Consider the following 69293-nt stretch of genomic DNA (forward strand, 5'->3'; position numbering starts at 1 on the left):
TGTGCTTGTAATGGCTGCTCAGTGAAACGACCTGTCCTGACTTGTCATAGACGCTTGCTAAAAAAATTGAATGAGCGAGCATTCCTTCATGACCTGGCCTCTTTAAATTAGTATAAAATCATCTTGATCCCCTCTTTAGAAGATGCTTGGACCTTCTTTTTGATTTTTTCAGTGGTATCATTAACAAACACGTGCCCATAAAGAAAATTCTAATTAAAAACAGGTTCAGTCCCTGGTTCAACCGTGATCTGGCAGAGTAACTCCACCTCAAGAATTCAATTTTGCAAATCGCTCGGCACACGCAGACTGACTGGCTCTCGTTCAGGCAAATTAGAAATAAGTGCACTCAGGCTGGAAGGCCAAAGTTAGTTACTTTAAAACTTCTTAGGGCTAAGCGTCCCGCTAGTGGGTCAACTTCCGGTGAAACTGGAGGGTGAGCAATTCAAATAAATAATCATAAAAATTATGGATATTAAACATTTAGGTACATACAAGTGTCTTATATCGGTTGAAAGCCTCAATTCTTGTTAATCTAACTGCACTGTCCATTTTACAGTAGCTATTACAGAAAAAACATGCCATGCAATTTTTTAAGTACGGCGCCCCACATCAAAATATTTTTACACCGGCACAGGATTCATAAATTCACAAATAGCGATTAAATATTCACTTACTTTTTGAAAATCTTCCTCTGATTTGTCATCCAAACGGTCCCAGCTATAACATATAGTGTCGTTTTGTTAGATAAAATCCTTCTTTATATCCCAAAAAGTGTTTAGTTTGCGCCATCGATTTGAGTAATCCACTCATTCAACATGCAAAGAAAGGAATCTGAAAATCTACCCCTGAACTTTGTTTCAACAAGTCAAAATACATTTCTAATTACTCCTCAGATACCATAAAATGTAATCAGACTATAATATTTATTACGGAAAGAAGTATGTTCAATAGGAAACCAATTTTAGCAGGTGCGTCTTGTCATCATATGTCACGACTCCTACCGAAGGTGACTCCCCTTCCTGTTCGGGCGGCGCTCGGTGGTCGTCGTCACCGGCCTACTAGCTGCCACTGATCCCTTTTCCCCTTTCTGTTTATTGGTTTCACCTGTTTGTGTGTAGGCTGATTAGTCGGGCTATGTTAGCCAGTAGGCCCGCCTGTTCTTTGTGTGGGATTGTTTTGTGTTGCTACTGTGCACGTTTGATGTTGACGTGTTTTCGTTCGTGGGCTTTTCTCCGGAGTGTTTGAGTCCCCGTGTTTGGGGAATTTGTGTGCGCCCTGTGTTTTTTGTGTGCGCCCTGTGGGGTGGCTTATGTTTGCCGTGTGTGCAATTAAAAGCCCTACCCTGTACTCTCTGCTTCCTGTGCCTGACTTCGCACCCATTACGCCCAGAGCGATACAGAATCCCGCACCTTACCAATGGAGTCAGCAGCATCATACCACCGTCCTCGATCGGATAGGATCGGCTATGGATCAGATGATGGAGAGAATGGACCGATGGGAGAGGAGTGGTCTCCTCTCTTCACCTCCAGTTCCTCCGACGAGTCCACCTCCTCCTTCCCCCGCGTCCTGCTCCAGCGCACTTCGTCTTGCTCTCCCGAGGGAGTACGATGGAGAGGCGGCTGGGTGCCAGTGGTTTTTGTTCCAACTGGAGCTGTACCTTGTTACTGTGAGACCGACTCCCTCGGGGGAGGAGAGTGCCTGATCGGTCTTGCTCTGGAATGGCCCAGACTCGGCGAAGGAGCACTATCCAGAGTTCAGCGACTATTCCATATTGGGCAGGAGACGAGGAGAGCGCATTACTTCGTGTTGGAGTTCCGGACCTTGGCCATTGGGGCTGGGTGGAACGACAGGGCCCTGATAGACCACTACCGGTGTAGCGTGTCGGGACGCTGCTCTCCCTCAACGAACTGATAGACTTGTCAATCCGGCTGGACAACCTGCAGGCTGCCCGCGGGTGTTTGTTCCACCTCCTAGCACTCCCGCTCCCATTCCTATGGAGTTAGGGAGGGCCGTGCCGAGGGGTACTGGAGGAGGAGGCTCCTCCTGCACCAGCTGTGGTCGGAGAGGACACACGGCCGACCGGTGCTGGAGGAGCCTGTCTGGGAGTCGAGAGGGCAGGCAGAACACTTCTCGGTCACCTCAGGTGAGTCAGCACCAAACTCACCCAGAACCCCATGTTTATTTATTTATTTCCTTGACTTTTCTCCCTCTTCCCAGCATAAGGCTCTAGTCGATTCAGGCGCAGCTGGGAACTTTATGGATTGCGGACTCGCCATCAAGCTGGGAATTCCACTAGTGCCGATAGATCCCCCCCTTCCCCGTGCACTCCTTAGATAGCCGGCCATTAGGGTCAGGGTTCGTCAGGGAGGCCACGGTTCTACTGGACATGGTAACGCAGGGGAATCAGAAGGAGCGGATTAGTCTCTTCCTTATTGATTCACCTGCATTTCCAGTGGTGTTGGGGGTTCCCTGGCTGGCTAGTCACAATCCCAGGATTTTGTGGAGACAGGGGGGTTCTCCAGGGGTGGTTAGAGGAGTGTTCAGGGAGGTGTATGGGAGTTTCCATCGGTGCCACGTCGGTGGAGAGTCCAGACCAGGTTTCCACTGTGCGCATTCCCCCTGAATATGCCGATTTGGCTATCGCTTTCTGTAAGAAGAGGGCGACTAAATTACCACCTCATCGACATGGGGATTGTGTGATAAATCTCCAGGTAAACGCTGCGCTTCCCAAGAGTCACTTGTACCCATTGTCGCAGGAGGAGACGTTGGCTATGGAGACATACGTCATGGAATCTCTGGGACAGGGGTACATTTGGCATTCCAGTTCACCCGTCTCCTCGAGTTTCTTTTTTGTGAAAAAAAGGAGGGAGGTCTGCGTCCGTGCATTAACCTGTTGATGCTCTGGGGGCGCTATTTCATTTTTGGATGAAAAACGTTCCCGTTTTAAACAAGATATTTTGTCACAAAAAGATGCTCGACTATGCATATAATTGATAGCTTTCGAAAGAAAACACTGACGTGTCCAGAACTACCAAGATATTTCCTGTGCGTGCCCTAGAACGTGAGCTTCAGGCAAAACCAAGATGAGACTGCATCCAGGAAATGAGCAGGATTTTTGAGGCTCTGTTTTCCATTGTCTCCTTATATGGCTGTGAATGCGAGAGGAATGAGCCTGCCCTTTCTGTCGTTTCCCCAAGGTGTCTGCAGCATTGTGACGTATTTGTAGGCAGATCATTGGAAGATTGACCATAAGAGACCACATTTACCAGGTGTCCGCCCGGTGTCCTGCGCCGAAATTGGTGCGCAAAAGGCAGCTGCCAGTATTTTTCCATGGGATACAGAGAGGAAAGCAAGCTTCCACGAACTGCATATCAATGAAGAGATATGTGAAAAAACACCTTGAGGATTGATTCCAAACAACGTTTGCCATGTTCAGTCGATATTATGTAGTTAATTCGGAAAAGGTTTTACGTTGTAGGTGACTGAATTTTCGGTTCGTTTCGGTAGCCAGACGCAATGTAGAAAACGGAACGATTTCTCCTACACACAGACGCTTTCAGGAAAAACTGCGCATTTGGTATGTAACTGAGAGTCTCCTCATTGAAAACATCAGAAGCTCTTCAAAGGTAAATGATTTTATTTATTTGTGAAAATGTTGCGTGCTAAATGCTACTCAAAATGCTATGCTAGCTTTGCATACTCTTACACAAATTAGTCAATTTCTATGGTTCAAAACCATATTTTGAAAATCTGAGATGACAGTGTTGTTAAGAAAAGGCTAAGCTTGAGAGCAAACGCATTATTTTAATTTTATTTGCGATTTTCAGAAATCGTTAACGTTGCGTTATGCTAATGAGCCTGAGGCTTAGTCACAATCCCGGATCCGGGATGGGGAGTTTCAAGAGGTTTTAATAAAATTAAAATAATGCGTTTGCTCTCAAGCTTAGCCTTTTCTTAACAACACTGTCATCTCAGATTTTCAAAATATGCTTTTGAACCATAGAAATTGACTAATTTGTGTAAGAGTATGCAAAGCTAGCATAGCATTTTGTGTAGCATGTAGCACGCAACATTTTCACAAAAGCCAGATAACCAAATAAATAAAATCATTTACCTTTGAAGAGCTTCTGATGTTTTCAATGAGACTCCCAGCCACATACCAAATGCGCAGTGTTTCCTGAAAGCGTCTGTGTGTAGGAGAAATCGTTCCGTTTTCTACATTGCGCCTGGCTACCAAACGAACCGAAAATGCAGTCACCTACAATGTGAAACTTTTTCCGGATTAACTACATAATATCGACGAAACATGGCAAACGTTGTTTGGAATCAATCCTCAAGTTGTTTTTTCACATATCTCTTCATTGACATGCAGTTCATGGAAGCTTGCTTCTCTCTCTGTGCCCCATGGAAAAATACTGGCAGGTGACTTTGCGCACCAATTTCGGCGCAGGACACCGGGCGGACACGTGGTAAATGTGGTCTCTTATGGTCAATCTTCCAACGATCTGCCTACAAATACGTCACAATGCTGCAGACACCTTGGGGAAACGACAGAAAGGGCAGACTCATTCCTCTTGCGTTCACAGCCATATAAGGAGATCATGAAAGACAGAGCCTCAAAATCCTTGTCATTTCCTGGATGCCAAGTCATCTTGGTTTTGCCTGAAGCTCACGTTAAAGGGCACGCACAGAGAAGATATTTGTATTTCTGGACACGTCAGAGTGTTTTCTTTCGAACAGTAGCAATTATATGCATAGTCGAGCATCTTTTTGTGACAAAACATCTTGTTTAAAACGGGAACGTTTTTCTTCCAAAAATGAAATAGCGCCACCATAAGTGTAAGAGGTTAAGAAAAGGCTAAGCTTGAGAGCAGACGCATTATTTTCATTTTATTTGCGATTTTCAGAAATCGTTAACGTTGCGTTATGCTAATGAGCCTGAGGCTTTAGTCACGATCCCGGATCCGGGATGGGGAGTTCCAAGAGGTTAATTATAGAGGTCTAAATGTCATCACGGTGGGGTTTAGTTACCAGCTGCCTCTCATCGCTACGGCGGTGGAATCATTTCACGGAGCACGTTTTTTCACAAAACTGGACCGCAGGAGCGCGTATAATCTGGTGTGTATTCGGGATGGAGAGGAGTGGAAAACCGTGTTTAGTACCACATCAGGTCATTATGAGTACCTCGTCATGCCGTATGGGTTAAAGAATGCTCCAGCTGTCTTTCAATCCTTTGTAGCCGAGATTCTCAGAGACCTGCACGGGCAGGGAGTGGTTGTCTGTATCGATGATATTCTGATCTATTCCGCCACCCGCGCCGCGCATGTGTCTCTGGTGCGCAGGGTGCTTGGTAGACTGCTGGAGCATAACCTATACGTCAAGGCTGAGAACGAGCCATCTCCTTCCTGGGTTATCGCATTTCCACCTCGGGGGTGGTGATTGAGTGTGACCGCGTTAAGGCCGTGCGTAATTGCCGACTCCAACCACGGTGAAGGAAGTGCAGCGGTTCTTAGGGTTTGCCAATTACTACCAAAGGTTTATCCAGGGTTGGCCAGGTAGAGGCTCCCATTACCTCACTGCTGAAGCGGGGACCGGTGCATTTGCGGTGATCGGCAGAGGCTGACAGAGCCTTCAATAGGTTGAAGGCGCTGTTCACCGATGCACCCGTGTTGGCGCACCCGGACTCCTCTTTATCATTCATAGTGGAGGTGGACACGTCCGAGGCTGGGGTGGGTGCCGTGCTATCACAGCGCTCGGGAGTTGTTAGCAGTGGTAAAGGCCCTGAAGGTGTGGAGACATTGGCTTGAGGGGGCTAGGCACCCTTTTCTCATCTGGACCGACCACCAGAGTCTGGAATATATCTGGGCAGCTAGGAGACTGAATCCGTGTCAGGCACGGTATGCCATGTTCTTCACCCGATTCAGGTTCACCATTTCTTATAAACCAGGCTCCCTGAACACGAAGGCCGACACGCTGTCCCATCTCTATGACACGGAGGATCGGCCCATCGATCCTACTCCCATCCTTCCAGCTTCAAGGCTGGTGACACAGGTTGTATGGGAGGTAGACTCGGACATCGAGCGGGCGTTACGGGTGGAACCTGCACCTCCTCAGTGTCCGACAGGTCGCAAGTACATGCCGCTTAGTGTTCGTGATCAATTGATTCAGTGGGCTCACACACTACCCTCTTCGGGTCATCCTGGTGTGGCGAGGACAGTGTGGGGGCCCACCTTGGCTAGGGACATTAGGTTCTATGTCTCTTCCTAGGCACCTTCCTAGAGGGAAGTTACAGCCCCTCCCCGTTCCACAACGGCCATGGTCTCACCTGTCGGTGGATTTCCTGACCGATCTCCCCCTGTCTCAGGGGAACAGTACGGTCCTGGTTGTTGTGAATCGGTTTTCTAAGTCCTGCCATCTCCTCCCGTTGCCCGTTCTCCCTACATACAGCCCTACAGACTGCTAAGGTGCTATTTACCCCCGTCTTCCGGCACTACGGGGTGCCGGAGGACATTGTCTCTGATCGAGGTTTCCAGTTCACGTCCCGGGTATGCAGGGTAATTATGGAGCGTTTGGGGGTCTCAGTCAGCTTGACCTCCGGGTTATCACCCCGAGAGTAATGGGCAGGTGGAGAGAGTGAACCAGGAGGTGGGTAGGTTTCTGTGGTCTAATTGCCAGGACCTGCCAGGGGAGTGGTCAAGGTACGCCCCATGGGCGGAGTTGCCCCAGAACTCACTCCGTCACTCCTCTAAAAACCTATCACCATTACAGTGTGTGTTGGGCTACCAGCCGGTCCTGGCACCATGGCATCAGAGTCAGACCGAGGCTCCTGCGGTGGAGGAGTGGGTGCAGCGCTCCAAGGAGACCTGGAGAGCCATCCAGGAGTCCCTCAAGCAAGCCAGTGAAGGGCAGAAGAGGAGTGCTGACCGCCACCGCAGTGAGGCCCCTGTGTTCGTACCGGGGACAGGGTCTGGCTCTCGACCCAAAACCTACCCCTCCGCTTGCCCTGTCGGAAGCTGGGGCCACAGGGTGTGGGGCCCTTCAAAGTCCTGGGGAGGATAAACGAGGTGTGTTATAGATTACAGCTCCCTTCCTATTATCATATTAACCCCTCGTTTCATGTGTCTCTCCTCAGGCCGGTGGTAGCTGGTCCACTGCAAGAAGGTGAGGTGCCGGTGGTCCCTCCGCCCCCTCTGGAAATCGAGGGGTCCCCGGCGTACACTATATGTGCCATTCTGGACTCGAGAAGCTGGGTGAGGGGCCTGCAGTACTTCCTGGACTGGGTTAAACAAATCTAAATCTATTTTATATTTAAGTTTATTCAAATAGCCACCCTTTCCCGGCCCAGCCCCAAACAGCCACCCTTGTCCTGGCCCCATCTTATCATGGAGCATCGGAGGTTCCTTCGGTATCAGCCAATATTGTGATGGCATCACCAGGGACTATTGTGGGCTCTGCTATTTCTATCATTTGTGTGGAGCGAGTTAGAGGAGCCCCTAGTGGGGTAAGGTTGGGCTGAGGGGTCCGGTTCAAAATGGACAGCAGCCATCAACCATTATTATGGGAAGCTCCATGGTTAGATCGGTGGAAGTCCATTGGATGTGTATTGGATGTATTAGAAGTCATGCCCATCATCAAGAAACAGATTCCTGCTCTGAAAACAGTTGTGTTGAATATTAGGTCTAATGATATTATGCATGTGAAATCTGTAAAGCTAAGAGACAATTTCTTACAACTCTTGGAGAATGCTCAGAAATTAGCAGGACACATAATTGTCTCGAGTGTTTTAGCCGTATTTGGTCTCTTCACCAGTGGTTAATGCGTCTGACCAAGGACTTTGGCATGTCCTTTGTCAACAGTTTTGACTCCTTCTGGAATATACCTGGTTACTTTGTGGAAGACGGATTTCACCTGGGTGAAAATGGCTCCCGGCTGTTGTCATCAAACATAGGAAATGTTGTTGGTCAACTTGATATGAGGACAATATTAGCATTGCATTTAAGTCTGTTTTTACCATCTCCTCTTTGGTCACTGTGAGAGTTCCACATGTTGTATCTGAAAGTGGTGGCATACCTAATGGTGCTAAATGGAGAAATGTCATTGCTATTCCTACTTTGATTTATTTTCATAATATGTATAATCCAATCGTTGAGTATCCAGTTGTTCTGAAATCTCAAAGTATGGAAACTGTATGATTTTAAACGCAGAATGGTTTGAAATGTTTACATCTTATTACCTGTCATGATCTGGGCCTCTCAGGCAGACCCTGATATTTGTATTGTATTTGATTAACTGATAAAACCCTGGACTCTGATGTTGCTATGGATGGTTCCAATGTGTTTAGGGCTGATAGGAAAGGAAAAAGGTGGTGTTGCTATTTACACAAAGAATCGTCTTCTTTCTGTGTCTCTGATAAAGGCTAAACTATTTGAATTGTTGGCTTTAAGTCTTCAGTTGTGTTCAAACTCAAGGATATATAGGAATAGGAATCTATCGTCCACCTTCCGCCAGGCAGTGTGTCCTAAACAAACTCACTGATTTAATTGGCATTTTTATTACCCCAGAGGTGTTGATTGCTGGAGATTTTAATCTTGCATAGGGAACGCAGGATGCTGATTGTCTAAATGATTTTTGTACTAATTTGACCACTGTCCCATTGCATGTGTCAAGGATATGTGGATGCCTCGATCCAAACCTCGTATTATCACCAAGAGAAATTTTAAACATTTCAATGAACAAGCCTTTTTTGTGACCTTTTATTTTGGTGACTTTGATTATATTGCATTTACACCTGAACCATCTCTCAAATGTTTTCAATTGTATTGTAGATAAACATGCTCCCTTTAAAAAATTGAGAATTAAAACTCGGTCTTGCCCTTGGTTCATTCCAGAGCTATCTGAAGTCATACACAACAGAGATGCTCCCTGGGCCAAAGCTAGATTCACAGACTCGGGCCCAGACTGGCAGGCCTTTAGGCCGTTGAGAAATCTGTGTGTAAAACTAGTTAAAAAAGCAAAATCAGATTATTATGTTAATACAGTCTCTAAATGTACAGGGAACCCAGCTACATTTTGGAAAGCTGTTAAACCTTTTGCGACTAGCAATCACGGATGGTTGAAGTTGGTGGTTGAAGATATCCCTCTAGTGGTGTGGGGGCTGTGCTTTGGCAAAGTGGGTGGGGTTATATCCTTCCTGTTTGGCCCTGTCTGGGGGTGTCCTCGGGTGGGGCCACAGTGTCTCCTGACCCCTCCTGTCTCAGCCTCCAGTATTTATACTGCAGTAGTTTATGTGTCGGGGGGCTGGGGTCAGTTTGTTATATCTGGAGTACTTCTCCTGTCCAATTCGGTGTCCTGTGTGAATCTAAGTGTGCGTTAATTCTCTCTCTTCTCTCTCCTCTAATTCTCTCCTTCTCTCTCTCGGAGGACCTGAGCCCTAGGACCATGCCCCAGGACTACCTGACATGATGAATCCTTGCTGTCCCCAGTCCACCTGGCCGTGCTGCTGCTCCAGTTTCAACTGTTCTACCTTATTATTATTCGACCATGCTGGTCATTTATGAACATTTGAACATCTTGGCCTTGTTCTGTTATAATCTCCACCCGGCACAGCCAGAAGAGGACTGGCCACCCCACATATGCTCTCTCTAATTCTCTTTCTTTCTCTCTCTCGGAGGACCTGAGCCCTAGGACCATGCCCCAGGACTACCTGACATGATGACTCCTTGCTGTCCCCAGTCCACCTGGCCGTGCTGCTGCTCCAGTTTCAACTGTTCTGCCTTATTATTATTGGACCATGCTGGTCATTTATGAACATTTGAACATCTTGGCCATGTTCTGTTATAATCTCTACCCGGCACAGCCAGAAGAGGACTGGCCACCCCACATAGCCTGGTTCCTCTCTAGGTTTCTTCCTAGGTTTTGGCCTTTCTAGGGAGTTTTTGCTAACCACCGTGCTTCTTCACCTGCATCGCTTGCTGTTTGGGGTTTTAGGCTGGGTTTCTGTACAGCACTTTGAGATATCAGCTGATGTACGAAGGGCTATTTAAATAAATTTGATTTGATCCGGGAGCGTAATCATAGCCTCAAACGAATTAGCATAACGCAGAGGACATAAATACCCCTAGAAACTTTTCCTATTCATGAAAATCGCAAATGAAATATATTGAAACACAAGCTTAGCCTTTTGTTAATCACACTGTCATCTCAGATTTTCAAAATATGCATTACAGCCAACGCTAGACAAGCATTTGTGTAAGTTTATCATGGCATAATGCTATGCTAGGCTCTGCTGGCAGCAGGCAACATTTTCACGAAAATAAGAAAAGCAATCAAATTAAATGATTTACCTTTGAAGAACTTCGGATGTTTTCACTTAGGAGACTCCCAGTTAGATAGCAAATGTTCCTTATTTCCAAAAATATTATTTTTGTAGGCGAAATAGCTCCCGTTTGTTTATCATGCTTGGCTGAGAAATCGACCGGAAAATGCTACCACTACAACGGCAAACTTTTTCCAAATTAGCTCCATAATATCGACAGAAACACGGCTAATGGCTTAGGATCATTCCTCAACGTGTTTTTAACATATATATATTCGATAATATATCCGTCGAGGCAGTTGGTTTCTCATAAGAAGCGAAGTGGGTTTCAATGTTCTATGTTTTTAATTTGATTTCAATTTTTTATTTTTATATCAATTTCTAAAAATGAAACAGACAAGCAAAAACAAAGCAAAAAAACACCCCTGAATATTCTTTGCACTTTTTTCCCACTAACTTCAATCTATTTTTCTTATGATTGGAAAAATGGCTAACTCAGTATTTTACGCAAGATTTTCTGCGGGAGACACCATGTGACCACTTGCTAAATATGGTCCCTTACGGCTATTCTTCAATGAAAATGCGTAAAAAGACATCACAATGCTGTAGACACCTTGGGGAATACGTAGAAAACGTAAGCTCATTCGTAGCTCATTCACAGCCATATAAGGAGTCATTGGCATGAGGCGGTTTTAAAAAATGCGGCACTTCCTGATTGGATTTTTATCTGGGTTTCGCCCGTAACATCAGTTCTGTTGCACTCACATACAATATCTTTGCAGTTTTGGAAACGTCAGAGTATTTTCTATCCAAAGCTGTCAATTATATGCATAGTCAAGCCTCTTTTCGTGACAAAATATCTTGTTAAAAACGGGAATGTTTTTCATCCAAAAATGTAAATATCGCCCCCTTGTCGCAAGAAGTTAAATCACTGATTTACCATCAACGCAGAGATAATCCTGCCTTACAATGGATGTGCCCACCCTGCCACCATTGGAAACCTGCACACCAATGCTACTATTGCGTTGATACTGTGTTGAATCTATATAATGTCCAGAGGTGCAAACTAATTACAACTAGATGGTATGTTGGCCCTGTCCGGGGAGATCAGCGGACGGGGCCACAGTGTCTCCATACCCCTCGTATCTCAGCCTCTAGTATTTATGCTGCAATAGTTTGTATCAGAGGGCTAGGGTTAATCTGTTATATCTGGAGTATTTCTCCTGTCTCATGCATCCTCTAATTTTCTCTTTCTCCCCTCCAAGAGGACCTAAGCCATGCCTCAGGACTTCCTGGCGTGATGACAACAACCTCTCCCTGAATGTGAGCAAGACAAAGGGGCTGATCATGGACTATAAGAAAAGGAGGGCTGAACAGGCCCCCATTGACAGGGCTGACGTGGAGCAAGTCGAGAGATCCTTGGTGTCCACATTACCAACGAACTATCATGGTCGAAACACACCAACACAATTGTGAAGAGGGCACGACAAAACCTTTCCCCCTCAGGAAACTGACAATATTTAGCATAGGTCCCCAGATCCTCAAAAACATCTACAGCTGCACCATTGAGAGCATCCTGAGGTTGTATAACCGCCTGGTATGGCAACTGCTGGGCATCTGATCATAAGGCGCTACAGAGGGTAGTGCGTACGGCCTAGTACATTACTGGGGCAAAGCTTCCTGACATCAAAGACCTATATACTAAGCGGTGTCACAGGAAGGGCCAAAAAATTGTCAAAGACCCTATCCAGCAGTATTTTTACACTGCTGCTACTCACTGTTTATTATAAATGCAAAGTCACTTTACAAATTACCTCAATTAACCTGTAACCCCGCACATTGACTCGGTACCAGTACCCCATGTATATAGCCTCGTTATTATGTAATTGTCTTGTGTTACTTATGGATTTTATTGATTTTTTTTACTCTATTTCTTGACCTGCATTAAGGGCTTGTAAGTAAGAACTCCACGGTAAGGTCCACATCTGTTGTATTCGGCGCATATGACAAATAAAATGTTATTTATTTGGCTTGGTTTTTGCTCTTGCATATACTGTCAACTGTGAGTGCCTTTCCATGTCAAATCAATTGAATTTACCATAGGTTTACTCCAATCAAATTGTAGAAACAGCTCTAGCATGATCAATGGAAACAGGATGCACCTGAGCTCAATTTGAGTCTCATAGCAAAGGGGTGAATCATTATGTAAATATGGTGTTTTTGTTTTTTATTTGTAATGAATTTGCTAAAATGTATAAACCCGATTTTCACATTGTCATTATAGGGTATTGGGTATAGATTGAGGGAAAATGTAAATGTAGTCGATTTTAGAATAAGGTTGTAAGGTAATAGCATGTGAAAAAGGAGAAGGAGTCTCAATACACCCAAATGCTCAGTGTTAACTCTGTCTGACAGCTAGAGTAGTGGTTATGATGGTTGATCTCCAAAGGAGGGTTTGATAGTTCAACTCCCAGAGGAACATTCCAATATTTTTCTCGTTGACTTTGTGGGCCTTCAACAAGCAAACTTGAGGTGTGTAAGGGGACAGGGGCTAGTTCCCATCAAATAGCACGAATGAAGTGACACCTTGTATTGAATGTCCTTATAATAGAGTTGTGATAACATATAATGTTGTGGAGTAACAGTACAACCCTTCTCTGCAAATGCCTAATTTTACCTGGGGGCATGCTTTGTAGACCATTCAAAGGCGTTCCTAATCTTGGTCCCCCTGAAGAAGCCAACATGTTAAGATAGTTTAGAAATAGTTATTGTAGTAATGGTTATGGTGGTGAATTCCCAAAGGAGAGGTTGTGAGTTAAAATTCTTGCAAGAGCATGCCAATTTGCTTTTGTTGCTTTGACAGAACAATGTTGAGGTGGGGTTCCAGAAGGACATTCGACAGCAAGTGAAATTGGATTATAAAATGTTAGGTTACAGCAACTGGTGTTGAGAAGGAGTGCTGATCTACGATCAAACCCACCCCTGTCCATATAATCTTATTCCAGAGACAACTGATTCAGTATGATCTAGGCAAAGCTGATCCTAGAACATTACTCCTCTGTACGCATTTATGAAATGTCTCAGGCTAAGAATGCTGAAATGGAATCAGTTCCCCCTCACCCCCCGTCAAAGTAATGTTATTCATTCTACTCAGAAATGCTAACCAGATCCTAGCTCAGCACTCCTACTTCAAGCCAACAAGTGAATGTTGGGTCTTGGGTGCTAAATGTATTGAACAGTGGTTGAAAAAGTAACCAATTGTCATACTTGAGTAAAAGTAAAGATATGTTTAATAGAAAATGACTAAAGAAAGTGAAAGTCACCCTGTAAAATACTAAGTAAACGTCATTGCTAAATTATACTTAAGTATCAGTGCTAAAAGTATGAATTATTTGACCTTCCTTATATTAAGCACACCAGACAGAACAATTCTCTTGTTTTTTATTTTTAGAAATAGCCATGGGAACACTCAGACATAATTTACAAACGAAGCATGATCAGAGACAGTAGGGATGACCAGGGATGTTCTCTTGATAAGTATGTGAATTGGACCATTTTCCTGTCCGGCTTAGCATTCCAAATGCAAGTACTTTTGGGTGCCAGGAAACTTTATGGAGTAAAAATACATTTTTTTCTTTCGAATTGTAGTGAAGTAAAATGAAAAGTTGTAAAGAAAGAGTAAAAGTACAGGTACAAAAAAAGACATAAACGGAATGTAGTGGAGTACTTTAAAAAACCTTTTGTTAAGTAATTTACACCACTGAACTTGAAAGGAACACCTCAGTTACCTCGACTAATCGGTGCCCCCGCACATTGACTCTGTACCGGTACCACATCTATATTGCCTCGCTATTATTTTACTGCTGCTCTTTAATTATTTGTTGCTTTTATTTATTTTTTACGTAACACATATTTTTCTTAGAACTACATTGTTGGTTAAGGGCTTGTAAATCGGCATTTCACTGTAAGGTCTACACATGTAGTATTCGGCGCATGTGACAAATACAATTGGATTTGTTACACATGAAAACATGTTGTGAAATAAAGGTGAAATAAATAAAAATTTAACCTGGTATGACATTATTGAACCTGTGCTGATGCCTAGTGGACATCAAGAGGAACTGCAATACACACACAAACAGACTGGGAATCTTCTGTTTGTTTTTCTAACAAAATGTCTTCAAAGTTTAATGAGGCTGAACATCATTATACTAAGGCCATTTATACAAACAATGCTTTCTACAAAACATGAAAATAATCAAACCAAACATAACTGGTCGGGTATAATTTGTGGAACGTTCCAACAGGAATCTGTTCCAAAAACTTTGTAAATATCAAGGTTGCCAACAAACAACGCATACAGAGTTGTATTGCGGTAGAATGAGATACCGGGTAGGTAGTGAGCTATGTAATTACGTTTTTCACTCAGCACGTAAATTTGGAAAAATGTGTCTTCATTCTGGTAGCATCCATCAATTCTCATTGTTGGTTAAGTTATTATTTCCGGTGTTCCGGCATTCACCGTTGAACTCTGTTGCGCCTCAATTAGGGAGTCGCTATGGTTGAAATGTAACTAATGACCCCTAGCCCCAGTATTTTATTAGCTAGGTGGCTTGTACACAATTGTTACCGAGGATACTGTATATACCAGCCTACTCGTACTACAGAAACATACATTGTATTTTGCCAAGTTCTCACTGTGTTAATCCTGTTTTCCAAATATAGCAGGTAACTTGTGTCTGTGTTGATGTTGTTGAGTTCAACTTGCCTAGGTAAATAAAGATTAAATCAATTAGGACATTTAAAATATATGCTTTGACCTATTTCAGGTAACCTCAAGATCCTTGATTCACTACAGCTGCTTTTGAAGAACTTTCCAGTTGTTTGTGCTTTACATTCTGACTTTTGAACATCTGTTTATTGGACATATATTAGTGTCTAATAAGAAAGAGCAACGTATGTAAAACATCCCATCTGTGTTAAGCTTAAGAGAGGGAGTGGTCTATGGTGTTAGTTGCAATTAAGATCAGCTGGGCAAGGGAATCTAGCTCATATATTTAATTCATTTTTACCAAGTGATCAGATGACGATAATACTAGTTTCCGTCACAATATTTTCAGTATTCTGATGTGGCCCTGTTTATAGGGCTTGAGGTAATTTGCAAGTCATGTTTCTATTTTGTGTTTACAATGCTAATTTGGGCAACAGTCATTTGAGATGTGAGCTTGTTTTAATTCTCAGCGCAAGCCATCCCGCCAGCGGGAAACCTGTCAAAAACTTCCGGTGAAATTGGAGAGCGCACAATTCAAATAAATAATTATAAACATTATGGATATTAATCATCTAGGTACATACAAGTGTCTTATATTGGTTAAAATCTTAAATTCTTGTTAATCTAACTGTATTGTCCAATTTACAGTAGGCTTTACAGCGAAAGCATGCCATGCGATTGTTTGAGGACGGCGCCCCACATAAAAATATTTTTCCACCAACACAGGCCTCATAAAATCACAAATAGCGATTAAATACTCACTGACTTTTTGAAAATCTTCCTCTGATTTGCAATCCAACGAGTCCCAGCTACAAAATGCACGGTCGTTTTGTTGGATAAAATCCTTCTTTATATCCCAAATAGTCTGTTTAGTTGGCGCCATCGATTTGAGTAATCCACTGTTTCAACATGCAGAGAAAGGAATCCAAAAAGCTACAGCTAAATTTTGTTAAAACAAGTCAACACACATCTGTTTCATCCTCAGTTACCCTAAAATGTAATTAAACTATAATATTTCATACCGAAAGAAGTATGTTCAATAAGAAAGTAAAATTAGCAGGTGCGTGTCCTCTTCGTTGCGCGCACAGACTGATTTCCAACTCTGACTCCCAGTACTAAAACTCAAATTTCTTCCTCGTTTGGTAAGAAACAGGCCTGAAACCTTGAACAAAGACTGTTGACATCTAGTGGAAGCCATAGGAATTGCAAACTGGGAGCTGGAATTACATATGCCCATAGATACCCATTGTAAGAAAAAAAAACTTTTCCGGTTGGTTTTTCTTTGGATTTTCTCCTACCATATCAATTGTGTTATAGTCTCATACATTATTTTACTAATCCTACAAGCTTCAGGGTATGTTCTATCCAATGGTACTAATTATATGCATATCCTGGCTTCTGGGCTTGAGTAACAGGCAGTTTATTTTGGGCACGTCTGTCAGACAAGAAGTGTAAAAACATAGACCCTAGACTGAAGAAGTTTGAAAACAATATATGTAATAGTGTTAGCTGTGTTGGCACAGCAGAACTTTAATGTTACGTATCAATGCACTTGTATGTATTGGTGTATGATTGAGTAGAATGCACAAAATAGACTTAGGTACACTACAGTAGAGCACAGTAGAATTCAGTAAACATTACTGTATTCTAATTTAATGTGCTTTATTGTGCTAACTGTACTGTACAATGCAAATTAAAAGACAATTTCAGTATTTTTAGAATGCATTGTAGAATAATAATGAAGACATTAAAACTATGAAATAACCCATATGAAATCATGTAGTAACCAAAAAAGTGCTAAATCACAATATATTTTATATTTGAGATTCTTCAAAGTAGCTACCATTTGCCTTGATGACAGCTTTGCACACTCTTGGCATTCTCTCAACCCACTTCACCTGGAATATATTGAAGGAGTTCCCACATATGCTGAGCACTTTTTGGCTGTATTTCCTTCACTCTGTGGTCCAACTCATCTCAAACTATCCCAATTGGGTTGAGGTCGGGTGGTTGTGGATGCCAGGTCATCTGATGCAGCACTCCATTACTCCAATTCTTGGTCAAATAGCCCTTTCACAGCCTGGAGGTGTGTTGGGTCATTGTCTTGTTTAAAAATAAATGATAGTCCCACTAAGCACAAACCAGATGGGATGGCGTATCACTGCAGAATGCTGTGGTAGCCATGCTGGTTAAGCGTGCCTTGAATTCTAAATAAATCAAAGAAAGTGTCACCAGCAAAGCACCCCCACACGATCACACCTCCTCCTCCATGCTTCACGGTGGGAACCACACATGCGGAGATCAACCATTCACCTACTCAGCATCTCACGAAGACACGGTGGTTGGAACCAAAAATCTAAAATTTGGACTCATCAGACCAAAGGACAGATTTGCTGCAATTTCTGAGGCTGGTAACTCTAATGAACTTATCCTCTGCAGCAAATGTAACTCTGGGTATTCCTTTCCTGTGGCGGTCCTCATAAGAGTCAGTTTGATGGTTTTGTGACTGCACTTGAAGAAACTTTCAAAGTTATTTTCTGGATTGACTGACCTTCATGTCTGAAAGTAATGATGGACTGTTGTTTCTCTTTGCTTATTTGAGCTGTTCTTGCCATAATATGGACATATAGGGCTATCTTCTGTATATCACCCCTAACCTTGTCACAACACAACTGATTGGCTCAAACACATTAAGAATGAAATAAATTCCACAAATTAACTTTTAACAAGGCACAACTGTTAATTGAAATGCATTCCAGGTGACTACCTCATGAAGCTGGTTGAGAGAATACAGAGAGTGTGCAAAGTTGTCATCAAGGCAAAGGGTGGCTACTTTGAAGAATGTCAAATATAAAATATATTTTTTGGTTGCAACATGATTCCATATGTGTTATTTCAGAGTTTTGACATCTTCACCATTATTCTGCAATGTCGAAAATAGTACAAATAAATAAAAAACCCTGAATGGGTAGGTGTGTCCACACTTTTGACTGGTAATGTGTATATATTATTATTTGTTTTATACCTACAAATAGCTAAATGATACTTGGTATGACCATCTTAAAATAATTCCATATGTTAGCTTAGTAAAAACCCAGCCCTGGACCATTAGACACTATTAACACAGAAAAACCTCAGCAGACATGTTTTGTGTGAACACAGCAAAGAAAAAACAGTAGATGAGCTAATGTGTACTCTCTCTCTCTGTGTGTGTGTGTGTGTGTGTGTGTGTGTGTGTGTGTGTGTGTGTGTGTGTGTGTGTGTGTGTGTGTGTGTGTGTGTGTGTGTGTGTGTGTGTGTGTGTGTGTGTGTGTGTGTGTGCGTGTGTGTGTGTGTGTGTGTGCGTGGTCCACATTTCTGTTGAAATGGGGACTATAAAGGATCTGTTTTATTTCTATGCACTATGTATACTGTACATGCATTTAATCATGACTTCTTTGTTTACATTGTGTGACTTCTCCTGCACAGCAATGCATGGTGTCCAACTTGTCAAAAACAGTTCACACAAACCCACAGTGAAAGCCAGACAGAAGATAGGGACATAGACAGTCGGTGGAGTCGCTAGCACCCACAGGCGCATGTCTGAGTGCTGGAAGGCACTGTAGCTGCGCCATCTCTACATGGGGTTCATTCATCAGTTGAACATGCATCCAATCAATTCGGCTGAGTGGTATATTTCATTGTCTGACAATGTAATGGGCTGGTAGCCAAACAATGGCTGTCGTTTGATGTAGATAATATAACCTTGTGCTACATACATCAAGATTAAATTATGGTACAACCACTGCACCTTTTACGCTTGGTTTTGACCACATGAGTACCAAAAGTAGAGGTCCCCACCAGGGTTGTGCTCAATTCAGAATTTTGGATTGACCGCCATTCAACTCATGAGTTGAAATTTGAATTGAATTGGCCACAACCTACATGATGTAGAATTTGAGTTTGAGTGAAAGGAAGTAGAATTTTATTCAGTGCAATTCAAATAAATTCCACTTTCATTGAATCAGATACCAAAGAATATATGTTTTTTCCTCTAGAAACAACCTTCATATGCTCTTTGATCTTAGTTGTCACGCCCTGACCTAAGTTATCTTTGTTTTCTTTATTATTTTGGTTAGGTCAGGGTGTGACGAGGGTGGTTTGTTTAGTTTTTATATTGTCTAGGGGTTTTTGTATGTCTAGGGTTTTTGTAAGTCTAGGTGTTTATATGTCTATGGTGGCCTAGATTGGTTCTCAGAGGCAGCTGTTTATCATTGTCTCTGATTGGGGACCATATTTAGGTAGCCATATTCCTTGGGTAGTTTGTGGGTTCTTATTCGATGTTAAGTTGCCTGTCTGCACTAGCCATATTAGTGTCATGGATTGTGTAGTTTCTTCAGTATTCATTCTTTCATTAACTTCTTGCGTCGAGCAATCCCGGATCCGGGATCCTATTTATAGCCTCAAGCTCATTAGCATAACGCAACGTTAACTATTCATGAAAATCGCAAATGAAATGAAATAAATATATTTGCTCTCAAGCTTAGACTTTTGTTAACAACACTGTCATCTCAGATTTTCAAAATATGCTTTTCAACCATAGCTAAACAAGCATTTGTGTAAGAGTATTGACAGCTAGCATAGCTATAAGCCTAGAATTCAGCCAGCAACATTTTCACAAAAACAAGAAAACCATTCAAATAAAATAATTTACCTTTGAAGAACTTCAGATGTTTTCAATGAGGAGACTCTCAGTTAGATAGCAAATGTTCAGTTTTTCAAAAAATATTATTTGTGTAGGACAAATCGCTCCGTTTTGTTCACGTTTGGCTATGAAAAAAACCTGTATCCAGTTATAGCCTCAAGCTCATTAGCATAACGTAACGTTAACTATTTATGAAAATCTCAAATTAAATTAAATGAATGTGCTAGCTCTCAAGCTTAGCCTTTTCTTAACAACACTGTCATCTCAGATTTTCAAAATATGCTTTTGAACCATAGCAAAACAAGCATTTGTGTAAGAGTATTGATAGCTAGCGTAGCATTTTGCGTAGCATTTAGCGGGCAACATTTGCACAAAAAACAGAAAAGGATTCAAATAAAATCATTTACCTTTGAAGAACTTCAGATGTTTTCAATGAGGAGACTCTCAGTTACATAGCAAATGTTCAGTTTTTCCTGAAAGATTCTTTGTGTAGGAGAAATCGCTCCATTTTGTACATCACGTTTGGGTACCAAAAAAACGCGAAAATTCAGTCATCAAAACGGCGAACTGTTTTCCAAATTAACTCCATAATATCGACTGAAACACGGCAAACGCTGTTTAGAATCAATCCTGAAGGTGTTTTTCACATATCTCTTCATTGATATATCGTTCGTGGATGTCTACTTTCTCCTCTGAATCGATTGGAAAAAGACGTGCAGCCGAAGATGACGCACCAATTTCGACGGAGGACACCGGGCAGACACCTGGCAAATGTAGTCTCTTATGGTCAATCTTCCAATGATATGCCTACAAATACGTCACAATGCTGCAGACACCTTGGGGAAACGATAGATCGGGCAGGCTCATTCCTTGCGCATTCACAGCCATATAAGGAGACAATGAAAAACAGAGCCTCAAAAATCCTGCTCATTTCCTGTTTGAAGTTTCATCTTGGTTTCGCCTGTAGCATCAGTTCTGGGGCACTCACAGACAATTTCTTTGCAGTTTTGGAAACGTCAGAGTGTTTTCTTTCCAAAGCTGTCAATTATATGCATAGTCGAGCATCTTTTTGTGACAAAATATTGCGCTTAAAACGGGCACGTTTTTTTATCCAATAATGAAATAGCGCCCCCATAGATGTAAGAGGTTAAAAGAAGTATGTACAGTGCCTTGCGAAAGTATTCGGCCCCCTTGAACTTTGCGACCTTTTGCCACATTTCAGGCTTCAAACATAAAGATATAAAACTGTATTTTTTTGTGAAGAATCAACAACAAGTGGGACACAATCATGAAGTGGAACGACATTTATTGGATATTTCAAACTTTTTTAACAAATCAAAAACTGAAAAATTGGGCGTGCAAATTGATTCAGCCCCTTTACTTTCAGTGCAGCAAACTCTCTCCAGAAGTTCAGTGAGGATCTCTGAATGATCCAATGTTGACCTAAATGACTAATGATGATAAATACAATCCACCTGTGTGTAATCAAGTCTCCGTATAAATGCACCTGCACTGTGATAGTCTCAGAGGTCCGTTAAAAGCGCAGAGAGCATCATGAAGAACAAGGAACACACCAGGCAGGTCCGAGATACTGTTGTGAAGAAGTTTAAAGCCGGATTTGGATACAAAAAGATTTCCCAAGCTTTAAACATCCCAAGGAGCACTGTGCAAGCGATAATATTGAAATGGAAGGAGTATCAGACTACTGCAAATCTACCAAGACCCGGCCGTCCCTCTAAACTTTCAGCTCATACAAGGTGAAGACTGATCAGAGATGCAGCCAAGAGGCCCATGATCACTCTGGATGAACTGCAGAGATCTACAGCTGAGGTGGGAGACTCTGTCCATAGGACAACAATCAGTCGTATATTGCACAAATCTGGCCTTTATGGAAGAGTGGCAAGAAGAAAGCCATTTCTTAAAGATATCCATAAAAAGTGTTGTTTAAAGTTTGCCACAAGCCACCTGGGAGACACACCAAACATGTGGAAGAAGGTGCTCTGGTCAGATGAAACCAAAATTGAACTTTTTGGCAACAATGCAAAACGTTATGTTTGGCGTAAAAGCAACACAGCTCATCAACCTGAACACACCATACCCACTGTCAAACATGGTGGTGGCAGCATCATGGTTTGGGCCTGCTTTTCTTCAGCAGGGACTAATATATCTTGATTAGATTACATGTTAGAATAACCTTTGGCAGTGATTACAGCTGTGAGTCTTTCTGGGTAAGTCTTTACGAGCTTTCCACATCTGGATTGTGCAACATTTGCCCATTATTATTTTCAAAATTCTTCAAGCTCTGTCAAATTGGTTGTTGATTATTGCTAGACAACCATTTTCAGGTCATGCCATAGATTTTCAAGCATGACCTGAACTCGGCCACTCAGCCACTCAGGAACATTCACTGTCTTCTTGGTAAGCAACTCCAGTGTAGATTTGGCCTTGTGTTTCAGGTTATTATCCTGCTGAACAGTGAAATGATCTTTCAGTGTCTTGTGGAAAGCAAACTTAACCAGGTTTTCCTCTGATTTTGCCTATGCTGAGCTTCATTCTGTATCTTTTATATCCTGAAAACCTCCCCAGTCCTTAACGATTACAAGCATACCCATAAAATGATGCAGCCAGCGCTATGGTTGAAAATATGGAGGATTTGTAACGGTTCTCGTCTGGTGAAGGAGAAGCGGACCAAAATGCAGCGTGGTATTTTTGATACATGTTTAATGACGACGAAAAAACACGAACAATACAAAACCAACAAACAGAATGTGAAAACCTATACAGCCTATCTGGTGACAACAAACACAGAGACAGGAACAATCACCCACAAAATACTCAAAGAATATGGCTGCCTAAATATGGTTCCCAATCAGAGAAAACGATAAACACCTGCCTCTGATTGAGAACCACTCCAGACAGCCATAGACTTTGCTAGATAACCCCACTAAGCCACACACCCAACACCCAACACCCCACAAAACCTCAAGACAAAACACACCACAATAAACTCATGTCACACCCTGGCCTGACCAAATAAATGAAGACAAACACAATATAATACGACCAGGGCGTGACAGGATTGTACTTAGTTATGTATTGGATTTGCCCCAAACGTAACACGTAGTAAGGAAAAAATGTGAATTGCTTTGCCATATTTTTTTGTAGTTATTGCCTTGTTGCAAACAGGATGCAAGTTTTGAAATATTTTTTATTATGTACAGGCTTCCTTCTTTTCACTCTGTCAAAGAGGTTAATATTGGGGAGTAACTACAATGTTGTTGATCCATCGTCAGTTTTCTGCTATCACAGCCATTAAACTCTGTGACTGTTTTAGTCACCATAACTTCACCATATTCAAAGAGATATTCAATGTCTGCTTTTTCATTTTAAACCATCTACAAATAGGTGCCTTTCTCGAGGCATTGGAATACCGCCCTAGTCTTTGTGTCTGAAATTCACTGCTCGACTGAGGGACCTTGTATGTGTGGTGTGTAAACATCATGTTAAACACTATTACAGCACAGTGTTTTTTCATTTCACTGAATAACACAAAAAATGTTCTGGGCTAAGTGTAAGAAATAACACACAAAAAATAAAATACTGCAATGTTGCTTAGGAGCTAGAAGCAGAGCTGCTATGCATGTCGGCACCATCTTACTACCATCAGGAAAGTGAGTCCCGCAACTTATGTGACTAGTTAAGCAGATTTTTACTCCTGAACTTATTTAGGCTTGCCCTAAGAAAGGTGTCGAATACTTATTGACTCAAGACGTTTCAGCTTTTCATTGTTTAAATAATTTGTAAAAAATTATGTACAAAAATCCTAATTCCACTTTGACAATATGGGTTATTGGGTGTAGGGCAGTAACACATCTCAATTTAATCAATTTTAAATTCAGGCTGTGACACATCAACATGTCAAAAAAGTCAATGGATGTCAATACTTTTTCAAGGCACTGTATACAACGACATGTTTGATGTTTTATGTACAAGATGTATATTTGTATAGACTATACCGAATATACTGTAAAATAGAAGAGGCATTTCAATTTCAGTGAATTGAATTCTATTTCCTTTAATTCAAATTATAATTATAATTCTGTATCCTGTTCACCATTTCATTTAAAATTCAATTCAAGAATTGAATGGAATTTATGAGGCATTGTCAATTAATTTCTGAATTGAGCACAACCATGTTGACCAAAAATCATGGACGTTGATCATAATCATAAACATCTATGTTTGGTTCAGATTTGGTCAGGTTCGAACCGGCTTTGATTTGTACAGTGCATTACAATAAAGTAGAGCACAGTAGAGTACAGTAAATCATAGTTCAGTACAGTACAGCGCAGTAAGTATAATACAGTGTAATGTACTGTAGTGTACCCTACTTAACTCTAATGTACTCTACACTGCTGAACTAAACGGTTTTGTACTCTAATGAGTTAAACTCTAGTGAACTGTACTGTACACTACTGTACTGAATTAAAATCTACTGTACTGTACTAAATAAAAATTAGCTGTACCATACTGTGCTCTACTGTACTGAATTGTGCCATACTGTACTGTGCTGTTCAAACTTGTGAACGATAGCCTAGATGTCTATGATTCGTTCAGATTTGGTTTGGTCCAGACCTACCAAATGTGTATTTGTTTGGAGGCAGGGCTCATTAGAATAATACCCAGCATGCTTGGCAAGTGTTTGTTTTAACATTTATAATTTGGTCATTCAGCCAACGGTCTTATCCAGATCGACCTACACCGCATTCAACTGAGGTAGATAAACAACAACTTATCACAGTCATAGCAAGTGAATCCAGGTGAAAGCTATGATCCCTTATTGATGTCACTTGTTAAATCAACTTCAATCAGCATAGATGTAGGAGTAGGAGACAGGTCAAAGGTTGTTTAAGCATTAAGACATGGATTGTGTATGTGTGCCATTTAGAGGGTGAATGGTCAAGACAAAATATTTAAGTGCCTTTGAACAGGGTATGGTAGTAGATGCCAGGCACAGTGGTTTGTGTCAAGAACAGCAACTCTTTTTATTCCCCCCCTCTTTCATGGTATGCAATTGTCCCATCGCTGCAACTCCCGTATGGACTTGGGAGAGGTGATGTTCAAGAGCCATGCGTCCTCTAAAACACAACCTCGCCAAGCCGCACTGCTTCTTGACACAATGGCCGCTTAACCCGGAAGCCAGACGCACCAATGTGTAGGAGGAAACACAGTGCACGCGCCCAGCCTGCCACAGGAATCGCAAGAGTGAGATGGGACAAGGACATTCCTGCCGGCCAAAAACCACTTATGGGAAATTGGTTCAGCTACTTGGTAGCTAGCTATCATTATTAGAGAGAATAAAGTAGACAACACGGGTCAAAGTTATTGATTTATGACCCTGTGTCCATGATGACTAGTACATGTCCAAATATGGGCCTCCGGCCAGGCCATCCTGTTCCTGTGGTCACGTGTTAGAGGGTGTATGTTATTTTATATCTATATTGCATCCTTTGAAGTAGTCATGCTGATTGATGTCTAGGGACCTAGTTGAACTGGGGGGGGGGGGGTGTCAGTGTTTGAACTTTTGAACGTGTATGGCCCGCACCCCCAGTTTTATTGCCCTTATGGTTGTTATCTGATGAAGCAGGAATGTCCGGGGTATTGGCTGTGGCATACGCATTATAAATGTCCAGAACAAGGCCTGTGATTTTTAAAATAAAGACCAGAATATTAAACATAAAAAATATGTCTCCTAGGCCAATTCTCAGGGTGCTCTGCAGCTCATGTCATGAACCCAATGACAAAAGGCTGGAGGATGTTTTGCGTGAGGCTCCAGAATGTTTTAAAAGAGTTTTGGGTACGAGTGAGGGACATACAGTGCCTTGCGAAAGTATTCGGCCCCCTTGAACTTTGCGAACTTTTGCCACATTTCAGGCTTCAAACATAAAGATTTAAAACGGTATTTTTTTGTGAAGAATCAACAAGTGGGACACAATCATGAAGTGGAACGACATTTATTGGATATTTCAAACTTTTTTTAACAAATCAAAAACTGAAAAATTGGGCGTGCAAAATTATTCAGCCCCCTTAAGTTAAGACTTTGTAGCGCCACCTTTTGCTGCGATTACAGCTGTAAGTCGCTTGGGGTATGTCTCTATCAGTTTTGCACATCGAGAGACTGAATTTTTCCCCATTCCTCCTTGCAAAACAGCTCGAGCTCAGTGAGGTTGGATGGAGAGCATTTGTGAACAGCAGTTTTCAGTTCTTTCCACAGATTCTCGATTGGATTCAGGTCTGGACTTTGACTTGGCCATTCTAACACCTGGATATGTTTATTTTTGAACCATTCCATTGTAGATTTTGCTTTATGTTTTGGATCATTGTCTTGTTGGAAGAAAAATCTCCGTCCCAGTCTCAGGTCTTTTGCAGACTCCATCAGGTTTTCTTCCAGAATGGTCCTGTATTTGGCTCCAACCATCTTCCCATCAATTTTAACCATCTTCCCTGTCCCTGCTGAAGAAAAGCAGGCCCAAACCATGATGCTGCCACCACCATTTTTGACAGTGGGTATGGTGTGTTCAGGGTGATGCGCTGTGTTGCTTTTACGCCAAACATAACGTTTTGTATTGTTGCCAAAAAGTTCAATTTTGGTTTCATCTGAGCAGAACACCTTCTTCCACATGTTTGGTGTGTCTCCCAGGTGGCTTGTGGCAAACTTTAAACAACACTTTTTATGGATATCTTTAAGAAATGGCTTTCTTCTTGCCACTCTTCCATAAAGGCCAGATTTGTGCAATATACGACTGATTGTTGTCCTATGGACAGAGTCTCCCACCTCAGCTGTAGATCTCTGCAGTTCATCCAGAGTGATCATGGGCCTCTTGGCTGCATCTCTGATCAGTCTTCTCCTTGTATGAGCTGAAAGTTTAGAGGGACGGCCAGTTCTTGGTAGATTTGCAGTGGTCTGATACTCCTTCCATTTCAATATTATCGCTTGCACAGTGCTCCTTGAGATGTTGAAAGCTTGGGAAATCTTTTTGTATCCAAATCCGGCTTTAAACTTCTTCACAACAGTATCTCGGACCTGCCTGGTGTGTTCCTTGTTCTTCATGATGCTCTCTGCGCTTTTAACAGACCTCTGAGACTATCACAGTGCAGGTGCATTTATACGGAGACTTGATTACACACAGGTGGATTGTATTTATCATCATTAGTCATTTAGGTCAACATTGGATCATTCAGAGATCCTCACTGAACTTCTGGAGAGAGTTTGCTGCACTGAAAGTAAAGGGGCTGAATAATTTTGCACACCCAATTTTTCAGTTTTTGATTTGTTAAAAAAGTTTGAAATATCCAATAAATGTCGTTCCACTTCATGATTGTGTCCCACTTGTTGTTGATTCTTCACAAAAAAAATACAGTTTTATATCTTTGTTTGAAGCCTGAAATGTGGCAAAAGGTCGCAAAGTTCAAGGGGGCCGAATACTTTCGCAAGGCACTGTATGTAGTGAATCCACTGAGTTTCCCGCTCTTGAACTGTCCCCACCCCTTTCCTTTCTCTACCAAGCCGTTATATTGGCTTAGCCCACTAGGGACTTTTCTATCATGTCAGTAACCAATGTATGACCTATTGTGTGTTTGTTTATTGTAATTCTGTGATTGATTAAGTTCGTTTGTAAATAAATGTGTATATCGCTGATTCATGATCTATGTTAGGGTTTGTGCAGATATCCAAGGGTTTGCGACATTCAGAATATGACTGATGAGGTAATAATACATTAATTAGTGACTGTAATCGATAAGATATGAAAATACCTGATGAGTTATATTCGGGAAATTTAAATGTTTTACATGGTGCCACGACTTCCTAGTTAAAGTTACATAATTCACATAATCACATAATTAATAATAATAATCACATAATTCAATTACACATAGAGAATTCATTTGATAATATACAGCCTTAACATTTAGTGAAGTCATTCAACTATGGGACCTTATATTGAAAGGTGTGTGATTTCCAAATCATGTCCAATCAATTATATTTATCACAAGTGGCAAATCATCTCCAGGATGATGAATGCTTCTGGCAACATGGGTATTTCATGGGTATTTCCATGATTCATGGTTGAGACATTTTCCATTGTAAATCAATTCAGGAAACTTTAAATCACTATATCACTAAAAATTCTTACTGAAAATAATGGCCAAATATTCAGGGAAATACATTGAATTTCAATTAACCTTCTAAATAGACTCAAACCTGATTTTGCACTTTTTCAGTGGACTGTGAAAAGGGATACAGTTTTTGCTGTTTCTTGTTGGGGGAATGGGGTGTCTTCTGTGCCTCTGGAGGTGTTTTCCCTGCTACTCTTTCTCTTCCCTTGTGCCCTTTTAAGTCCCAAGTGACCAGCTCTCTCCTCTGCTTATTCCCGCTATTCCTATTCTGAGGAATGTTCTGGACTTCCCATTTCCCGTCACTAATTCTAGTACTTCTCCTATTTTAAAATTGACTACAGTATGTCTTCCCTTCCTCTATAAGCAATAGCTTCACTTTTAATATCTCCACCTTAATTTGCAGTGTCATGCTAATGTTTTGAGTTGATGATTCTGACCATTATGAACCATTGTGCAACTGTGGTCCTTGTGTGGATTAATCTATTTGGAAGGAATACATGTATATTTTTGTAATTTATATTTCTTTGGGATTTTTCAAATCCCTTTTGTAACCAGGTAGTTATGTGGAACCAGGTAGATGTGTTGATTTTTTATTTTTATTAATACCAGTAAGTACAAATTATTAACATATAAATACCAGGCAAACACCAGTGGAAACAGTACCGTAGAATAAAGTGCAACCGAAAGTATAACCTTCACAAAGATCTCTCCTTTAAGGAGATGTAGGTTCTTATGCTACAATAATCCTGCAGCAACAGGAAATGTGAATTATTATGGGGATTATAATTAATGGCCATTTTTGTAGGGGTTTATACATTTTTTGTAAGGGAAAATCAAGTCTGAAATTTCAAAGTGGAAATTACAAATTTCAGAAGCCTTTTTAAACCTCAAAGTTGAAATAGTTTTCGATTTCCTGAATTGCAGGAACGTTTTTCTACAACAGTGTGATCAGATTAAGATCCTACATCTGTATGATGTTTAAATTGGCCTTGCTATACCCAGGGAATTACAGTTCATATGAGACGCAGTTTAGCCAACAATGTGTTTTGTGAAATTCTGCAAACAGTCTTATGCACAGCGACATTATTAAAGTAAATGTTCACTTCCATCTTCTAATTTGATTAGCTACATGAGATTTCCAAATTGTGAATCAAATGCAAAAAAAACAAAGCACCACAAATGTTCATTCTCATTGGACTCAGAATATTCACCCTTCTCTGAAGGAAAGAAATATTGACCTGACCAAACCATTGTATCCACAGGGGAAGAAGGGAAAGAAGGGCAAACAAGGGCCTAAGGGGGAGAAAGGAGAACAGGGTGCCCCTGGATTAGATGCACCCTGCCCATTGGTATGTTCCAAGCTATGAGCAACGTAAGACAGTGGACCCCCAAAAAGGAGGAGCCCCCCTAGCTAACTTTGCACCTAGCCACTGTGAAAAAAATCCTGAAAAAGCTTAATATCATAGTCCTATTGGCCAGTGCTAAGACCTGGGCAAAGGACCAGATATTCCATTGACTCAATTATTGGATGATGGGCTGGATCTAGGTGTCTGTAGGTCACAAGGTGGCTCCTTCTTTCACATCAATCTTATCCCCTTAGCTGGGGGATGCATGGGGTGCTCTGTCCTCATCTTTCCAAGTAACACTCCCCGGTCATCTTTATGAACAGGGGTTCCGGGGCTTTAAGGGTGAAAAGGGAGAGCCAGGGCAGCCTGGTCTGGATGAGCTGGATCCCCGTGCCAATTGGTACAGTATTCCTTTTCTTCTACCTCTCCAATGCATGGCTTCAGCATGATTGGACTCACCCACCCACTCATCCACCAACTCCCACTACAAATGACCACCAGCTCACATTCTAAATCACCTCCAGGTTTTCAGACATGTATTGTCCATTTTAGTGCCATAAAGGCTACCACAACAAAAGCACACTCCTTCCTGACTAACTAACAGCAAGCAGCTCTTCTTAGATGCATACCAGATACAGACCTACTGTAAATCTGCAATGGAATGCCACTGTATATAAATGTAAAGCAGTGGATCTCTTGTATTCTCCCTTGAGTTTTAACCTTCTAACTGGATCCCCCTCCCAACTATTTTTTCAATACGTTTTTTCAACAACTACTTTTTCAATAAGTCTTTCCTAGAAACAATACCCTTCCTTAAATGGACTGTTTCGCTTCCACATTTCTTTAACATCCCCAGTTCCAAAAACGGACTCTAACCATGGCAAGCTAAAGTCTTAGTTCCTCTTCTTTACTGACGAGTTTCCGTGCAATGGCAGTATGGACCTTAACTCTCCTACCTTTAACCTCCTCTCCCCCTTCTGTATTTGTACCAATTGGGCACACCATGACCAGGGAGGGAAGATGTGAAATCAGTTATTGCCCTAGACATTTCCAATGCCAGATAAGTGTCTTATCTTGTGTGATTTCTGAGATGTCATTAACCTCTTGAAACTCTGGGGGCGCTATTTCATTTTTGGATGAAAAACGTTCCCGTTTTAAACAAGATATTTTTTGTCACAAAAAGATGCTCGACTATGCATATAATTGATAGCTTTGGAAAGAAAACACTCTGAATTTTCCAGAACTGCAAAGATATTGTCTGTGAGTGCCCCAGAACAGGAGCTACAGGCAAAACCAAGATGAAACGGCAACCAGGAAATGAGCAGGATTTTTGAGGCTCTGTTTTCCATTGTCTCCTTATATGGCTGTGAAGGCGACAGGAATGAGCCTGCCCTATCTATCGTTTCCCCAAAGTGTCTGCAGCATTGTGACGTATTTGTAGGCATATCATTGGAAGATTGACCATAAGAGACTACATTTGCCAGGTGTCCTCCGTCGAAATTGGTGCGTCATTTTCAGCTGCTGGTATTTTTCCATGGGATTCTGAGACGAAAGCAGGCTTCCACGAACGGCATATCAATGAAGAGATATGTGAAAAAACACCTTGAGGATTGATTCTAAACAACGTTTGCCATGTTTCGGTCGATATTATGGAGTTAATTTGGAAAAAGTTTGATGTTTTGGTGACTGAATTTTCGGTTCGTTTCGGTAGCCAAATGTGATGTACAAAACGGAGCAATTTCTCCTACACAAAGATTCTTTCAGGAAAAACTGAACATTTGCTATGTAACTGAGAGTCTCCTCATTGAAAACATCCAAAGTTCTTCAAAGGTAAATGATTTTATTTATTTGGTTATCTGGTTTTTGTGAAAATGTTGCGTGCTAAATGCTACGCAAAATGCTAAGCTAGCTTGCAATACTCTTACACAAATGCTTGATTTGCTATGGTTCAAAAGCATATTTTGAAAATCTGAGATGACAGTGTTGTTAAGAAAAGGCTAAGCTTTAGAGCAGGCATATTATTTTCATTTCATTTGCGATTTTCAGAAATCGTTAACGTTGCGTTATGCTAATGAGCCTGAGGCTGTATTCACGATCCCGGATACGGGATGGGTAGTATCAAGAAGGACTTGGTTGTGACGCCAAGTGTAGCTTCTTTGGGTGAGGCTTGTTTTACACCCTGTGAGAATGTGCCTGAGGTTGGCTGGCATGGAACAGAGGGCACAGTCCGGATCTTCACCATACCATTGGTGAAGGTTAACTGGTGTTGGAAGGACGTCATATGTTGCTCTGATGGAAAAGCTCAACCGCCTCGCTTCCATGGCCCACAGATCCTTCCAGCTGATCTTCCTCTCTTCCACACTGTCCCATCGAGTCCACTGTCCCTGTTTGGCAAGAGAGACTGCCTTGGCCCACCTTGCAGCCTCCTCCTGATGGCGTACTTCATGCACTATCATCTTCCGCCGCTCTGGTGCAGTGGCCAAGTAGCACGGCTAGTTAGCCCAAGGCCTCCTCTCCCTTGCTGAACATGACCCACAATGTTAGCATGTCTGAGGGCTGCTGTTGCCTCCTGGACTGCTTTTCCTGGCCTCCATTTGCGCCCAGTTGCCAAGGTCGGCGAGTTGTTGCTCACCACTGGGGCTCAAGATTCATTCAGTGTCATCTGGAGCCTGGTTTTTGCACACTTGAATTCCTCCGTTAGACTGGTGAGGGGCAGCTTGAGGACACCATCTCCATAGAGGCCTACGGTGGTAAGGAATCGTGGAACTCGGAGCCACTTCTTTAAGTAGCCTGTGACTCCTCTTTCCATCTTCTCCACTGTTGAGATTGGAACCTCATACACTGCTCGGGGCCACAACACCCGGGGTAGGAGACCAAACTGCAGACACCAGGCCTTTAACTTTCCAGGTAGCTGGGTGTTGTCGATGGACTGTAGGCTACTACTGATGTCTTTGCGCAGCTTTTGCACCTGGTCTTTGTCCTTCAGGCTTGCATCATCAAACTCTCCTTCCAGACTCATATCAAACTGCTCCAATCTAAAATCAAATCTAGAGTCTTTCTATTCTGCAACAAAGCCTCCTTCACTCACGCTGCCAAACTTACCCTAGTAAAACTGACTATCCTACCGATCCTCGACTTCGGCGATGTCATCTACAAAATAGCTTACAACATTCTACTCAGCAAACTGGATGCAGTTTATCACAGTGGCATCGGTTTTGTTACTAAAGCACCTTATACCACCCACCACTGCGACCTGTATGTTCTAGTCGGCTGGCCCTCGCTACATATTCGTCGCCAGACCCACTGGCTCCAGGTCATCTACAAGTTCACTGGTCACGATGGCAACACCCACCCGTAGCACGCGCTCCTGCAGGTGTATCTCACTGATCATCCCTGAAGCCAACACCTCATTTGGCCGCCTTTCGTTCCAGTTCTCTGCTGCCTGTGACTGGAACGAATTGCAAAAATCGCTGAAATTGGAGACTTTTTATCTCCCTCACCAATTTCAAACATCTGCTATCTGAGCAGCTAACCAATCGTTACAGCTGTACATAGTCTATCGGCAAATAGCCCAACCAATTTTACCTACCTCATCCCCATACTGTTTTTATTTATTTACTTTTCAGCTCTTTTGCACACCAAAATCTCTACCTGTACATGACCATCTGATCATTTATCACTCCAGTGTTAATCTGCAAAATTGTAATTATTCGCCTACCTCCTCATGCCTTTTGCACACAATGTATATAGACTCTTTTTTTCTACTGTGTTATTGACTTGTTAATTGTTTACTTCATGTGTAACTCTGTGTTGTCTGTTCACACTGCTATACTTTATCTTGGCCAGGTAGCAGTTGCAAATGAGAACTTGTTCTCAACTAGCCTACCTGGTTAAATAAAGGTGAAATAAATAAAATAAATAAATCATACCACCTTCCAAGGCTTTTTACCGGCTGCTCAGACACTGTTGGGATTTGGTCATCTCCGATGAAGAATTTCAGGTCAGAGAGTACTCCCTTCACAATTGAGATGCTGCGTGACTTGGATGGTTTAATCTTCATACGGGCCCAGCTGATGTTCTCCTCGAGTTTTCTGAGCAGTCTCCTGGTGCATGGGACTGTGGTGGTCAATGTTGTAATGTCATCCATGTAGGCTCTGAGTGGAGGGAGGCGGCAACCAGAGCCGACTCGCTCTCCACCAGCAACCCATTTTGAGGATCTGATGATAACCTCCATTGCCATTATGAATGCCAACGGAGAAATGGTACATCCCGCCATTATACCTACATTCAGGCACTGCCATGAGGTGGTGAAGCAGAACTGCAGATCCTGAAAGTACAACTTCACCAGGGTTGTGATGGTGTCCGGGATGTGGAAAAATCTGAAGGCAGACCACAGGAGTTCATGGGGCACAGAGCCAAATGCATTGGCGAGGTCGAGGAAGACTACATGGAGGTCCCTTTTCTCCACCTTGACCATTTGGATCTGGTGCCAGATCATGCTGGAATTTTCCAAACAGCCAGAGAACCCTGATATTCCTGCCTTCTGTACAGATGTATCAACGTACGCATTCCTTTGCAGGTACTCGGCTATCCTCTGGGCAATGACCCTAAAGAAGATTTTACCCTCGACATTCAGTAAGGAGATTGGGCGGAATTGGCTGATGTTCACTGCATCCTTCTCCTTAGGGATCAGGACCCCGCCTGCCCTACGCCACACTTTGGGTACTGTTCTCACAAGCCTCCAGAGGAACCTCAGGACGTCTGGTGCATTCTTATACACTTTTTACGGGACTCCATTTGGCCCCGGGGCTGATGCTGTTCTTGCCCGTCGAACTGTGTTTTCCACCTCTTTCCATGTCGGAGGGCTGGTCTCAATATGATGTTCCGGGGGTTCAATGGGTGGGATATCTGATGGGATGGCCAGATGTTCATGTCGCTTTGAGTCAAAGTTTGTTGTTCTTAGGTGCTCCTCTAGGTCTTTCTTTGTTGTTTTTAGAGCTACACTTTTTTCCTTCGTGAAGAGACTTTTAAGGAACTTGAAGGGATCTTTATAGAATCGAGATCTAGTTTGTTCTTTCTTCCTTCTGCGTTTCCGTAGGTTCTCTGCTCTACGGGGGGATGCCAACTGTGTTTTGATGTCAGCCTGAAGTGCCTCTATGCCCTCCTTTTCCACTTCCGAGGCCTTCTTTCACTGTTTCTTAAGCTGTCTCCTTTCTTGAACGAGGCGCTTGATGTCTTGTTGCCTCCTGGAAACTGGTGGGGTTGGAACCTTTCTCCCGCCTTTTGCCTCTTGCACTCCAAAGCTTTCTGCCCCGTATAGGTGATGTCCCCCATCCTCTCCAACTTCTTCTGCACTGTGCTTCAAAGTTTCTCGAGGATCAAGGTAAGGTCAGTATTCACTGTTTCCCACTGTTTCCCAACTTCTTGTCACTGGCGCCAGGCCACTTCACATACGGTCTGTGCCCTGGTAGTCTCCTTTCGACTGCAGGTCTGGGAGGCTGGGTGAGTTCCACTCCTGTTCTTGGTTCCACCTCAGTTGTTACTTCGGTGCTTGAGTTTACATCCTCCATGACAGTGGTACTGATGCACTGCAAACTATGGTTTGCGTCCAGTTGCTGTGCTTCATTCGACTGATTTGATCGCTTTCACAGAAAGTAATCAATGTGAGGCCTCTGTCTCTCCTTACCCAAACACCCCTTCTTCCCCTGGTGGATCCTCAACCCATGGTGTGATGTAACTTTCCTCCAACCACAGACACATACCTGCATCTGTTTGTGGCCCGCTGTTGCAGCGGAATTTGTGACAGTTGCTATGGTGTTCTCTTGTGCTGTGCTCTCATTACTCGTAGTTGTTTCCAGTCCAGTCGTTACCATGTTGTCAGCCGATGAGTCATCTTCCGCCCCCGCTCTCGCAGACTCTAGGGGTATTCTCGTATGTTGACTTTCTGTAGCTATTGACTTTCTGTAGACATTGTGGAGCCAAGAGATAATTGGTTCCCCCACAATCATCCTTTCACATGGTTTAAAAGATATGTTTACACATGACACATTCACAGATAAGACTAACCAGACCTCTCCCCTCTCTGGGCCCAAGTAACTTTCCCACATAAGCATGCTATAAAATTAACAAAACATCTTATTTATAAATGTTACCTAAAGAATTCTGATTTTGCCACAACAGGCCTGAATGGTGGAGTGCTGCAGAGATGGATGTCCTTCTGGAAGGTTCTCCTATCTCCATCAAGGAACTCTAGAGCTCTGTTAGAGTGACCATTGGGTTCTTGGTCACCTCCGTGACCAAGGCCCTTCTCCCCCGATTGCTCAGTTTGGACCAGGGCGGCCAGCTCTTGGAAGAGTCTTAGTGGTTCCAAAAGTCTTCCATTTAAGAATGATGGAGGCCACTGTGGTCTTGGGGACCTTCAATGCTGCAGAAATGTTTTGATGTAATAAAGTTCTATTACGAATTGGCCTTCCACAAGCATTGTGAAAACCCCTACTCCTCCAGACACCACACCAGGAGAGACAAACCCCTATTGCATAAGCAGAATCAGAGAAATGTGTAACCCTTTCCCTTCTCCCATTTTACAGGCAGTGGTTAGTTCCAAATCTTCATTCAGTCGAGCTGAGAAAGTCTCTGGTAATGGTTGTTGTATGTTAGTGGTTCTATCAATTGTCACAATACCAAACCCTGCATGTTTCTTCCCTGTAGTTTGATCTATATATGCAGAACTGTCAATAAAAGGCTCCAATTCAGCGTCAGTCAGGGCAGTGTCAGAGAGGTCAGGCCTAGCCTCAGAGTCAATCTGTTTTTCACATTCATGTGGCATACCCCCTGCCCGTTCTGCCAGGAGGGAAGCAGGATTAACAGTGGAACACCTCTCAACAGCATTATTGGGTTGTGTCAGTAGGGTCTCATAGCCACAAAGCCTTGCAGCAGTAAGGCAGGAATTACACACTGTGAGACACATAGAGGGTGGATTTATGCATTAACACGAGAGTAGAACTCTTTTCAAATCGCATATGCTGTTGCAGCAAGACTTCTATTACATGGATGCATAACCTTATCACATTATCCAATCTGGTAGAGTAGTAAGCACAGGGTTTATGCTGTCCACTTGATTTTTGTGTAACAACAACTGAGGCAAACCCCACATTTCCAGCTACAAAGATTTTTTGTTGTTGTTGTTATAGTCAGGCAACCCAAGGGCTGGAGCACTAGCCAGTGCTTTCTTCAAATCTTCAAATGCCTTTATTTGATCCTTGTTCCAGGTCAGGAATTCAGACAGCCGTCCACTGCACATCTCTCTCAGTGGTCTAGCAATCAATGAGTAGTCACAGATCCAGTTTTTACAATAACCACAGCATCCCAGGAATGACATCAATCCTTTGATGTTTTTAGGCCTTGGGATGGTGAGTAGTGTTTCAATCCTTTATTTCGATAGACCCTTCTGGTGTTGAGAGATCTGAAGTCCAATGAACAGGACAGTTTCTTTGCATAGTCTATTGAGACCTTGTGGCCCTTCAGAACAAGAAGATACAGGGTATCAGTCGGACACGTTTCCAACGAGGGGGAGCATACCAGCAGATCATCCACATATTGTACCAGAGTGCTGCCTCCAGGAAAAGCCAGATCCTTTAGGTCTTCCTTCAATATTCAGTTGAAGATGGAGGGGCTCACAAAATCCCTGTGGGAGAAGATTGTAAGAAAATTGTCTCCCCATATAGGAAAAGTAGAATAAGTTCTTACAGTCATCATGGAGGGGCACTGGGAAAAATGCTCCGCAGAGATGCACAACAGAGAACACAGTCGCTTCAGGTGGAACGTTAGAGAGAATCCCTGAGGGGTCTGGCCACAAGCGGGTGTTCAGACTCCACTACCTGGTTGAGTTGTCCGAAGTCTTGCACCATATGGTACTTCCTAGAATGTTTCTTCACTGGTAAGATTGGAGCGTTAAATGGACTGAAAGTAGGGAAAATTACAGTTCCATACTCCAATTCAGAGATTGTTTCTCCTACCTTTACGATTCTCATATCTAGCTGATAATTATGATAATTATTAAGTAAAATGTTGCTTTGTGAATATCTTGTTTTGTCTTGTTCTCTCAAAGTTTTTTTTACTACAAACTACTTAGAAATGCAATGCATTTTGTCTACTTTGCAATATTTTTTTAACTTAAAGCTAAACTGTAAACTAGGTGTTAAGTACTTACTATGATGACTACTGAATTCACGATCATGTTTGGTACATTATCATTGGTACATTAACTATTATCATTGCATTTACTTGATAGCTACCTACACAATTAGCTAGCTAGAACAGTGTTAATAAGATATATTCATTAAAAAGATTATAAAAGCAATACAAATAAGTTCTCATTGGATACTGTTTCTGTCTTGGACCGTCACAGCCAGGTTTAAGTTTCACCTTTACCAGGCTTGCTGATTTAATCAGACCAAATTGTCCAGACCCCCAGCATTGCATAGGTGGCATTCTGGATGATGGTGGGCCCAATGGTTGTGGGTTCCAATAGGTCTGAGGGGGAAATTGTACAAAAGGCACTATGGGCTGTGGTTGCGGCGCAGGTCCACTTGGGGGCGCTGTAGGAGCAGGAGTGTTCATCATCACCATGTCAAGCTCACCTCCTTTATTACTCTTCTCCAATTGGCCCTTTTTTACTGCACCGTCAAGCCCCTGTTTTCTTGATTTCTCTGCTTTTTTATCACGAAGCCATTTCTGGAAGTGGTGTCTCATATAATCCTTGTTCCCCACCCGCCTTTCTATCCCAGCCATCGACATCCCTCAGTTGTGTCTCTATTTTTTCTGGGAAGTTGCGGCAGGCTCTGTCTTTAAACATGTTCTCAGTGGCTTCAGAATGGTAATGGCGCTCTCTCAATTCCTCATGCCATTTCTATTTCAGGATATCTATTCAATCCCCCAAATCTACTCATGTCTCGCATGGTGGGGAACATATCTCTCAAGCAGTCCCATAAGTGTTGTCTGCACTGGTTTACCTCCAGCTCAGTGGGTTGAGCCATTAACCCACAATGTATCATTACATTAGTGAACTGTCCATGTGTGAGTGCACGGGATAAAATTGCCTTCCTATATCCAAGGCTTAGGGTCTGGTGGCCGTACCTTGTTTCAAATTCTCTTATCCAGACTTCGGCTCCTTTTGACAGGGATTTAGCAGCAATTGCAATATCTTCAAAACTCCAGGGCTTGTATTCAGCATACATTTGGATCGGCCTGAAGTGTGGTTTTCCACTTTAATTTTAAGTGTGACTCCAAATCCAGACCTCCATGGGTTGATAAATTTGATTTCCATTGATAATTTGTGTGATTTTGTTGTCAGCATAAGTAAGAATAAGTAATAATAAGAATATTTCATTAATTCAGATCTAGGGTGTGTTATTTTAGTGTTCCCTTTATTTTTTTGAGCAGTGTATATAACCCCACCAATTATACAGTGGGGCAAAAAAGTATTTAGTCAGCCACCAATTGTGCAAGTTCTCCCACTTAAAAAGATGAGAGAGGCCTGTAATTTTCATCATAGGTACACTTCAACTATGACAGACAAAATGAGGAAAAAAAAATCCAGAAAATCACATTTATTTGCAAATTATGGTGTAACATAAGTATTTGTTCAATAACAAAAGTTTATCTCAATACTTTGTTACATACCCTTTGTTGGCAATGACAAGAGGTCAAAGGTTTTCTGTAAGTCTTCACAAGGTTTTCACACATTGTTGCTGGTATTTTGGCCCATTCCGCCATGCAGATCTCCTCTAGAGCAGTGATGTTTTGGGGCTGTTGCTGGGCAACACAGACTTTCAACTCCCTCCAAAGATTTTCTATGGGGTTGAGATCTGGAGACTGGGTAGCCCACTCCAGGACCTTGAAATGCTTCTTACAAAGCCACTCCTTCATTGCCCGGGCGGTGTGTTTGGGATCATTGTCATGCTGAAAGACCCAGCCACGTTTCATCTTCAATGCCCTTGCTGATGGAAGGAGGTTTTCACTCAAAATTTCACGATACATGGCCCCATTCATTCTTTCCTTTACACGGATCAGTCGTCCTGGTCCCTTTGCAGAAAAACAGCCCCAAAGCATGATGTTTCCACCCCCATGCTTCACAGTAGGTATGGTGTTCTTTGGATGCAACTCAAGCATTCTTTGTCCTTCAAACACGACGAGTTGAGTTTTTACCAAAAAGTTATATTTTGGTTTCATCTGACCATATGACATTCTCCCAATCTTCTTCTGGATCATCCAAATGCTCTATAGCAAACTTCAGACGGGCCTGGACATGTACTGGCTGAAGTAGGGGGACACGTCTGGCACTGCAGGATTTGAGTCCCTGGCGGCGTAGTGTTTTACTGATGGTAGGCTTTGTTACTTTGTTCCCAGCTCTCTGCAGGTCATTCACTAGGTGGTTCTGGGATTTTTGCTCACCGTTCTTGTGATCATTTTGACCCCTCAGGGTGAGATCTTGCATGGAGCCCCAGATCGAGGGAGATTATCAGTTGTCTTGTATGTCTTCCATTTCCTAAAAATTGCTCCCACAGTTGATTTCTTCAAACCAAGCTGCTAACCTATTGCAGATTGAGTCTTCCCAGCCTGGTGCAGGTCTACAATTTTGTTTCTGGTGTCCTTTGACAGCTCTTTGGTCTTGGCCATAGTGGAGTTTGGAGTGTGACTGTTTGAGGTTGTGGACAGGTGTCTTTTATACTGATAACAAGTTCAAACAGGTGCCATTAATACAGGTAACGAGTGGAGGACAGAGGAGCCTCTAAAAGAAGAAGTTACAGGTCTGTGAGAGCCAGAAATCTTGCTTGTTTGTATTTTCCACCATAATTTGCAAATAAAGTCATAAAAAATCCTACAATGTGATTTTCTGGATATTTTTTTCTCATTTTGTCTGTCATAGTTGAAGAGTACTTATGATGAAAATTACAGGCCTCTCTCATCTTTTTAAGTGAGAGAACTTGCACAATTGGTGGCTGACTAAATACTTTTTTGCCCCACTGTACATATCAAAACAAAACCAATGCCTTCCCTCAGTAAGGACACAAATGTGCATATAACACTTTCAATCACTTGTCACCCAGTACCTCAGTACTGACTTGGTTCATCCTAATCTGTAGCCAAGTTCCTCACACCCAGTACTTTTCCATAATTGAGCTTTGCAAGCATAAAATGGTCATTACATTTACATTTAAGTCATTTAGCAGACGCTCTTATCCAGAGCGACTTACAAATTGGTGAATTCACAATAGTTCAAATTGGTGAAGTGAAATATTTTTATTTTTTAAACTTGGTTTTAAACAATTATAAAAAATATATAAAAAAATGAAAAAGTGGTGAGTGCAATAAAAATTGTTTTAAAAAAGAATAGAAAACAAAGTGATAACCGGCTCAGGCCACAGTGTACTGTGCATTAGTTTGGTCCGCTAGAAAGTGAATTGTTCCATTTCAATCTTCAGGCCACTGCTTATATTGAGTAAGAGGAAAATATGATTATTGAAAGTAACAGTTAACTACAAAAAGGATAACGGTACCGTAGTTCTTATAAATAATACTTGTGTTCTTTTCATGTAAAATTCTGGAATTTGCGTGCAGCAACAGTTTGTAGTCAGAAGTTTACATACACCTTAGCCAAATACATTTAAACTCAGTTTTTCACAATTCTTGACATTTAATCCTTGTAAAAATTCATTGTCTTAGGTCAGTTAGGATCACCACTTTATTTTAAGAATGTGAAATGTCAGACTAATAGTAGAGAGGATTTATTTCAGCTTTTATTTCTTTCCTCACATTCCCAGAAGTGATAAGTTTACATACACTCAATTAGTATTTGGTAGCATTGCCTTTTAATTATTTATCTTGGGTCAAAGGTTTCAGGTAGCCTTCCACACGCTTCTTACAATAAGTTGGGCGAATTTTGGCCCATTCCTCCTGACAGAGCTGGTGTAAATGAGTCAGGTTTGTAGGCCTCCTTGCTCAGGGCTTTGTGATGGCCACTCCAATAACTTCACTTTGTTGTTCTTAAGCCATTGTGCCACAATTTTGGAAGTATGCTTGGGATCACTGTTCACTTGGAAGACCCATTTGCGACCACGCTTAAACTTCCTGACTGATATCTTGAGATGTTGCTTCAATATATCCACATAATTTTCCTCGCTCATGATGCCATCTATTTTGTGAAGTGCACCAGTCCCTCCTGCAGCAAAGCACCCCCACAACTTGATGCTGCCACCCCCGTGCTTCACGGTTGGGATGGTGTTCTTTGGCTTGCAAGCCTCCCCCTTTTTCCTCAAAACATAAATATGGTCCTTATGGCCAAACAGCTCTATTTTGTTTCATCAGACCAGAGGACATTTCTCCAAAAAGTACAATATTTGTCTCCATGTGCAGTTGCAAACTGTAGTCTAATTGTGATACATTGAATTATAAGTGAAGTAATCTGTCTGTAAATAATTGTTGGAAAAATTACTTGTCATGCACAAAGTAGATGTCCTAACCGACTTGACGAAACTATAGTTTGTGAACAAGAAATTTGTGGAGGGGTTGAAAAACAAGTTAATGACTCCAACCTTGTAAATTTAGACTTCAACTATATGTATTCACCCCCTTTGCTATGAAGCCTCTAAATAAGATCTGGTGCAACCAATTACCTTCAGAAGTCACATAATTAGTTTCATAAAGTCCACCTGTGTGCAATCTATGATTGATCTCAGTATATATACACACACACACTAGTATATATAGGCATGTGGGAGACTCCCCAAAGATATTGAAGAAGGTACTCTGGTCAGATGAGACTAAAATTGAGCATTTTGGCCAAAGAAAATGCTATGTCTGGCGCAAACCCAACACCTCTCATCACCCAGAGAACACCATCGAGAACATCCGAGAATAGCATTGTGGTGGCAGCATCATGCTGTGGGGATGTTTTTCCATCAACAAGGGACTGAGAAACTGGTCAGAATTGAAGGAATGAGGCCTCCCGGGTGGCGCAGTGGTTAAGGGCACTGTACTGCAGCGCCAGCTGTGCCATCAGAGACTCTGAGTTCGTGCCCAGGCTCTGTCGTAACTGGCCGCGACTGGGAGGTCCTCATAGAGCCTCTGAACATGGACGCCTTCTGATAGTGTCTGAAGGTCACAACACTCAAAAACAGGTTTTAACACACACACAGAGGTCTCCTGAAGAGGAGACCTTACAGTTTATCATAATGTATTAACCCTTTTCAAGGCTCACCTTCCAGCAGGACATTGACCCTGAGCATACTGCTAAAGCAACACTCGAGTGGTTTAAGGGGAAACATTTAAATGTCTTGGAATGGCCTAGTCAAAGCCCAGATCTCAATCCAATTGAGAATCTGTGGTATGATTTAAAGATTGCTGTATACCAGCGGAACCGATCCAACTTGAAGGAGCTGGAGCAGTTTTGCCTTAAAGAAATGGGCAAAAATACCAGTGGCTAGATTTGCCAAGCTTATAGACATACCCAAAAAGACTTGCAGCTGAAATTGCTGCAAAAAGGTGGCTCTACAAAGTATTGACCTTGGGGGGTGAATAATTATGCACGCTCAAGTTGTTTTTCTTGTCTTATTTCTTGTTTGTTTCACAATAAAACATATTTCACATCTTTAAAGTCGTATGCATGTTGTGTAAATTAAATTATACCAACCCCCCAAAAATCAATTTTTATTCCAGGTTGTAAGGCAACAAAATAGAATGCCAAGGGGGTGAATACCTTTGCAAGCCACTGTACATGTAGAGATGAAAAAAATATTTGTAGATATAGTGTAGGCCTACCATAGGCGACATGAGTCTCACTCGTGTTGAGTAATGTGCTGTTAAAAATGTTGGTTTTATTTAACATTTATTTTACTACATAAAGGTCTACTTACTCTACCAGTCTACCAGTCCCAGTTTATACCCTCATTTGCAATGCAAACCATAACAACAGGAATAAATGTAAGAGGCAAGTGGGCATGCCCACATGTTCAAGCAATGTTACCAGACTGGTAATAAGAGTTGCCAATATAAGTTACTCATTTTTAATGGGGTAGAAACTGAATTTGTATTTATTAGGGATCCCAATTAGCTGCTGCCAAGGCAGCAGTTAATGTGTTTGGACCCCAGAAAGTAAGGCTCTTAAATCACACAAAACAAAAGATAAAACAGTAATCACATAACATTTTTACATCCCTACATATCTACAATACAAAATGTATTATACCACAATACAACAAGGATGTGCACCAAGAAACCTGAAAGAAAGCAGAGTGAAACATTAAACAAAGTGTTTTTGGAAACAGGTTCAGTCAGATGTAGCTGTGATGGGATCAGCCTCCCATCACAGTTGCCTCCTCTTTCTCGCCCTTATTTGGTCAAACATATATTGAATTTCCACTCCTGACAGTACATAAATTATTTACTTAACTATTTGGAGGTTTCTATGAAGCATCACAGTCAATGGTCATTTGCGATTGGTTGGTTGGTTTTGTTTACACAAGTTACCAGTTAGGTGACACTGATTATCCTTGTACAAAATACATCATACACCTCTGCCAAGAGTTAATTTGGAATGAGGTTAAACCTGAGTAAGATCGCACATTGGATGTGAGTTGTTCATGCTTAAGTACTTGCTCTCAAAATACAGACCTTTTCGATGGGCATATCATCAAAGAACATCTTTGTTGTGTTGTTTACATATTTTTTTCTGTGAAAAAGAAAGTGGTAAATGTAACTCCAACTGACGTTTTTTATTACTACACATTGCGGTTGTTCCCATTATTGATTGGCTGACTAAATTTTGGGTAGGGTAAACCATTGCTATTAGTGGCAACTTCTACACAGATCTGTTGCTGGTCCTGTGCTGCTCTCAATTTGAGCGGTGAGAGAGAAAGAGCACTACTTTTTGGACATCCAGCCAAAGTTACTCTTCTCTATATACTTACTTCAACATGCACTGCTACCCTGTGATCCAAACAGAATTCAGGCTGTTTCACTAGGATGAATTCAGTTTGGATTTAATACTACCACAAATTGTATAATCTTTGGTAATAATTTATAAAATAATCAAATAACCATCTGTTGCAGTGATGTGAATGGTTGCATTATGGATGTTTTTAACCTCTGAACAGAAAGATGCTGATACAAATTAAGATGCATTTTACCACGATGCTGAATGCTCATTTCTGCAAAAGAAAAACAATAACAAATGCATATACTGTATATACTGTAAATAAAAGGTAAAATAAAAATTGGCTTCATCAATAAGTGCATCGATGACGTGGTCCCCACAGTGACCGTACGTACATACCACAACCATAAGCCATGGATTACAGGCCACAACCACACTGAGCTAAAGGCTAGAGCTGCTGCTTTCAATGAGCTATGCTATTGGTCTATTAACTCAGTGTTTCCCAAACTCTGTCCCGGGTGCACGTTTTGGTTTTTGCCCTAGCACTAAACAGCTGATTCAAATGACTTACTGATCATCAAGCTTTGATTATTTGAATCAGCTGTGCAGTGCGAAAGCAGAAAACTAAATGTGTACCCGGGGGGGCCCCAGGACAGAGTTTGGGAAAGCTTGTATTATCATACCGCCTGGTAATGTCACCAGGCAGGCAAAAACCCCATCCCACCAATTATCATTTTCACATTATATTTATTTATTATTAAAACCTCGGGAAATATATAAAACACAGGAAATCTCATTTTTGACAGCACTGGCCTTTAATACATCACTCAAACATGGTCAAAGAAGGATGTTACTGTCAATTCTAAATTCGCAATTTAAATTTGTGTTGAATGCTTAGGCTGGCTCAAATCAATTGAAGCATTACATAATCAGTGATTGTGCAAGTTATACATGTCTTTGCACTTCTTTCTTCATCTTTGGAATATGTTGTGTCCATCTTTAACCCATGAGGTACCCACTGCAGGGAAATATAAAAGGAAAGGTATTAGGAGACAGATTAGAGTAGGCTTCCAACACGTGCGGTCAAAATTAACAGGAGGATCCTCAATGACAAAACTTTAAATATTTGTCAGCAGTTCAGGTAAATAACTGATTGATATACACACTATATATACAAAAGTATGTGGACACCCCTTCAGCCATACCTGTTGCTGACAGTTGTATAAAATTGAGCACACAGCCATGCAATCTTCATAGACAAACTTTGGCAAGAGAATGGCCTTACTGAAGAGCTCAGTGACTTAACGTGGTACCGTCATAGGATGCCAACAAGTCAGTTCTTCAAAATTCTGCCTTGCTAGAGCTTTAAGTGCTGTTATTGTGAAGTGGAAAAATCTCTGTTTCAACACTCACTACAGAGTTCCAAACTGCCTCTTGAAACAACGTCAGCACAAGAACTAATCGTCGGAAGCTTCATGAAATGGGTTTCCATGGCTGAGCAGCAGTACACAAGCCTAAGATCACCATGGAGTGATGAATCGTGGAGGGCGCTTAACCAACGTGAGTTGAAAAGGGGAAATGCTCACACCATTAAACACAAATTTTATTTGAACAACAACTAGTAAAAGCCGGATGTTTCAGCATTTATCAATGGCCTTCATCAGAACATTGATTAAGCTGGCCCGATTCACAGGTCATAAGGGGTTTGAACCCAGTGAAAAACACCTCCTGGGTTTGAACCAGGTGTCCAGTTCAAAGCTGAAAGCGAAGTCGGCTCAAAACAAAGTGATGTATGTCAAGCATGTGGAGTAATGACTTAGGATTCCCAGTTCACATGCAAAAGTGTTTGATCTTATTATAAAACGCATATGTGCTTTATCTGCCTTCAAGAACATTTTTTTTTGGAACAAATACTTAATGGAAAATACGTGTTCCTGAACAATGCAATGATTTTACATCTTCACTATCTTTTGCAGTTGTAATTTGATTGCATAGCATTTTCCATTGCATTATTGTTTTCTAGTCTGTATTTAGCCTTTGACCACAGTACCTCTTACCCTGCGGACCAACTTGAATTGACTGCCACACCTCTCATTGGCACTGCCAGCTAAATAGAGTTCTCCCTAATTGTCTCCCCCCCCCCATCCCTACATGTACTTGTCTATTCCCTCTGTGCCATTGTTCTGATGAAGGCTGAAATGTCAAGCTTTTAATAGTTGTTTAAATAAAATAATGAGTTTAATGGTGAGCGAGAATTGCGCCTTTTCCATTCCAATTAGATCACATAATTTGAAATATGAGCATCACATTGTGCTAATGCAACAGCTCTAATTTTGATGACAACACTACTGTGCCTTGACAAGGGATGTTCCACTTAAAATACATGTTTTTAGATATCCCACTGGGCACACACAAAATTACGTTGAACCAACGTGGAATGGATGTTGACTTGACGTTGGTGCCCAATGGGATAGGCCTAGCTTCCTTTGATATTTGATAGGTTTTGTACCAAATGACCGCACCCTATTGGGGCGTAAGGTTGCCTAGTGGTTAGAGCGTTGGGCCAGAAAACCGAAAGGTTGCTAGATCAAATCCCCGAGCTGACAAAGTAAAAATCTGTCGTTCCGCCCCTGAACAAGGCAGTTAACCCTGTGTTCCTAGGCCCTGTGTTCCTAGTGCACTAGTTTTGCCAGGGAAGTATGGGCCCCAGTTAATAGTAGTGTACTATATAGGGAATAGGGTGCCATTTGGAGATACATCCATAGTGTTTTGCCAACATTATCAACAGTCAAAAACAGTGGGTGTTTCTCTATATGCATACTACCGTGCTCCACATTCATGCGCCGAGTGCATTCCCCGAAGACGTTCTAGCGAGGACGAGTGTTGAGAACGCATACAACATTACATTTGAGAATCACTTGCACCCCCCCTACTGTATTCTCACTCTGCACCTCCCAATTCACTAAATCTTCTTCCAGCCAAGACAATGGCAATAGAAAAAAAAGAAGTAAAATGATTGCTTTGTGTATAACTATTAGTTCATTTTTCGCATTTTGTTACAGCCTTATTCTAAACTGGATTAAATTGTAAATTAAATCAACCTATACACAATACCCCAAACAGAAAAGCCTTATTTACATAAGTATTCAGACCCTTTGCAATAAGACTCAAAATTTAGCTCAGGTTCATCTCGTTTCAATTGATCATCCTTGTTTCTACAACTTCATTAGAGTCCACCTTTGGTAAATTCAATTGATTAGACATGATTTGGAAAGGTACACACCTATATATATATAGGGCCCACAGTTGACAGTGCATGTCAGAGCAAAAACCAAGCCATGAGGTTGAAGGAATTGTCCGTAGAGCTCCGAGACAGGAAAGTGTCGAGGCACAGATCTGGGGAAGGTTACCAAAACATTTCCTCAGCATTGAAGGTCCTCAAGAACACTGTGGCCTCCATTCTTAAATCAAAGAAGTTTGGAACCACCAAGACTCTTCCTAGAGCTGACCGCCCAGCCAAACTAAGCAATTCGGGGAGAAGGACCTTGGTCAGGGAGGTGACCAAACGAAGCGGTCTTCTGGTCAGGCTCCGGAGATGGGCACATTGCGCACCACTCCCTAGCATACTACCCGCCAATGTCCAGTCTCTTGACAACAAGGTTGTTGAAATCCGAGCAAGGGTAACATTCCAGAGAGACAGAGACTGTAACGTTCTTTGCTTCACGCAAACATGGCTCACTCGAGAGACGGTATCGGAGTCGGTGCAGCCAGCTGGTTTCTTCACGCATCGCGCCGACAGAAACAAGCATCTTACTGGTAAGAAGAAGGGCGGGGGTATGCCTTGTGATTAACGAGACGTGATGTGATCATAACAACATACAGGAACTCAAGTCCTTCTGTTCACCTGCCTTAGAATTCCTCATAATCAAATGTCGACCGCATTATCTACCAAGGGAATTCTCATTGATTATAATCACAGACGTATATATTCCCCCCAAGCAGACACAGATGGCCCTGAACGAACTTTATTTGACTATGTAAACTGGAAACCACATATCCTGAGGCTGCATTCATTGTAGCTGGGGATTTTAACAAGGCTAATCTGAAAACAAGACCCCCTAAATTCTATCAGCATATCGATTGTGCAACCAGGGCTGGTAAAACCCTGGATCATTGTTATTCTATGCATATAAGGCCCACCCCCGCCCTCCTTTCGGAAAAGCTGAACACGGCTCAATTTTGTTGCTTCCAGCCTACAGACAGAAACTAAAACAAGAAGCTCCTGGGCTCAGGTCTGTTCAATGCTAGTTCGACCAATCTGATTCCACGCTTCAAGACTGCTTCGATCACGTGGATTGGGATATGTTCCGCATTGCGTCCAACAACAACATTGACGAATGCGCTGAATCGGTGAGCGAGTTCATTAGAAAGTGCATCGGCGATGTCGTACCCACAGCAACTATTAAAACATTCCCAAACCAGAAACCGTGGATTGATGGCAGCATTCGCGCGAACCACTGCTTTTAACCAGGGCAAGGTGACCGGAAACATGACCGAATACAGTGTAGCTATTCCCTCCGCAAGGCAATCAAACAAGCTAAGAGTCAGTATAGAGACAAAGTAGAGTTGCAATTCAACGGCTCAGACACAAGAGGTATGTGGCAGGGTCTACAGTCAATCACGGATTACAAAAAGAAAACCAGCCCCGTCGCAGACCAGGATGTCTTGCTCCCAGACAGACAAAATAACTTCTTTGCTCGCTTTGAGGACAATACAGTGCCACTGACATGGCCCGCTACCAAAACCTGCGGACTGTCCTTCACTGCAGCCGACGTGAGTAAAACATTTAAACGTGTTAACCCTTGCAAGGCCGCAGGCCCCGACCGTATCCCCAGCTGCATCCTCAGAGCATGCGCAGGCCAGCTGGCTGGTGTGTTAATGGACATATTCAATCAATCCTTATCCCAGTCTTCGGTTCCCACATGCTTCAAGAGGGCCACCATTGTTCCTGTTCCCAAGAAAGCTAAGGTAACTGAGCTAAACGACTACCGCCCCGTAGCACTCACTTCCGTCATCATGAAGTGCTTTGAGAGACTAGTCAAGGACCATATGACCTTCACCCTACCTGACACGCTAGACCCACTCCAATTTGCTTTCCACCCCAATAGGTCCACAGACGACGCAATCGCAACCACACTGCACACTGCCCTAACCCATCTGGACAAGAGGAATACCTATGTGAGAATGCTGTTCGTCGACTACAGCTCAGCATTTAACACCATAGTACCCTCCAACCTCGTCCTCAAGCTCGAGACCCTGGGTCTCGACCACGCCCTGTGCAACTGGACTTCCTGACGGGCCGCCCCCAGGTGGTCAGGGTAGGTAACAACATCTCTACCCCGCTGATCCTCAACACTGCCCACAAGGGTGCGTTCTGAGCCCTGTCCTGTACTCTCTGTTCACACACGACTGTGTGGCAATGCACGCCTCCAACTCAATCATCAAGTTTGCGGACGACACTACAGTGGGTAGGCTTGATTACCAACAACGACGATATGGCCTACATAGAGGAGGTGAGGGCCCTTGGAGTGTGGTGGCAGGAAAATAACCTCACACTCAACGTCAACAAAACAAAGGAGATGATCGTGGACTTCAGGAAACAGCAGAGGGAGCACCCCCCTATACACATCATCGGGTAAGTAGTGGAGAGGGTAGTAAGTTTTAAGTTCCTCGGCGTACACATCACGGACAAACTGAATTGGTCCACCTACACAGACAGCGTTGTGAGGAAGGCGCAGCAGCGCCTCTTCAACCTCAGGAGGCTGAAGAAATTCAGCTTGTCACCAAAAGCACTCACAAACTTCTACAGATGCACAATCAAGAGCATCCTGTCGGGCTGTATCACCGCCTGGTACGGCAACTGCTCCGCCTACAACCGTAAGGCTCTCCAGAGGGTAGTGAGGTCTGCATAACGCATAACCGGGAGCAAACTCCCTGCCCCCCAGGACACCTACACCACCCGATGTCACAGGAAGGCCATAAAGATTATCAAGGACAACAACCACCCGAGCCACTGCCTGTTCACCCTGCTATCATCCAGAAGGCGAGGTCAGTACAGGTGCATCAAAGCAGGGACAGAGAGACTGAAAAACAGCTTCTATCTCAAGGCCATCAGACTGTTAAACAGCCACCACTAACATTGAGTGGCTGCTGACAACATACGGACTCAACTCCAGCTCACTTTAATAACGGAAATTGATGGAAATTAATGTACAAAATAATACACTAGCCACTTTAAACTATGCCACTTTTATGTTTACATACCCTACATTACTCATCTCATATGTACAGTGGGGCAAAAAAGTATTTAGTCAGCCACCAATTGTGCAAGTCCTCCCACTTAAAAAGATGAGGCCTGTAATATTCATCATAGGTACACTTCAACTATGACAGACAAAATGAGAAAAATTATCCAGAAAATCATATTGTAGGATTTTTAAATTAATTTATTTGCAAATTATGGTGGAAAATAAGTATTTGGTCACCTACAAACAAGCAAGATTTGGAGGTGGAAACATCATGCTTTGGGGCTGTTTTTCTGCAAAGGGACCAGGACGACTGATCCGTGTAAAGGAAAGAATGAATGGGGCCATGTATCGTGAGATTTTGAGTGAAAACCTCCATCCATCAGCAAGGGCATTGAAGATGAAACGTGGCTGGGTCTTTCAGCGTGACAATGATCCCAAACACACCGCCCGGGCAACAAAGGAGTGGCTTCGTAAGAAGCATTTCAAGGTCCTGGAGTGGCCTAGCCAGTCTCCAGATCACAACCCCATAGAAAATCTTTGGAGGGAGTTGAAAGTCCGTGTTGCCCAGCAACAGCCCCAAAACATCACTGCTCTAGAGGAATGGGCCAAAATACCAGCAACAGTGTGTGAAAACCTTGTGAAGACTTACAGAAAACCTTTGACCTCTGTCATTGCCAACAAAGGGTATATAACAAAGTATTGAGATGAACTTTTGTTATTGTCCAAATACTTATTTTCCACCATAATTAGCAAATAAATTCATTAAAAATTTCTGGATTTTTTTTCTCCTCATTTTGTCTGTCATAGTTGAAGTGTACCTATGATGAAAATTACAGGCCTCTCATCTTTTTAAGTGGGAGAACTTGCACAATTGGTGGCTGACTAAATACTTTTTTGCCCCACTGTACATATTTTGAGTGGTTGTGCAAAACCCAAACATCCATCTCAACTCCTCCTATCAAGAGTGTTGCTTGCGTTGTGACGATTAGGTCGTCTTCAAAACTAGACAAACACGTTTTTTTTTAAACGCAGCAGCTTTATGGTTTTCAATGGGAGCAGTGTGTTGGGGAAGGGCCTAGGTTTGTGTTGTGCTGTCCATCAGAAAATAGCTAATTTCTCCTCACCCCACAGACATTAGTTTCATGTGTTTTGGTTTGGAGGCATCCTAATAAATCTTCACAAGAGATTACTTACGGCAGTTTCATTCTCATGAACACCCTGGCCATGAAGAAGCTGAGCAGGACGCTTACAAAACCAATGAACAGCAGGAGGAAGCGGTTGAGTTTAGGGATGTTTGGGGCATTGGAGCGATCCAGGATTATGAAGCCCAAGCCTCCCATAGTGAAGAGGAAACTGGAGGCCAACCCTTCCATGATGTACTGGCCATTCACTCTTCATGTGAAAGAGAACAAATAAAGTGTTTATGACTACCCTTTACATATTTGGCAATACAATGCAGATAATTATGATAAATGGAGTAAATGATGGCCGCAAGCATTGACAATGCAGGAACAGCATACACTGGCAAAGGGGCAGCGTACTTACCTGTATGCCAAAAACGCAACAGGCCGCTGGTGCCCATGTTCATCAGTCATTGAACCCACACTAGGTGGTTCCACAATGACATCGTAGATGATGCCTGCAGATGGGAGAGAAACATGATGAAAGCCCTTCGAAATATTTAGCTAAAGTAACTAGATAGAAAATCAATAGTTAGCTATGCATTGGCATGGTAAACTTGATGTGCGAGGGCAAAAGAAGGTGCAATGCTAGCCCAGACCATCTGAGCTGGCTTTCTTCAAGTAGCCTATACCAATTGCATAATAAATGACTCAAGGTTCATTAGCCACAGTGTGGGGGAAGCTACTCTAAGAATATAGCTTAACATTACTTGGTGTAATTAATCAGGCTGTAATACACAATTGGTATATACAGCCTGAAATGAATTCTTGCAAAATCTTGTAAAATGTTAATTACAAGCCAGTATGTTGAATAAAATTGAATTTAAAGTTAACTCCTGCAGCTGCTCAAAATGACACAAATTATCCACAGTATTGTTTACCCAACTTTTTAAGAGTGCCTGTAGATATATAGTTAGGTATAGAGGTTGACCGGTTAATCGGAATGGACGATTTCAAGTTTTCATAACAATCGGAAATCGGTATTTCTGGACACCGAGTTGGCCGATTTTAATTTTTTTTTTTACACCTTTATTTAATCTTTATTTAACTAGGCAAGTCAGTTAAGAACTCATTCTTATTTTCAATGATGGCCTAGGTGGGTTACCTGCCTTGTTCAGGGGCAGAACGACAGATTTTTACCTTGTCAGCCCGGGGATTCAATCTTGCAACCTTACAGTTAACTAGCCAAACGCTCTAACCACCTGATTACATTGCACTCCACGAGGAGCCTGCCTGTTATGCAAATCAGTATGCCAAGGTAAGTTGCTAGCTAGCATTAAACTTCTTATAAAAAAACAATCATTCAATCATAATCACTAGTTAACTACATATGGTTGATGATATTACTAGTTTATCTAGCGTGTCCTGCGTTGCATATAATCGATGCGGTGCGTATTCGTGAAAAAGGACTGTCGTTGCTCCAATGTGTACCTAACCATGAACATCAACGCCTTTCTTAAAATCAATACACAGAAGTATATATTTTTAAACCTGCATATTTAGCTAAAAGAAATCCAGGTTAGCAGGCAATATTAACCAGGTGAAATTGTGTCACTTCTCGTGTTCATTGCACGCAGTCAGTGTATATGCAACAGTTTGGGCCGCCTAATTTGCCAGAGGTTTACGTAATTATGACATAACATTGAAGGTTGTGCAATGTAACAGGAATATTTAGACTTATGGATGCCACCCGTTAGATAAAATATGGAACGGTTCCTTATTTCACAGAAAGAATAAACGTCTTGTTTTCGAGATGATAGTTTCCGGATTCTACCATACATATTAATGACCTAAGGCTCGTATTTCTGTGTGTTATTATGTTATAACGAGGTCTATGATTTGATAGAGCAGTCTGACTGAGTGGTGGTAGGCGGCACCAGCAGGCTCGTAAGCATTCACTCAAACAGCACTTTCGTGCGTTTTGCCAGCAGCTCTTCGCAATGCTTCAAGCATTGCGCTGTTTATGACTTCAAGCCTATTTACTCCCGAGATTAGGCTGGTGTAACCGATGTGAAATGGCTAGCTAGTTAGCGGGGTGCGCGCTAATAGCGTTTCAAACGTCACTCTCTCTGAGACTTGGAGTGGTTGTTCCCCTTGCTCTGCATGGGTAACGCTGTTTCAAGGGTGGCTGTTGTCGATGTGTTCTTGGTTCGAGCCCAGGTAGGAGCGAGCAGAGGGACGGAAGCTATACTGTTACACTGGCAATACTAAAGTGTCTATAAGAACATCCAATAGTCAAAGGTTAATGAAATACAAATGGTATAGAGAGAAATAGTCCTATAATTCCTATAATAACTACAACCTAAGACTTCTTACCTGGGAATATTGAAGACTCATGTCAAAAGGAACCACCAGCTTTCATATGTTCTCATGTTCTGAGCAAGGAACTTAAACGTTAGATTTCTTACATGGTACATAATGCACTTTTACTTTCTTCTCCAACACTTTGTTTTTGCCTTATTTAATTGAACATGTTTCATTATTTAGTTGAGGCTGAATAGATTTTTATTGATGCATTATATTAAGTTAAAATAAGTGTTCAATTAGTATTATTGTAATTGTCATTATTACAACAAAAAAAACATCAAAAAAGTATCGGCGTTGAAAAATCATAATCGGTCGACCTCTAGTTAGGTACAGAGGTAAAGTTAGATGCTGACCAGACCGTGCATGCGTCCGCCATCGCACGCAGGACACAGGTTGAAATATCAAAACGAACTCTGAACCAATTATATTCACTTGGGGACAGGTCGATAAGCAAAAATGTATGGCAATTTCACTAGCTAGCATGCTGTTTCTAGCTAATTTGCCCTGCGATAAACGTTGGGTTGTTTTTTTTTTATACCTGAAATGCACAAGGTCCTCTACTGCGACAATTAATCCACACATAAAACGGTAAACCGAGTTTGTTTATCGTAATCTCTCCCATTTCAGTCTTCTTTTTTGGACTTTATATAGCAGTTGAATACAAACTTTAAGGTGCATTACCACTACTCACTGGACTCTAGAGTAGACCTCAGCTCATCTTTCAATCACCTATGTGGGTATATGCTCCTAAAAACCAATGAGGAGATGGGAGAGACGGGACTTGGCTGCAATGATTGAATAACATGTATGTGTACAGCTTGCGCACGCAGCGTGAGTATGTCAGGTCAGTATGTTAGGCTAGTTTTAATATATGTATTTCACATGAGTGGGAATACAGATATGCATCTGTTGGTAACTTAACAAGGAGGTAGAGGCATGGATCAGAAAACCGGTCAGCATCTGGTGTGACCACCATTTGCCTCATGCAGCACGTGCATCTCCTTCGCATAGAGTTGATCAGGCTTTTGATTGTGGACTGTGGAATGTCGTCCCAGTCCTCTACAATGGCTGTGAGAAGTTGCTGGATATTGGTGGGAACTGGAACACGCTGTGCATGTCAATCAAGAGCATCCCAAACATGTTCAATGGGCTATGGAAGAACTAGGACATTTTCAGCTTCCAGGAATTGTGTTCAGATCCTTGCGACACTGGGCCGTGCATTATCATGCTGAAACATGAGGTGATGGAGGACAAATGGCGCGACAGTGGGCCTTGAAATCCCGTCACAGTATCTCTGTGCATTCAAATTGCCATCACTAAAATGCAATTGTGTTCGTTGTCTGTTGCTTATTACTGACCATTCCATAACCCCACCGCCACCATTGGGCACTCTGTTCACAATGTTGCCATCAGCAAACCGCTCGCCCACACAATGCCATAAATGTGGTCTGCGGTTGTGAGGACGATTGGATGTACTGCCAAATTCTCTAATACAGCTTTGGAGGCGGCTTATGGTAAAGAAATGAACATTAAATTCTCTGGCAACAGCTCTGGTGGACATTCCTGCAGTCCGCATGCCATTTGCACACTCCCGCAACTTGAGACCTGTGGCATTGTGTTGTGTGACAAAACTGCACATTTTAGAGTGGCCTTTTGTCCCCAACACAAGGTGCAACCTGTGTAAAAATCATGCTGTTTTATCTTCTTTGGGATAGGGGGCAGAATTTTCACTTTTGGATGAATAGCGTGCCCAGAGTGAACTGCCCCCTACTCAGTCCCAGATGCTAATATATGCCTATTATTAGTAGTATTGGATAGAAAACACTCCGAAGTTTCCAAAACTGTTTGAATGATGTCTGTGAGTATAACAGAACTCATATGGCAGGCAAAAACCTGAGAAAAAAATCCAAACAGGAAGTGGGAAGTCTGAGGTTTGTAGTATTTTAACTCACCCCTATTGAATAGACAGTGGGATATTGGTTATGTTGCACTTCCTAAGGCTTCCACTAGATGTCCCCCGTCTTCAGAACTTTATTTCAGGCTTCTCATGTGAAGGGGGGTCGGATGGGAGATGTTTGACTAAGGGGTGTGCCTACAGCCTCGTTCTAAGTCACGCGCTTTCACTTGAGAGAGCTCTCTCGTTCCATTGCTTTTCTACAGACAATGGAATTCTCCGGTTGGAACATTATAGAACATTTATGATAAAAACATCCTAAAGATTAATTCTATACTTAGTTTGACAAGTTTCTTCAACCTGTAATAGAACTTTTTGAACGTTTCGTCCGAATGGACCAGGTCGTGCATTTGGATTTGTTTACCAAACGCCTTAACAAAAGAAGCTATTGGAGATAAATGATGGACATTATCGAACAAAACAAGCATTCATTGTGGAACTGTGATTCCTGGGAGTGCATTCTGATGAAGATCATCAAATGTAAGTGAATATTTATAATGCTATTCATGAATAATGTTGACTACCCAACATGGCGGATATTTCTCTGGCTGGTTTGGGCTCCGAGCGCCGTTCTCAGATTATGCTTTTTCCGTAAAGTTTTTTTGAAATCTGACACAGTGGTTGCATTAAGGAGAAGTGTATCTATATTTCCATGTCTAACCATTGTATTTATCAACATTTATAATGAGTATTTCTGTGAATTCATGTGACTCTGCAATATCACTGCATGTTTTGGAACTACTGGAACGTAACACGCCAATGTAAAATAAGATTTTTGGATATAAATATGAACCTTATCGAACAAAACATACATGTATTGTGTAACACGAAGTCCTATCAGTGTCATCTGATGAAGAACATCAAAGGTTAGTGATTCATTTTATCTCTATTGGTGCTTTTTGTGACTCCTCTCTTTGGCTGGAAAAATGGCTGGGTTTTTCTGTGAGTTGGTGGTGACCTAACATAATCGTTTGTGGAGCTTTCGCTGTAAAGCATTTTTGAAATCAGACACTGTGGCTGGATTAACAAGATTTTATCTTTAAAATGGTGCCTAATACTTGTATGTTTGAGAAATTTGATGAGATTTCTGTTGATTTGTAATTGGCGCCCTGCAATTTCATTGGCTGTTGGCGAGGGGTTCCTCCTAGACAGGTTAATCAGCTTCTTGATATGCCACACCTGTCAGTTGGATGGATTGTCTTGGAAAAGGAGAAATGCTCACTAACAGGGATGCGTACAAATTTGTCCCAAATAATTAGAGAAAAATAACCTTTTTGTGCATATGGAACATTTCTGGGATGTTTTATTTCGGCTCATGAAACATGGGATTAACACTGTATATGTTGCAACAAAAAAATAGCACAAAGTGTGGATTGTTCTCCCTCATCTGATTCTGAATATACAATGTTCATTGTCATGGCAAAATTGAGGAGAACTGAATATGCAATATAAAACGTATTTTACCTCGGTGCTGAACCAAATCATTCGGAAAGTAATCAGACCCCTCGACTTTTCAACATTTTGTTACATTACATGACTATTCTAAAATGGATACAATTATTTTCCCCCCACTCAATCTACAAACAATACCGATAATGACAAAGCGAAAACATTATTTTTTTATTTGAGGAAATACCTTATGTAAATAAGTATTCAGACCCTTTACTATGAGACTCGAAATTGAGCTCAGGTGCATCCGGTTTCCAATGATCATCCTTGAGATGCTTCTACAACTTGATTGGAGTCCACGTGTGGTAAATTAAATTGATTGGACTTCATTTGAAAAGGCCTTTCTATATAAGGTCCCACAGTTGACAGTGCATGTCAGAGCCAAAACCGAGCCATGAGGTCGAAGGAATTGTCCGTAGAGCTCCGAGACAGTATTTTGTCGAGGCATACATCTGGGAAAGGGTACCAAAACATTTCTGCAGCATTGAAGGTCCCCAAGAACAAAGTGGCCTCCATCATTCTTAAAATGGAAGAAGTTTGGAACCACCAAGAGGTGGCCTCCCAGCCGAAATGAGCAATCGAGGGAGAAGGGCCTTGGTCAGGGAGGTGACCAAGAACCTGATGGTCACTAACAGTTGCTCCAGAGTTTCTCTGTGGAGATTCAACAACCTTCCAGAAGGACAACCATCTCTGCAGCACTCCAGCAATCAGGCCTTTATGGAAGTGACCAGACAAATGCCACTCCTGAGTAAAAGGCACATGACAGCCGGCATGGAGTTTGCCAAAAGGTATCTAAAGAGTCTCAAACAATGAGAAACAAGATTATATGGTCTGATAAAACCCTGATTGAACTCTTTGGCCTGAATGCCAAGCGTCACATCTGGAGGAAACCTGCCACCATCCCTACGGTGAAGCACGGTGGCGGCAGCATCATGCTGTGGGGATGTTTTTCAGCGGAAGGGAATGGGAGACTAGTCAAGATCGAGGGAAAGATGAACGGAGCAAAGTACAGAGATCCTTGATGAAAGCCTGCTACAGAGTGGTCAGGACCTTAGACTGGGGCGAAGGTTCACCATCCAACAGGACAACGAACCTAAGCAAACAGTCAGGACAACGCAGGAGTGGCTTCAGGACCATTCTATGAATGTCCTTGAGTGGCCCAGCCAAAGCCCAGACCTGAACCCGATCGAACATCTCTGGAGAGACCTGAAAATAGCTATACAGCGACGCTCCCCATCCAACCTGAGAGCTTGAGAGGGTCTGCAGAGATAAATGGGAGAAACTCCCCAAATAAAGGTGACAAGATAGTAGCGTCATACCCAAGAGGTCTCGAAGCTGTAATCGCTTCCAAAAGGTGCTTCAACAAAGTACTGAGTAAAGGGTCTGAATACATATGTATGTATGTATGTATGTATGTATGTATATATATATATGTATATATATATATATGTACGTACAGTGGGGCAAAAAAGTATTTAGTCAGCCACCAATTGTGCAAGTTGGTGGCTGAGAGGCCTGTAAAAAAGATGAGAGGCCTGTAATTTATCATCATAGGTACACTTCAACTATGACAGACAAAATGAGAAAAAAAAAATCCTGAAAACGACATTGTAGGATTTTTAATGAATTTATTTGCACCATAATGGTGGAAAATAAGTATTTGGTCAATAACAAAAGTTTTCCACCATAATTTGCAAATAAATTCATTAAAAATCCATACATATATATACACACATACATATACGCAAATACATACATACACACATAAATAAAAGGAAATATTCCATTTACATTGGTTACAATTATTATTTTATGTAATGTTTGCTTTGTCTTTATGGCGTACTGTGTGTAGATTGAGGGGAGGAAACAATTTAATCCATTTTAGAATAGGGCTGCAACGTAACCAAAATTTGGAAAAAGTCAAAGGGTCTGAATACTTTACGCATGCACTGTACTTATGGGCTCTCAAAAAGTTGAGTAAACAATACTTCCTTGTAGATATAGTCTCATTTCTAGCAGCTGAAGGACAAACCGCACAAATAAACAGGTATAGTATGTTAAAATGTAATTGCATTTAAGATTCTAGCTTGTAAGGAACATTTACATGATTTTGCAGGTATTGGTTTTATTGTTTATACCAATTAGGTGTGTATTACTGCCTGATTAATAAGACTCGAAATTGCCAAGCTACCAATTACTTAACAGACACACAGTAAAGCTACACAGTAAAGCTACCATTTGTTTAGTTACTTAAAGTTACTTTTTTAAAACTAGTTCACTAGCTACATCAAAAAAAAGTTCAACATTACTGCACAAACAGATCACTGGTTGAGCCAGATGTTAACAGAATGGGTGTGCTTGGAAAAAGCAGATTTGGTTGATGGTTGGCACAAAACTGGTTTGTAATGTTAATTATGTATTCTTATGAAATCCCTTCATTTTTGCAACACCGATTAGCCGATTGTATTGGTCTGACTGCATGTACTGGTTTTTCCTCAATGTGTATGTTAACTAAATAATTTTGCATAAGTTACATATCCTGGAGTTAAGTAGCTGATGAAACTCAACTCCACGATTTAAGATAGAGTTTAGCAGTGATTGATGTGGGCGGACTGGAGCTCTGACATCACATATATTGGATTTCAGTACCTTAAGAATATCCCACAATTACACACATTTATACATATAAAACAACGTAATTTCGTGTGACGGGGTGCCAGTCCAGCCACACTCGTCACCACTCAACTCCATCGTAAATCGTTGAGTCGACTAAGACGAGTTGAGTATCCCAGCTATCGCTAACTGCATACAATACTTGTGATAGTTGAATATCGTTTTTAACACATAGCTAGTTAGATGGACGTAACTTGGTTTATAACGTTACAGCCAAAGCAAAGCATGTTTGGGACTGTATTAACCATGATCTGCTACAGCTAGCAGCAGTGTTCGACAACTTACCTCCAGTAATGAGAAAGTACGATACAATAACGATTGCATAGACTGTCATAGCAGAGGGCATGTGCAACCATGACGGCTTTTTGAGTTTTATATTTGGACATTCCAACACTGCGAAAGGTATACCGTATAATGTCTCCATAATTCAAAACGAATGTACTCTTTCGGTAAACAGATTTCCGGTTTCTGTCCGCTACGTCGACGTGTCCAGGAAGTACCGAAAATCGAGGGCGTTGATAAATAAACACTTAATAAGCCAGTGCCATTGTTTGAATTAGAAAATGGATTTCATGAATCGAAAAATGTCATATCCAAAATCACTGTACCCGAATACTGACAAAGGGTGACGAAAGGTCTATTTTACTTTGAAATGTGTCAGTTATCTGGTAAGACCTTCGCGGTGACGTAGATGTTGTGCGACAATCAACGGTTATAGCGCAAACCCTTTTGTTCTATCTACCCCCATCAGTGTTTCCAGGTTGCAACCTCGCAGTTTACTTTGACAACGATGTTGCCATTGAAAATGTATAGGTTGTGGGTTTTTTGGCCTCTGGGTAGCAGGTTTTTAGCAATGATCTCTCTGTACTTAGCTCCGTTCATCTTTCCCTCGGTCCTGACTAGTCTCCCAGTCCCTGTTCTATTTCCAAGTTGCACCACAGCCACCATTGCATTTATCTTAAAAAATATATATATATATATTTTCCCCAACCTTTTTTATTTTTTATATTTTTTAATTAAGAACAAATCAATACATAAAGCACATGGGGGAACACAAGCATACATAGATTACAAACCATGGACAATCGAGCTAGGGGGTACAATATCACATTACAATTACACAAGGACCTTAAGGGACATGCATATACGTACAATTCTAACAGCTTTTTTGTTAGTAGAGCATTTAACCGTCTTAAAATACAGTTCAATTTCTTTTTGTAGGGTACGAAAATGTGGTTTTCTGTTTGTAAATTTACATTTGTGTATATGAAATTTGGCCAAAAGAATAATGAAATTAATTACATAAAAATGTTTCAGCTTATTTCTGTTGTATGTAAAGAATCAAAACAGTACATCTCTCCACAATAGTGTAAAATCTTCATAAATGTGTTCAATTATAAACCTCTATAAAGTCTTGCCACAGTTTTCTTACATGCATACAATGCCAAAAAAGATGCAACACTGTTTCTGGGTGGTCATTACAAAAGGAACAATTTGAGTTGATGTTTTCCTTAAACCTCTTCATATAGTGGTTGGCAGGATAATATGTATGAATAATTTTAAAGGAAACTTCCTTAATTTTGTTCACAAGTAGGTATGTGTGTGGCAACATCCAAACTTTTTTCCAACAGATATTATCAATAAATCCATTCCAATAAGGCATGACATAAGGTATAGATACAACATCCTGCTGAAACAAGGATCGTATCGCTCTGTTGTTGAATGGACCAAAAGAGAAACAAATATTCCCTACTGATGAGTCAACAGGATCAATAGAAGGTAGGCTCTGAGGGTCAGGTCTTGACACATTCCTGAAAAACATAGCAACACCTGAGGGAATGGCATCTATAAAACAATTGCAAAATCTTTAGGTGTTACAGGGACCTTGTAAAGTGATAAGAATTCTTTATAACTGAGTAAAAGACCCTCTGCATTTACCAGTTGGCTCACCAATAGGATATTATTTCAGAACCAATATTCTAAAATCAAAGAGGTATTTTTATACAATACATCCCAATTATTCCATATATAATATCTGTGTGGAGAAAAATTGTGCTTATAAATTTAAGGACCATAACAAGAAAACCTGCCGATGAAAAGCAGAAAGTTTCACTGGAACTTTGTCAATATCATAATTGCAGTTGAAGTTAAGGCCACCAAAAGTAGAGAAGACATGATGAGGAACAAAATTCCGGATAGAAATGGGTCGTCTTAGGAATTATTTTATCCAATTGATCTTAAAAGTATTATTTAAAGTAGTAAAGTCCAGAAAATTCAGTCCACCATTCTCATAAGTGCTCATTACAACAGTTTTTCTAATGTAATGGGTACGGTTTCTCCAAAGAAAGTTGAAAAGCATCTGGTCTATCTCCTTGCTTATTTTACTGTCAAGATATAAAGATAGAGCACCATATGTTAGTCTAGAGATACCTTCAGCCTTGGTTATTAGGACTCTACCTTTTAAAGATAAGTCCATCTGTAGCATTGATTTAGTTTCTTCTGGGGTTTTTTAATAAGAGGTTTAAAATTTAGTAAGCCTCTAGACTTCTGATCCTTTGTAATGGTTATGCCTAAATATGTAAGTTCTTCTTTTACTGGAACACCATAATATGAAGGTGTCACACAATCTTTGACAGCTATGAGTTCACATTTATTAACGTTAAGATATAGACCAGATGCTTTGGAAAAGGATTGTAATCACATTGATCGATATGGGAATTTGGTTAACGTCTTTCAGAAAAAGTGTAGTATCGTCAGCCAGCTGGCTTATAATAATTTCTTTGCCAGCTATGGAAATACCTTGTACAGGACTATTATTTAAAGAATTTGCAAGAAGTTGGGTGATTAATAAAAACAGGTACGGAGAGATAGGACAACCTTGCCGAATTCCTCTCTTTAACTCAAATCTAGGTGAGGTGCCATATTTCAATTTGATAGAGCTGTTACCATTTGCATAGAGAGTCTTAATAGCCTTACAGAAAAAATCCCCAAAGCCAAGTCTCTCAATGGAGTGGTAGAGAAACTGATGCTCTACTGTGTCAAATGCTTTATAAAAATCAAAAAATAATATGAAGCTATCCTCAGTTATTAGGTCTGAGTAGTCAAGTATGTCTAATACTAGTCTGACATTGTTAGAAATATGTCTGTTCCTCATGAAGCCAGACTGTGTTTCATCAATGATTGCATCCAGGACTTCTTTAATTATTTTTGCAAGTAGTAAGGCTAATATCTTATAGTCATTATTAAGAAGAAAAATTGGACACCAGTTATCGATGAGCAGCACTTATTTTTTAGGCTTAGGTATCAGTGTTATTAACCCCTTTGTAGGAGGGGTTGTAGGATGGAGAACATTGTTTTTAATACTCTTTAAAAAAGACTTCAAATAGGAAGTCAAATTCAAATTGTTCAGAAAATAATTTGTAAAATTCTGATGTAATTCCATCAACACCTGGTAATTTATTGTTCTTTTAGATGTTTGATACACTCTATAATCTCTTCAACTTTGATGGGTTCATCACACTGTTTAGATTCTATATCACTGAAAATTATTCAGTGAGTTAAAAAACATATCTGTGGATTCCTGACAGTGAGTAGAGCTATACAATTTTCTTTAAAAATTGCAACAGTATTTAGCGATTTATTTTTGGTCATCTGTAATAACACCATCAATGTTTAACTTATGGATAGTGTTATTTTTAGAGTGAAATTTCTAAAGTCTAAAGAAATAGGATGAATTCTGTTCTCCCTCCTCAATCCATTTTTTCCTAGATCTAATAAAGGCTCCTGCTTTTAATTTATATACACTGCTCAAACAATAAAGGGAACACTAAAATAACACATCCTAGATCTGAATGAATGAAATATTCTTATTAAATACTTTTTTCTTTACATAGTTGAATGTGCTGACAACAAAATCACACAAAAATTATAAATGGAAATCAAATTTATCAACCCATGGAGGTCTGGATTTGGAGTCACACTCAAAATTAAAGTGGAAAACCACACTACAGGCTGATCCGAACTGTGATGTAATGTCCTTAAAACAAGTCAAAATGAGGCTCAGTAGTGTGTGTGGCCTCCACGTGCCTGTATGACCTCCCTACAATGCCTGGGCATGCTCCTGATGAGGTGGCGGATGGTCTCCTGAGGGATCTCCTCCCAGACCTGGACTAAAGCATCCGCCAACTCCTGGACAGTCTGTGGTGCAACATGGCGTTGGTGGATGGAGCAAGACATGATGTCCCAGATGTGCTCAATTGGATTCAGGTCTGGGGAACGGACGGGCCAGTCCATAGCATCAATGCCTTCCTCTTGCAGGAACTGCTGACACACTCCAGCCACATGAGGTCTAGCATTGTCTTGCATTAGGAGGAACCCAGCGCCAACCGCACCAGCATATGGTCTCACAAGGGGTCTAAGGATCTCATCTCGGTACCTAATGGCAATCAGGCTACCTCTGGCGAGCACATGGAGGGTTGTGCGTCCCCCCAAAGAAATGCCACCCCACACCATGACTGACCCACCGACAAACCGGTAATGCTGGAGGATGTTGCAGGCAGCAGAACATTCGCCACGGCGTCGCCAGACTCTGTCACGTCCGTCACATGTGCTCAGTGTGAACCTGCTTTCATCTGTGAAGAGCACAGGGCGCCAGTGGCGAATTTGCCAATCTTGGTGTTCTCTGGCAAATGCCAAACGTCCTGCACAGTGTTGGGCTGTAAGTACGACCCCCACCTGTGGACGTCGGGCCCTCATACCACCCTCATGGAGTCTGTTTCTGACCGTTTGCGCAGACACATGCACATTTTTGGCCTGCTGGAGCTCATTTTGCAGGGCTCTGGCAGTGCTCCTCCTGCTCCTCCTTGCACAAAGGCGGAGGTAGCGCTCCTGCTGCTGGCTTGTTGCCCTCCTACGGCCTCCTCCACATCTCCTGATGTACTGGCCTGTCTCCTGGTAGCGCCTCCATGCTCTGGACACAGCTTGCATTGATGTGCCATCCTGGATGAGCTGCACTCCCTGAGCCACTTGTGTGGGTTGTAGACTCCGTCTCATGCTACCACTAGAGTGAAAGCACCGCCAGCATTCAAAAGTGACCAAAACATCAGCCAGGAAGCATAGGAGCTGAGAAGTGGTCTGTGGTCACCACCTGCAGAACCACTCCTTTTTGGGGGGTGTCTTGCTAATTGCCTATACTTTCCACCTGTTGTCTATTCCATTTGCACAACAGCATGTGAAATGTGTTGCCAATCAGTGTTGCTAAGTGGACAGTTTGATTTCACAGAAGTGTGATTGACTTGGAGTTACATTGTGTTGTTTAAGTGTTCCCTTTATTTTTTTGAGCAGTGTATATTATAAATATATATATATATAAATATTATCCAGTTTATTTTGTAACTCAATTAGTTCCATCTTCTCCTTCCCCAAGAGGTCGGCTGGGGACCTCTGAGAAAGGGAAGTTATCTTAATGATCACCTTTTCCTCCTCAGCTCTTCTGGTCTTAGCAAGATTACTACCATATTTTCTAAGATATTTGGACACCTCAAATTTAAAGAGCTCCCAGTTCTTGCAATAAGATTTTTCTTCACAAGCCCTTTCCCAAAAGTGTGAGAGCATATCTTTAACCTTGTCACACCCTGACCATAGTTTATTTGTATGTTTCTATGTTTTGGTTGTCAGGGTATGATCTGAGTGGGCATTCTATGTTGGGTGTCTTGTTTGTCTATTTCTATGTCTGGCCTGATATGGTTCTCAATCAGAGGCAGGTGTTAGTCATTGTCTCTGATTGGGAACCATATTTAGGTAGCCTGGGTTTCACTGTGTGTTTGCGGGTGATTGTTCCTGTCTCTGTGTAGTTTCACCAGATAGGCTCGGTCACTTTGGATTTTCTTTTTTTCTTGTTTTGGAAGAGAAGAGAACGAGCGCCATTCTCCTTGCGGAGATGGTGCTAAATACATCAACACGGTCGGTCCCTGGGATTGGGCTGGCCAACACGATTCGTTTTGCTTGGAAGGAAAAGGAGTTGGAGCCTTTAGGACGGGAATCTTTTGGAAGGATAATATTGATGGGGATTCTAAAGCTGACGGTGAAGGACGTGTTTTGTTTCCAAGGCAACTCGTTGGAGGGAGCATACGACGTGGCGCTATATACAGAAGAAAAACACGATGATATCCTGAGAAGGGCAAGAGCAGTGGGAGGTGAGAGGCCGATGTGCCACTACGAAATAACAAGCCTGGCGAAGAATAACTTTAGGGTTGTAACTGTCAACATTTACAACCCTTACGTTAAGGACAAAGAGGTGAGGGCTTTTCTGGGGAGATACATGGATAACGTCTCCTCAGCTAGGCACCTCAAAGACTCCCTTGGGTTTTGGAATGGGAGGAGAGGCTTCCAGGCCCTCCTCAGGGAGGACCCAAAGGGACATGGTGGCTACCTCCATCCTCCTGCTAGAGGAGGGTGCGATTGGCCGACAGTGAGGGGGGGGGGATGGCCAAGAGAGTGATGGGGGTGGGAGAAACCTCTGGGTTGCTGCTGGTTTCCCCAGGCCCTCAACCTCATTTGGGTGGGGACACACCTAACAAGACTCAGGACTGGGTACAGGAGGAGGTGGGGAGTTTTTTGTTTGGGGACTCAGCCTCCCCAAATTCTTTCCAAACCAGCTGCAACACTGGGGAGGGGGAGGATTGTGGGGGTAGACCCAGGGTGCAGGGCACCCCGGAGCCAAACACTATTCCTGCATCCTGGGATGGTGTGATGGAGGAAGAGGGGGGGATGTCGGGATTACGGATGGTGTTCTCACCGGTAGATATGGAGCAGGGGAGCATCGGGTGAGTCTCCTGTTTTTGTTTTTTTTCTGTCTGGGTTTGGAATTTGAGTGTATTACATGTTTTTAATTTTTCATGGAGTCTAATTTTACTTTTGTAAGTTTAAATGTAAGGGGTTTAAGGGATATTGTTAAGAGGGCGGTTTTTAGTTATTTGGAGGGTGTGGGGTTTGATTTTTGTTTTTTTACAGGAGGTTCACCTGAGGGATGGAGGGGATGTTAGTAGGTTTAAGAGGGAGTGGGACAAGGGGGAGTCGGTTTGGGGTGTTGGGGGGTGCACTCATCGGGGTAGGGATTTTGTGTGGGCACAGGGAGGTAAAAGTGGAGGATTCTTTTGTGGTAATGCAGGGGAGGGTTATAGGGGTGGATGTCACGATAAGGGATTGTAAATTTAGATTAGTGGTGGTGTATGGGCCACAGGTGGTGGCAGACAGGAGGGAGATGGTGGACTGTCTGCCGCCCCTGTGTGTCACAAATAGGAAATTAGTGATAGGGGGTGATTTTAATACAGCTTTAGGAAGAGGGGGGGATAGCAGTGCAGGCGCCATTGCCAGGCTAATGGCTTGCCATGGTCTGGTAGATGGTGGTCTGCACACTACTCCGAAAATGGATGGTCCTACATGGCGTATCTCCAGGGGGGTTGAGCGGAGGCTCGACTATATTTTTGTACCCAGGTCTTTGGGTAAGTTGTCTGGGCGGCTGTTGCCTGTTTTCTTTTCGGATCACGACGGGGTGCTCCTGCAGGTGGGGTCGCCAGTCTTCCTCTTTGGTAGGGGGTACTGGAAGCTAGATCGGGATGTGCTGGAGGAGCAGGCTTTTGTTGATGGGTTTTATGGTTTCTTTAGGAGGCTTGAGGGCCTCCGGTCCATGTGCGAGGGGCTGTTAGAGTGGTGGGAATTAGTTAAGGTGAGGATTAGGGCTTTTATAATAGGGTATTGCAAGAGGAAAAAAAGGGAGGAGAGGAGGGAGGTGGATCGTATCCAAAGGTTAATTGAACTCGAATACGAGGCAGGCAACCTCGGCGGGTCGTTTGACTGGGAGAGATCCGCAACCCTAAAGGCGCAGCTCAGGGAGTTGCAGGAGCGGAAGGCTCGAGCTTTCCTGGAGCGTGCGCATAGTGGCTTTCTAGAACATAATGAGACTTGTTCTGCTATGTTCTTTAAGTTGGTTAGGGCAAGACAGAGTAGGAAGGTAATGCATGGTGTTAGGGAAGAAAATGGTAGTATAGTTAGAGAACCAGAGGATATGGTCAGGGTGACAACTGATCATTTCCAAGGTTTATTTAAGGAAAGGGAAATAGATGTAGAGCAGGGAAATGTGTTTTTAGAACACTTGTCCAGGCGGTTGCCGGAGGACATTAGAGAAGTGATGGAGGCCCAGATCTCACTAGAAGAGGTTGAGAGTGCTCTTAGGAAGATGGGAAAAGGGAAGGTGCCTGGGATGGATGGGCTGCCGGCTGAGTTTTATCTCAAGTTTTGGGGTATACTTGGACCAGTGGTCCTCGAAGTCTTGAAGGCCATCCTTGAGACGGGGGTCCCGGGGGGATCAATGGCTGTTGGTGTGCTGTCACTTTTATATAAGAAGGGGGAAGTAACAGACCTTGGCAACTGGCGGCCGTTGACCATGCTGTGTGTAGATTACAAGCTACTTGCAAAGGTTTTAGCAGACCGGTTGCCTCTCGTCTGGGGTCAGGCAGGGGTGCCCACTCTCGGCTCTCCTCTTCGTTCTGTACATGGAGCCTCTGGGGGCTGCCATTAGGGCAGACACAATGGTGGAAGGTTTGCTGATCCCTGGAAGTGGTGGGCTGCGTGTTAAGATGACGCAGTACGCCGACGACACTTCCTTGCTGTTGTGCAAGGACTCGTGCCTGACAAGGTCCCTTGCCATCTTTGGGGATTTCACCCGAGCGTCGGGAGCAGTTCTGAACCATGCAAAGTCTTCTGTCAAGTTTTTCGGAAGATGGCGCTACTCTGTGAGGGGGCCCTGAGGATTCTCGGGGTCCATTTTGAGACCTCCGGCTCAGCGACGCTAAACTGGAACATGCGTATCGCAGTGGTACAGAGGAAGCTAACAATGTGGAAAGCTCGGTATTTGTCTTTTATGGGCAAAGTCCTGGTCCTAAAGGTGGATGTGTTGCCGTCTCTTTTGTATTTGGCATACATCTACCCATTGCCGGCTTGTCTGAGGAGGCCTCTAGTGAGGCTTGTGTTTCAGTTTATGTGGAGTGGCAGGTGCGAGTGGGTCGCCAGGGCACGCATGATCTGACCCATCGGGGAGGGAGGTAGGGGGGTAACACATTTCCCCCTCAAGCTGGACACAATTTTTGTTTCTTTCTTGTTAACGGAGCTTGCTCAGCCAGTGATACACCCGTCCGG

General features: G+C 42.2%; 1 protein-coding gene across 1 annotated transcript; it reads right to left on the reverse strand.

Annotated features, from left to right (window-relative positions):
- Window positions 1–43334: 43334 nt before the first annotated feature.
- Window positions 43335–60590, reverse strand: LOC135516074 (oligosaccharyltransferase complex subunit ostc). Its single transcript, XM_064940081.1, has 4 exons — window positions 60384–60590; window positions 52080–52173; window positions 51729–51926; window positions 43335–45244 (listed from the first exon to the last, which is right to left on the reverse strand). Exons 1-4 carry the CDS (start codon window positions 60520–60522, stop codon window positions 45226–45228), a joined length of 450 nt encoding a protein of 149 aa, XP_064796153.1. The 5' UTR covers window positions 60523–60590; the 3' UTR covers window positions 43335–45225.
- Between the last annotated feature and the right edge of the window lie 8703 nt (window positions 60591–69293).

This window comes from Oncorhynchus masou, chromosome 27 (assembly GCF_036934945.1).
Source record: "Oncorhynchus masou masou isolate Uvic2021 chromosome 27, UVic_Omas_1.1, whole genome shotgun sequence".
NCBI lineage: Eukaryota > Metazoa > Chordata > Actinopteri > Salmoniformes > Salmonidae > Oncorhynchus > Oncorhynchus masou.

Coding starts and splice junctions, on each gene's coding strand:
- LOC135516074 (XM_064940081.1), bottom strand. CDS start 60,522: ATGGAGACATTATACGGTATACCTTTCGCAGTGTTGGAATGTCCAAAT. Junction 52,174..60,383: donor GTACTTTCTCATTACTGGAG/GTAAGTTGTCGA, acceptor TCCCATCTGCAG/GCATCATCTACGATGTCATT. Junction 51,927..52,079: donor GTTGCGTTTTTGGCATACAG/GTAAGTACGCTG, acceptor TTTCACATGAAG/AGTGAATGGCCAGTACATCA.